This window comes from Mytilus trossulus, chromosome 1 (assembly GCF_036588685.1).
Source record: "Mytilus trossulus isolate FHL-02 chromosome 1, PNRI_Mtr1.1.1.hap1, whole genome shotgun sequence".
NCBI classification, from domain to species: domain Eukaryota; kingdom Metazoa; phylum Mollusca; class Bivalvia; order Mytilida; family Mytilidae; genus Mytilus; species Mytilus trossulus.
Genome location: NC_086373.1, coordinates 7,855,875 through 7,927,963, shown reverse-complemented (window position 1 = coordinate 7,927,963; position 72,089 = coordinate 7,855,875). Strand labels below are relative to the sequence as shown.

The 72,089-nt window shown below is 31.5% G+C and overlaps 2 protein-coding genes and 1 long non-coding RNA gene across 3 annotated transcripts; all 3 read right to left on the bottom strand.

Moving 5' to 3' along the window:
- Positions 1 to 12,902: 12,902 nt before the first annotated feature.
- Positions 12,903 to 18,552, bottom strand: LOC134714184 (ceramide kinase-like). The gene is made up of 8 exons (XM_063575425.1): positions 18,415 to 18,552; positions 17,970 to 18,140; positions 17,558 to 17,680; positions 16,957 to 17,020; positions 16,267 to 16,634; positions 15,748 to 15,954; positions 15,355 to 15,539; positions 12,903 to 14,947 (listed from the first exon to the last, which is right to left on the bottom strand). Exons 1-8 carry the CDS (start codon positions 18,497 to 18,499, stop codon positions 14,747 to 14,749), a joined length of 1,404 nt encoding a protein of 467 aa, XP_063431495.1. The 5' UTR covers positions 18,500 to 18,552; the 3' UTR covers positions 12,903 to 14,746.
- Positions 18,553 to 25,772: 7,220 nt separating this feature from the next.
- Positions 25,773 to 30,927, bottom strand: LOC134706514 (uncharacterized). The gene is made up of 4 exons (XR_010105627.1): positions 30,666 to 30,927; positions 29,115 to 29,236; positions 27,938 to 28,136; positions 25,773 to 25,866 (listed from the first exon to the last, which is right to left on the bottom strand). It is a non-coding gene; the product is annotated as an uncharacterized LOC134706514 (long non-coding RNA).
- Positions 30,928 to 63,686: 32,759 nt separating this feature from the next.
- On the bottom strand, positions 63,687 to 67,944 carry LOC134714174 (ceramide kinase-like). The gene is made up of 8 exons (XM_063575416.1): positions 67,753 to 67,944; positions 67,308 to 67,478; positions 66,895 to 67,017; positions 66,526 to 66,589; positions 65,761 to 66,128; positions 65,239 to 65,445; positions 64,829 to 65,013; positions 63,687 to 64,312 (listed from the first exon to the last, which is right to left on the bottom strand). The coding sequence occupies exons 1-8, from the start codon at positions 67,835 to 67,837 to the stop codon at positions 64,109 to 64,111; spliced, it is 1,407 nt and encodes a 468-aa protein (XP_063431486.1). The 5' UTR covers positions 67,838 to 67,944; the 3' UTR covers positions 63,687 to 64,108.
- Positions 67,945 to 72,089: the final 4,145 nt, after the last annotated feature.

The window sequence follows — 72,089 nt, the reverse complement described above, 5'->3', positions numbered from 1 at the left end:
TAACAAACGGTGAACGAAGTATTTTTTACACGATGAATCTTCACTTATCTCTACCTTGACACAATTAACCTGTTTATTGTGTATGTACCTTAAAAAATATTTACTGCTCCTTTTAATGTGTCAGCGTTTTTATAAAATACATGGTTGATACAAAATTGTCAATGAGCCTCCCCTACCTCCTCCCCATAGAACAATTGTAGGTAGGCAACGGGTAAAATGTAACTTGCGTACACAAGGTTATGATAGTATTTATATATATTCTTTTCGATTGTGAGAAACTGCAGTCACTGGGAAATTATAATCATTTAAAGCTAGCTTTCTATTGATAATCCAACACGTATATAGATATGTTAGGTGATTTTTCGATTTAATGAATGACTAAATGCAGTAAGTTGTCTGTTATCTGTTATCTTAATGGAAGAAATCATCACGCGTTAAATTTGTTGTACTGTATGGGGATATATTGAGTTCATTCACAAATGTACATTGATGAATAGAATAAGATATAATAGACACTGTCAAATAGAAGCATATTGTTTCTAGTAATTTTTAACATTAAGCCATTTTTTTCTATGCAACATAGATTTCTGTGCTTAAATACGTTTTAGTATTAGCGTCATCAGGCACAGTTGATACTAAACATTACTGTAGCAAATATAGTAGAATATTTTGAAGGTATAGACCCTGTTAAAGTCTTCCCGTATTAGAATATTAAAACAAATATTATAACTATATTTCAAAAAGGTCACACTAATATTCGGCATTTAACGTAACAACAATGTCAAAAGTAAGACTTAAGTTAAACGCATGTCAAATCGTTAATAGAAAAACTCATAGTCCTAACTTTGAGAAGTGTTTGTTTTTCTAACATTGGAACCAAGTGACAAAAGTCATAGTGAAAATGCGAACCTTGTGTTAATTTTATTCTCGTTTGGAGGAAAGTGGATTCAAATGTTAATGAACACCAATCTGTGGCTGATTTTATCTGTATATTTCACCTTACATCAGTATATTTTAAAATGATTTATCTCTAAATAATGGATTTGTAAGATTGAAACATTAGTCGCATCTAATTGTTGTCTTTTTGCTAATGTGCTTTTTGAATATGCCCGTTTGTTTTTCTTTATTGGAATATTTGTTATTTTTTATGGTGATTCAGATTTAAAAACTATGCTGACTGCCGTACACACATTTTTGACATGTTTACCTTTTATGACTGTTTGTTTTGTTCACATAATGATTTTTTTGCGACTGTAAAAAAATACCAAAAAAAGCCTGTTCCAAGAAAAATGAATTCAGGACGCAAAAATAGAGTACGCTTTACGTTTATTATCAAGTATTATCGACCATTATTTCGTAATAATCCTGTGTTTGAGCTTTAGATTTTGCAATTTAAAAAGAGACTTTCAGATTTGAAATTTCCTAAGAGTTCGTTATTTTGTAATTTTAGTTTTTGAACATTTGTCAATATTCAACAACAGGTTGTTCATAGTAATGTGATGATTAATGGTATAGATAATGATTTTTAGTTTAACAATTTATGTGGTCTTCCCTATTATACAAAAACACAGAAATTTTAATTATTGCAGGATAAAAAAGTCGAAGAACTGAAACTGTAGATTGAATGTTGGTTGGGGATTTTGCCCTGTAAATATTACTTTTATTTTATGTAATATTTGCTTATATTTGCAGCTGAACTCTATTTTTTTTATATCATTTTAGGTTATTACTAGAAAAATTGAGAAAGGAAATGGTGAATGTGTCAAAGCGACAACCACCCGACCATAGAGCAGACAACAGCAGAAGGCCACCAATGGGTCTTCAATGTATCGAGAATTCCCGCAACCGTAGGTGTCCTTCATCTGGCCCCTAAAAAATATGCATACTAGTACCGTGATAATGGACGTCATACTAAACTCCGAATTATACACAAGAAACTAAAATCAAAAAATCATACAAGACTAACAAAGGCCAGAGGCTCCTGACTTGGTACAGGCGTAAAATTGCTTGTATGAAATATTTAAAATTGTATGAAAAAAAATATCTTGATCATTGTTATAACAGTGGAGGGTCACAATATACATTGATTTAAAGATAAGCTCAAATAACAAATGCAAATATACAAAACAAAAAGTGTACATGTATTGTATGTAAAGTAGAAAATTTATGCAGTAATACATGTAACATAACAGGTAATTACAGCTAGAAGTATAGTTGTTATGCAGAAAGGAGTGTATGGGACTTTTCTAATTCTCTGGCAACCATCTTAAGCTACTTGTTACGTTGAAATACATAATTGTATACGATTTTTTACCATATAAAATAGTTTTGGTATAAGATGTGGTTAATGATCTACTTAACCTTATTTCCAGGTCTTGCTGTGTGCCGTCAATACTGTAACTTTATTTCCAGGTCAATACTGTTATCACATTTGGTCTTCAATGGGATTATCTAGTGAAACAATGCTTTGTTAATTAGTCAATAAGAATATCAATCATTACGGACATAATATTTGCTATGTCATGACCATATTGTTTAAATAAGTGATATGTTGAAATACCGTCCTGAATAAACCATTAATATTTGCACTTTAATTAACGATAACAACTTTCAACAAAATACTATAAGACATGTAAAATATTTTAATTAACAAGAATAGTGTTGGCCAACACTCTCGCAATTTATTCCTAGTTAAAGCGTTCAATTATCTTTAACAAATAACTGTCGTCTTTAAAAACGTTATTAATAGCCTGATAGATGCAGTTTGGTAAAAGTTTGGTGGCCTAGATCTAAAAAAAAGATTTTTCCATCTTGTCAACTTTAAATTTTGTATAACAGCATTTGAAAAACAACATTTGTCTGTAAATTACCCACTACGTGTTATAACGTCTTTGTCCAGATTATATAATGTAACTTAACTATACCTCCTCCTTTTGAACTAAATGTAGTAACAAAACAAACTGTTGTAGTCTAGATTTGTTTATTTGATAACTGATCTAATAACATGTTCATTTAAGATTTTTAAAACTTGTGAAAACAAATTATTCTATTGAATTTACAGTCAGTTGCTATACTCTACTTTTCACATAAACAAATTTCTATAATAATTTTCGTAGATACAAATGCAAGTGTTTTGCATTCTAAAATATCATTTATGAATTAAAATGAATATAATTTCATTACATAAATATGGAAATGTAAAACCTAATGTGTTTATGATGGATGCTTGCTCTCTTACTAAATTTCGTGTAAATTAATTCACTCCCATTTTGGTGGGGTTTGTGTTTTCCATATTTCTGAATTTGTTATTTCAGGTTTGTCGGTGAAGTTCGCTTTGCTCAATGTTGAGTTTTCAGTGTAGTTTTTTGTTTTTTGGTTTATTGGTGGGGTTCGTGTTGTTAAATCTTTACGTTTTCTGTGAAGTGTTTTTTTTTTGTCTTTTGGTAGGGTTCATGTTTTCTTGTCTTTTAGCCGTTTTTGTGTAGTGCTTTGTTTGTCTTTTAGCCGTTTTTGTGTAGTGCTTTGTTTGTCTTTTAGCCGTTTTTTGTGTAGTGCTTTGTTTGTCTTTTAGCCGTTTTTTGTGCTGTGCTTTGTTTGTCTTTTAGCCGTTTTTTGTGTTGTGCTTTGTTTGTCTTTTAGCCGTTTTTTGTGTTGTGCTTTGTTTGTCTTTTAGCCGTTTTTTGTGTATTGCTTTGATTGTCTTTTAACCGTATTTTGTGTATTGCTTTGTTGTCATTCTGACAATCATTTTAGTTGTTGTGCTCAATCTTAATTGTTCTATGTCTTCTTCTGTTATCGTTTGAACGTTGTTTTTATGTTTGGTTTGTATTGCGGAAAGGCTGTCAGATTACTAGCCGTTAAGTTTCGTCTTTGAATTGACTGGCCGAGAGGGATCATCGTTGAAGGTTTTATGATGACTGACCGTGGTGGTTCATTTATAAGGCTATATGATGACTGTTAACAAAGACTTGTACCTTATTTACAATCAAATCTTTGATATTCAAATCTCATCCATTTAATTCGTATCGTGTAAAACTATTCAATAAATATTGTGTGGGGCTCGAGCTGCACAGTTGTAATTGTTTATAATATTCCTTGTTGGCGTTTATTTACCTAAATAGCAAATATCTTTTAGTAATTTAAAAAAATAAATGATGTGTTTAAGTTAAGTTCGTATTTAGGAACGATAACACTTCTTTTCTTGTATTTATGCATACATTTTTTACAACCATTCTTTCTTTTAGGTATAGATGCACTTGTTTTTTTTAGTTACTGCTGGGAGAGAATGTAAGGAAAACAGAAATATAATTCCAAAAATGTTAAAAGCAATGGGATTAGATAAGACTCACAAGAAAGCTTCTTCGTAAAATTATGATAGAACTTTCGATTGTTTCTTGAGTGCAAAACTTCACTGTCAGACAGTAAAATATTCTATTATATTACATAATTTTTCTTGTTTACATATTGACCGATTAACTGAGTACTTTTGGTTTGAATTGTATGCTTGCGTGACTATATATCATAATTGCTTTCTTTTCTCCCCTTTTGCAACCCTATTCCTCTAACTTATTGACCTGACACCTGCTGTAAAATGTTTGTCAGTTAACACATTATCGTCCCGTGAGAATCAGAGTTTCTTTTTTGACAATAATCTTTTAAGTCGGTTCTTGTTAATATGACTATTATGTATGATTGTTGAAGGACGGTGACATATAGTTGCTTAAACCTTCATTTTTAGGACTCAGGTGGATTGTTGTCACATTCGCAAACATAAGATATCTCCTTATTATATATCCATTCCTTAAATCGACGTCCAAATCTGACGTCACAAAAAATATCCTTAAATTGACGGCCTATCTTATTGACGTCCATTTTTATGGCTTCTCTTGTCGACATTCAATTTTTAGCTCCCCTTTGGCCACATTATACGTAATTGCACTCAACCGATATCAGCTGAAACCTTAAAACCTAATTAACATATTATGTGAGACAAATACAAAGTACAATGCCAGATAAATAAAACTTTTCACTGACACCCCTCCCTCTCTCGCTTCTTAAACTAATTTGGGAGAAATTGATTGACCAATATGGATATATGTAAAATTGATTTTGGATAAACAAGAAATATAGAAATGTGAACTCCCCTTCCCCTACCCCCAAAACCATTTGATTTAAGTTTGTTTTATCCTTCATTAATCTTTTGATGTCTTCTCTTAGAATATCATATCCTTTTTTAAAATTTATAGCGTACTATTATTTAATCATTTTTTTTAATTTTAGAGATAATGATTACAAATGGGACAACTAAAACTATCCAACAGAGTTTAAATAAGGCGAATGTAAGCAATCATACCCTATGTATAGGCAACAGTACGACTTTCAAGGATGATAAAAACCCATGCCGTAAAGTCGGCTATAAAAGACCACGATATGAATAATGTAAACAATTCAACAGTTAAATGAAGTGGATGCAAGCAATTTTAAGCCATCGCACGACCTCCAATAATGAGTAAAAACCATACAGTCGGTCAAAAATTTGTCCGTAAGTTGATTCAAATGAGACAACTGGACAACTGTTTACCGCCACATGATACGATTTAAACATTTTTTACTGCCCTAATAATCTTAAAACGTGTCTTAAAAGTATGAGCAGAGTGACATTGATCAGATAGAAGGTAAATACAGGTTAACATAAGGTCATTGTCCGATACAACATATTGATCGTAAACTTGAATGGCGTTAATTCAAAACATGTTCCATTAAAAGTCCTCGTAACCTAACTTATTTATTTATTCATACGTAAAATGTTGAAAAATATAAAAATGTATTATATGATTGATAAGGGCATGTTTCGCCTGGTTTAACTTTTAATGAATAAATTGATAAAATATCTGTAGGCATTTAGATATGAAATAATGTATTACAATAAATCGGTGAAAAGCATATATGTCTAAACCATCTAAAATTGGAAATTTAAAAAGTTACAAGTTTCTCAACGTATAAATGAAAAACGAAGAATGAGTCTGTTAAGGAAAATGGATATTGTTATAGCATAGATCGTTTCTGTGTGTGTTACATCTTAATGTTGTGTTTCTGTTGTTTCGTAAGTCTCCTCTTATATTTGATGTATATCCCTCAATTTTAGTTGTAACCCGAATTTGTGTTTTTCTCAACCGATGTATGAATGCGGTTTAAACTCGATTTAGCATTTTGATAATTAAAAGTTTTATTTTCCAACGATAAAAGTTTGATGTCATGCAATTATACTTTACATGGAAAGTGGAGAGTAATTCTGCATTTTCTACATTTGAAAATGTTTATTTATTTTTGTTTTTGATTTCGTGATATGATTAAAAATTTTCATGTGCACTTCAAAATAATATTTCTTTTATATACGTCATCTTAATTCATTGGTGGATAGTTGTCTCATTGGCAATCCTACCACATCTCCTTTTTTAAATTTTTATTTGAAAAAAAATATCCATCACATCAATTTCGTGATGTATCCAGAAATCATTTAATTGAACTAATGAGAGAACTAATGTTTATGTCAAGTACAATGACCAATAGTTGATGAATTCTAAGGAAAATGTTAAAAATTAAAACTGAATAAGGTTATTGATGGAAAATTTAGACTGCACCTCGAATAATGATTATATATATATGAGAGTACACGAGTCTTTATTAAAAATTGCAGAATATTTATATTCATGAAGACACGCTTTTAAAATTAATTGCAAAATTAAATAATTTTTATAATGCTATCAAACAAAAATGTGCTGCACAACATTGTCATGGAAAGGAACAGTGCAATGTTAATGGGTTTAAATGATAATGAGCAATCGGATATTGGGAAATACATCTGGTTAAAAAACTTCCCTAACATATCCTTAATTGTCATAACATATTGTATAATCCCCTAGGAAGATCATATAAGTGAATATACAAAATGTAAGTATCGTCTGACATACATCATAGGCTAAGTAATACAGGTCAAGTTTACTTATAGTCTCTATCCACAATACAATCAACAATTATTTAAAAAAACTTGTCTCGATGTAGTTGTTATTTTTATTTTTTTAGACGTCAACATATTTATACCGTTCTATATAGGCTTTCTTCGCAATTCAAATAATATCTTTTCAATTTGTTCAGTATCATATAATAACAGCCGTTTCTTTCGCTTTACTTTTGTTATTTTATGGGGGACTTTTTAAACGAACATTTAAAGCACTCTTTGATATTCGTCTCGATTTGAATGATTATTTGAATTTAAAAATAAAAATATACGGTATTATGCATTTTAAAATAATGATCTTGTTCTAAGGTTAAGTTGTACATTTACTGTCAATTTCTAGATGCAAGTCAGCATATGAAACAGACTTAACTTAATCTTCCGCTTTCTTTAATTCAAACAAATTTTCTATAAAACTAGATTTCTGTTGTCGAATAAATGATAGTATGTAATATTTGTTATCCACTTTCGTCAGTAATGACCATTTTGTATACTTTTTTTTTATTTATTTCTCTCAGTAATATTTTTTGGTAAATGTTTTTTGTTATTATTATATATCTGTGTTGATAGTTTAGTATTCTTTAGATTTTTTTAATTAAAGATATACCGCTATCATTAGAATAAAGGCAATATTGTATTTCAGCTTTCCAATTGTGAACTTTCCATTTCTAAGTAGCAACATTCCAGCAGCACCTGCATACGGGGTATATATCTCCCAATTGATACGATATTCCCGTGCTTGCATTTCCTATCATGATTTTCTTGATAGAGGGTTACTGCTCACAAGGAAGCTATTAAACCAAGAGTTCCAAATGGTGAAGTTGAAATCATCCCTTCGTAAATTTTACGGACGCCATCACGAGTTGGTTGACCGTTATGGAATAACCGTTTCACAAATGATATCGGATATGTTCCTAACGTCGTAACTACAATCCCCTTCCATTTCATGAATTTGACCTACCGAATTAGACTATTTACCGGATTTGTAATCACATAAGCAACACGACGGGTGCCGCATGTGGAGCAGGATCTGCTTACCCTTCCGGAGCACCTGAGATCACCCCTAGTTTTTGGTGGGGTTCGTGTTGTTTATTCTTTAGTTTTCTATGTTGTGTCATGTGTACTATTGTTTTTCTGTTTGTCTAAAAAACATTCTAAAAATAATAACATATAGTCAAAATTAAACTTAACTGTAATAGGATATTTTATTTTCGTATTTTATAGTTAGTCAGATTTTTTCTTCTCCATAAGTTTATCCCTATTAATTTCCATTTTACTGCCAGACTGTTTTTTTCATTCATGTCGAGTGCAGGATGTTTATTCAATATTGTCGACATCGCGATATCTACAATCTTAACACGATATCATGTCAATATTGTTTACATTGTTTTAACCCTTATATAATGTTTACATCGTTTATTTACCATAAAAAAATTGTTTTAGTGAACCATAGATCTTGTATTAAATCTTATTGAATCTATCTTGTGTTTAAGGTTCTGCTCTTCTCTTTTACTTACTTTTTATCATATAAACATGGATTCTCCGTATTGGTTTTATTGCCCAATCTTAAAGTAGCTACCACAGACCAAAGGAGAAAAACCGTAATATTAACTTACCATCGTAGGCCCTACCGCCAAAGAAAAGACCCGAAAGTACAAGTACAAGACATTCATAATTGTCATGTTCAAAATGATGACAATGTGATAGCTAACTGCTTCACTTTGAATTAAACCATACAACAGAAAGGAAATAAAAATGGAAGTCAATAACACAAGACACATCACTAAAACAAACATTGAATATTTGCGCAAGGTGTAAAAATGTATATGTATATTGAAGCTTTAATCAAACGCAAAACTTAATAAAAAGTGTGCACACTTGATAAGTTGATATTATATTAAATACTTTGACACTATACTTCGCTGTTGTTACATTTTCGTTTAATTTTTGGGTAATATAGTATAATTCATGAGCTGCATTTTTGCATATTTTGATTTCATTTTTAGATTCACCTTTAACATGACAATTTATATATTCTAATGATATTTGCGGCTCATTCGACTTTTTAAGCCGAAAGCTTTTAATCTTATCTGATCAACCTAACGTCAAAACCATGATGGTACAATAAATTTTCAGCAACGACATAAGAATAATGTTAACGGTTATTTGAATTTCGGTTTGAACATTCCAGATAAAAATAATATAAAAAGCAGTTCGAACGTTATATTTTTTTTAATAAAGTGGGTAGGTGTTGCTGATGGGCTGATAGTCATCTGTAAGTTACCAAGTAGTCAGTCTACTGCCACAATTTTGCGTTGATAGGTGAAATTTAAGAGAAAGTTTTAACTATTTCAGGGAAAGTTAGATGATTTTGAATATTGTTTTGGCGCAAACGTATAGTTTCCATCCTGGTTTTTGTGATGAGTTTATTCAATACTTATATCGTCGGCATTCAAGTTTTTGATTTAAACTTTTATGATTTTTAAAATCCAGATTTTTGACGCACCAAATTTATAAAGATTCTATTCATGCCAATATTTCCTTTTTTCCCAGAAGTGGGAGCTATTATGTATAATCTAGAATGTTTTTGACTAAATACTTCAACCCTACGTGCAATATTTTTTAAAGTTCTGAACAAGGGTTATACATAGGTTATCAAAAGTAATAAACCACATTTTGATACCTTCTGAAGTCATTATTTACCAATTGATATGATTTAATCTTTCCTTCTATTATGTGAATATTTGTTTAATAAAAACAGAAATAATTTCCTTTGAATATTTTTAAACATATGTTCAGCCTTGACTGAGATATGGTAAACATTTCCTTATTATTCCCCGAACTGTAAGACCTGTTTACATGTAATATAAAACGTGTTCGTTACGATTCTGCTAATGTAGGACTGCAAGAGAACTAAGTAGTCGAAAATCTCCATACCCGTTTAAAATGGGTAAAAAGTATTGGTTTTGATCATTGTTACAAACCAGATGATAACCTGCAGTAATTGTTCTTTTTTCTTTGGCGAATTGGCATGGTTAATAATACCACTTCTCTTACTTTCTTATTATGCTTGTAATTAACAAGCATCTATCGAAATAGAAAACATCGTAATCGTATTCATTCAAATATACATTTTTAATCTGCTAGTGTCATTTCATTCCAAGCTTACTATGCTAGTTATGTCGTTGTATATTCCGAATGCATACTGAAATTTTAGTCAGTGCCAGTTATTCTACAAAACCGATATTAATGATTCAATTGGATCAACAGTAGCGAGATTCATTGACGAGGGCAATCATTTAAAAACTTTTAAATTGATTAATCGGTTATTTTTTTATAAATAAAGATTATTAGTTGGAAAACATCTTTTACTCATATTCGCATGCATTGTTTCCATTTGTAAAGTCTTTATCATCATGATAATATTTTTGGCGCCCAAATATACAACACACCGTTAAGATTCACACACAGAACTCAAAACTTTACAATGCATCGTAAATGCTATGTTCATCTGATATAAATTGACGCATTAGTAGTGAAAAAGATAATATTAAGGTTACATACCAATTTTATCATTTTGTGGTACTTGTTGTGTCCTATTTATATGGTAACCTTACATCAGGTTAACTAAAGTCTGGTGCAAATACAAAAATTAAAACATGTTAGCTATGAAAATTTTATTTGACAACCACTGACTCGATGCCTCTGGTGTTGTAGTTTTTATTCCCCGCGTGTGTCACTAGCCCAATAGTCAGCACTTCAGTGTTGGCATGAATTATCATTGATATCATCAATTAACTGTTTACCAAACTTTGATCATTTTGAAATACAAGGGTTTTTTTACCTCGGGAGAAGAATACCTCAGCTGTAATTTTCAAAACTTTTGGGAATATTTGGTCTTAAGTGCTCTTCAACTGCATTTAGGGTTTTTAAATCTTTTTGATTAGAGCGTCACTGGTGAGTTTTTTAAAGACGAAACGCACGTCTGATGCAATTAAATCACGTTTGTTTAAATCGATTATACTACGTCAGTGGGCTGTGCATATATTTAGCAATTTACCATAACATGCTAAAACAACTTATAAAAAAATCAGATTTCACCAAAATATATTGTAAGTATGCAAATCAAAGGATATCTGATATTTGACTGTAAAAATAGCCTACATGAATATGAAAAAAAACAAAAACAAAAAGAACAGCGTTTTCGTTGTAATTTAACTATAAAGTCAAGGTTGCATTAAGTACTAGTTTGCAAATTCTTAACTAATGTTCGTTTTCGTTCTGTAGGATACAGCTCCAGAGTAATAACAACACATTACAGAATAACAGCAGTCAGGAATCTATTTACAAACGGTTGTCATTCGACAATCCAATTGTAAAATACATAAAAAATAGTATTTAGCCAACACAAGGGACTCAACAATGTAGTCGTTAGATTACTTGGTAGTGAATGATGCACGAATAACTTCAATGTATTGCCTAAAAATTTGGATAAAATGTCAGAGAAGAAAACTAAGACAGAAATATACGTGGTAAGTAAAATACCAAAAAACCCGATCTTCAAATCTTCAAAATTCTAAACGGCTATAGTCCTTTATTAATCGCAAAACAAAAGCTCAAGTACACCAAACAAATGGAAAGCAACTGTAATATTTCTTACTTTGGAACAGGAATGTCCTTGTGTTGAAAATACTAGTAGTGGTTTAAATATGTTTTTTTTTCAATATTAAACTTCACCTTTTATTGGTAATTCGTTATCAAATGTACCAGTATTATAATTTAGTACGCCAGACGCGCGTTCCGTCTACATAAGACTCATCAGTGACGATCATATCAAAATATTTATAAAGCCAAACTATTACAAAGTTGAAGAGCATTGAGGATTCAAAATATGGTAAAATTTATCATGTTATTATGTTCTTTCAATAACCTTTCTTAATTCTAATGTATATCTTGTAACTATGCAAATTATGTAATTACTCAGCTAATTTTAGGCACAGTGATTGGTAAAATAAATATTTGTTTGTTTTGTTTGTTTAGATATAATGAGATGTGATCTTATAACTGCACACTTTGACAACTGAACAGCTTCAGCACAGACAACTGTTGTTCAACCTTCACACAGCTCCCCGAGACTCTCATCCCAAACTTTATAATACGTTAAAGTATGTAAAACAAACTTCTTTGGTTACATCTTCTGACTTCAGACTCGGACTTCTCTTGAACTGAATTTTAAATGTGCGTATTATTAATGCGTTTACTTTCTATATTGGCTAGAGGTATGGGGAAAGTAAAGATCTTATAAACATGTTTGCGCCTGTCCCAAGTCAGGAGCCTCTGGTCTTTGTTAGTCTTGTATTATTTCAATTTTAGTTTCTTGTGTACAATTTGGTAATTAGTATGGCGTTCATTATCACTGAACTAGTATATATTTGTTTATGGGCCAGCTGAAGGACACCTCCGGGTGCGGGAATTCCTCGTTACATTGGAGACCTGTTGGTAACCTTCCGCTGATGTTTTTTCTATGGTCGGGTTGTTGGTTCTTTGATACATTCCCAATTTCCATTCTCAATTTTATTAACCCCGCCGCATTTTTACGCCTGTCTCAAGTCCAGAGCCTCTGTCCTTTGTTAGTCTTGTATTCGTTTAATTTTAGTTTCTTGTGTACAATTTAAAAATTAGAATGGCGTTCATTATCACTGAGCTAGTATATATTTGTGATGGGGTCAATTGAAGGACGCCTCCGGGTGCGGGAATTTCTCGCTACATTGAAACCCTGTTGGAAACCTTCTGCTGTTGTTTTGTTCTATGGTCGGGTTGTATTCTCTGACACATTATTAAAAAAGAAGATTTCCATTCTCAATTTTATTACTTATTTATACAATGGGAAAATATGTTTCGATGGATAAAGTAGGTATAACATAGTAAAGGAACATCTAATACATATGTAACTGTAAGTAAATTTAACTGAGGATGGTATTAAAAAATACGATTACTAGTTACAATTAAGGTGTAAACAGTTTGCTGTAAAAACAAATATATGTGATAATCAAAATATGTACGTATGATAATTCTTATCATATCCCGTAATCAAAAAGATAAATTTTTCGATGTGGTTTAAAATATCTAACACACGAACAAATGAGTCTCCCCTCCTTTACAAAGTGACTTCACAAATCTTAAAATCAAGAAATTTCAAAAGTATTCTCAATTACATTAGAGATAATTATGTAAAGTTTATTTGTATGAATTCACAAGTGAATATTTTATCATCCTTAGTTTTAAGATACTCTGGAATGTCATTTTTTAACCTCCTTATAGTGTTAAGAAACTTCGTTTGTCATCAACCACTTAATATTTCATAATGTTGTCAAGAGATAATGCGGAAGTTAGACTAGTCTTTTATTATACATTTCAATATGATTCATGGACATACTAGTCTGTTAGGGTAATACAAACGTGTATTGTCCAGCACTTTGTTGAGAAGATAGTATCTTTTTAATGTCAAATGGAAGAGAATTTACACTTGAAATCATTTAACGATTTATTGTAACTTCTTTATAATAGAAGGATAAACGATAAATGTCCTATTTTAATTGCTATATGATACACTTTCAATTTCGTCCTTTTAGTGACAGACATAAAATGGTCTAATGAATCATGCCAGTATAAGCTTTTCTTTTATTAAGTATCATTTGTAAACCTATTTTGAGATTTATTAAGTAATAAATAATATTAAAGCTATATATTGGTTTCAAGTGAACAAGATTTGATTTTATTTTACGCAACTGAATTTAAAACTAGTTTGTTGTTCGGGCAGCGACCTTCTTGTTATTGTGAGATTTTGTTTGGCCAAGTGATTTTGCATTGGTTCGAATTAATTACTTGAATTTCTATCAAAGATAGAGGAAAACTGCGCAATGAAAAATAGCAACATCTTTTTCTAGAATATATTGATTTTATGTTATGTAAAATGGCTTCACGTATCCTATGCTTTTCTATTAGATATAACGAAACATCTTAGGCAAAAACAGTGACTCTGCAAAAGAGAAAAATGTCTTTATTTTCCCATTGATCTTGCAATAGTTCAAATATTTTTAATTACAGTTAATAATTGTTCATCTTGAGATTTATTTCAATAAACATAGAGTTCTTTTTATTTTGTGTTTTGATTTAGAATAGTCTGATATAATATAAAGAAACACAGATTTTGTACTGATTTTTATTTAAATTCTACAGGCTACATAGTAGATACATGTGAAACAGCATAATTGCTACTACTAAAACATTTATGTTTCATTTTTACAAACTAGAACAAGCTGCATAGCAGTTACAGTTACAGTTAGATTATGACCACGTGGTCATATGTGTTTATCATTACTATGTATCGATATTTCACGATTCTCGTCTGTTCAATAGCTATCGTTCTACATAGTTTAACAAGCTATAACTACTCTCATAGTGTTCATTACCTATCAACGTATAGTCGTACATGGTTTAGCAAGCACTACTGATCACTACTTTCAAAGTGTTCTTTCCTCCGAGTCGATTTACACTCGGCTCTATAACATTTCGATTCGGTATTGTCTCTGAAGAATACCCTCATTGACATACACATTTCTTTCGATCGAGGCTTTCGCACACTGTCTCTTCTGGAGGTACACAGCGGAATTTAACATATTTCACAATGCTTTTGTGGCATTTGTTTATTTAATGTTCCAATGATGTTCATCAGGAAGCCTTTCCAAAGATCTTCACTGCTTTCCTGTGTAGCTTTACATCAAACTCAGGCTCTGTTAATCTAATGACTTCACCATCGCAGTTCAAGTAGAAATCTTTTTGGAGGGTTTTCGTATTTTCAGAAACTGTAGCATTCAGCAATCGGACTTTATAACTAGAAACTTCGTGTTTGCTCACAAATTTGTAATCATACTGAAAAATTAAGTTAGGATTAATTAATCGTTTTTCGACTTGATATATATAAATCATTATAATGATAATTTATATATTAATATATGAAAGATACTTTGATTCTTAATGAAAATTGGTTTGCAAGTATAATGTCATCATACCGGACAAAATGTATCATTTTATATAGTGCTGCTTATTTCTTATTAAGTTTTTTGTTGTTTATTCAATATCATAATATTTTTTTTTATTTTTTTTTACTAATAATATTTTTTCAGGACTGTTGATCTCCAATTCAATAAATCATATACATAGCCACTTGATAACTGATTGTTGGTTAGGATTACACATTTTTCTTTTAAAAGTAGTTTTATTAATACGAAATAATTATGAATAGTGTTAAAATTGACAGCTTTTTATATAGTACTTACACAATCGGGTAGTTCGTTTTTCACTTTGGTTAGCTGTGACAGATGGTCTGACAATGTACATTTATGTGTGGTGTACACCATAAGTGAATCTTGACCAAAACTTGGAGTCATTCTTCCTGATTTTTCTTTCATCATAACGGCATGTGTATCTACTGCATACACACGTCCTTCTTCTTTTTCACACTCTGGAAAATAATCAAGTATTTATTAAATAATTTGAAAATGCCTGTATTGATTTTTTTCTTAATTTTCCATGACTTGTTTTTAAAGAGCAACATTAAGAAAACCCTGTAGTTAAATGATTGTTTAAACTTTTATTTAAGTTTGATATTAAGAATACTTTTCATTTAATGAATCAATTATATGGTAAATAATGTAGTTTTAATGACATACCTTGGAAATCTGTAATGTCGAGTACACCTGGTGTGGATTTAGTCCGTTGTATTTTTGATTTACATGAAGGTATCATGAAGCCATTGGGAAGGGATATTTGTTTTCCCAATCCTTTAATTCGTTTTGTTGCTTTTTCTTTGTTAGCTGAATAATATTCTATCTCCACATCAATTTCCCTTCTTTTTAACATCGAAGCCACAGGGACAACTATTGAAAAGATTATACATATTTTACAAAATTTGTAAATCGTTGATAAAGTGAAACTGTATAATAACATATTTTTATTTGCGAGAATTTGATAGCTTAATAGCTGAATACTAATATTGTGATATACAAATACGAATGTGTATATGTTTGGCTATCTATTTTGATAAACCATTCTCTAGAACTTAAAAAAAAAAAAAAAAAAAAGAAAAAGAAGATTTTTTTAATTATACTTTAAGACAGGAAACATTTCTATTGTCATATATTCCTCAACTGAATCAATCAGTATTTCAATTCTCAAAAGATTGTACGTACCATTATATCTTAACGGTCCCATCCATCGAAACTTCTCACAATCGTGCATCATATCACCAAACAGTCCAAATCCAAGTATCAGTGCCGAATATGACAAAAGTTTGCCTCCTTCGTGAACACTACAAACGTTGGACTCGACGTTGCCACCAAGTAAGATATGGAGAACAGCAGTGCTGGCACATTTAGTCCCATGGAGATATTGAACAATCACGTTACCAGAGCCTGCTGGAATGATACCTATTGGGAGTGATGCTGACACAATATCAGTATTGTGACAATTTACATTGACATTGTTGTCTCGTTGAACCCGTGTAATTAGTCCGTTCATACACTCACAGTATAAACCATCACCACCTACTGTTACTATACTGTAATTAAAAAATGACGTAAACATAAATTACAAGTGTATTTGCCACAAGCAACAATGAAAAGTTTGTCATACATATATTATTAATGCTTTGCTGAATAAATGTTGTGTACAATTTAATAAACAAATTAATTACATTACTATCTGGACTATCTGGTTGACTTATTTTACATTGGATTACGTCTTTTTTTAATTTGTTTTAGAGGTGTTTTTAAGTTTTATCTTATTTATCCAAAACTTTATTTTAAATCGAAAATAAAAATTGTTATCGTGAATAAACATAAGCTTTTATCAATGGGATGTTAAAAAGTACTCAAACGTACCCGTCAATATTCGACAGATTGTAGTTCTTCAGGATATCCGTAGGCTCTTTCTGTTTTCTAGTTACTGTAATAAAAAATAAATAAACACTGTAGTAACAATTGATTGTTTTTCACCCACACCCCATGTAAAATTGTTTTAGTCAATTTCAAACTTAAAATCTGTACGATCTCTGTCTTTAAAAGTAGTTATTCTAATCCTTTTTTTTCTTTTTTCAGTTTAACTGAACCTTACTTTTTTACAAATCATACAGCAAGCTTTAATGTTAAATGTATGTCTTTTTCAAACAATGGAAAGAAATTGATCTGTGAACTTTGCTTTATAATACACCCTGGGTTTAAAATATTGATATTTTTTAATCTATGAGTATTCAGTTAACAAGAAGTAGAACAGTGGTGCGAGAGAAAATGCACCACACTGTATAACATCCTAGCAAAGCTTCATTAAAAGTTTTCGAAAGTCTTGATGTTAAGTTCTTGAGAAAAAACTGTATCCCTACTTTCTAAGCGGGAATTTAACTCAACTAATTCAAAATCAATTTTATATTCAGAAAAGAAAACGATCAAATAATTTACAGAACAAATAAGATATAAATCGACTTACCAATGACATCCGCTTTCACGCCACAGAGTTGAAATAAAGGAGCTGTAACTTTTTGGTATATTTTCATTCCTTTCTTCTTGCCACTATTTGGGTTGATGATAACTAGAAGCCTCCTTGGTCGATCTTAAATGAAAGAATGGAATGATAAGACATTTGAAACCTGATCCAGAATGAGTTCATACGAAATGATCAAATATGAGCGAGTGTCTATTGCCATATTTATTTATAAACTGTATAATCCATGCATATCAATTTTGATATGATATTTCTTTCGTCAGAACAGACGACTTAAATATGTTTACATCCTTATAATAATTAACATTTTACAAGTATACTGTTCAACTGAATTGAATACATATAACAAAACATTTTTATTTTTTTTACTTCGATAAAACCGTTTTCAAATAAATACCTTTTAAAATATGTTCTATTTCACTGTGCAATATTTGTGCATCCTCTTCATCTCCGTGAAGAACCAAAGTTTTCACTTTAAGATTCATATTTTTCTTCTGTATCACATAATGCATAGTATTATTTGTCCGTTCCAACACAGATTTTAACAGATAACGTATCTCAATAGACGCTGCAAATAAAAGTAAAAAATTCGTTACTTCAACTGTTTCTGCAAACGAAGGAAAGATGCAAAACACACAGTTTATAATTAACTATGTGTATTTATCTAGTATACCCGTATTATGATATGTAATTTCTGTTAAAATTCAGAAAAAGAAACACGAATTCAATTAAATGGATACAACTTGTGTAACAGTGTACAATACAAAAGTTATTAAAAGATTATACACTTGCGCATTACTTCGTTGAAATAAAATCAGTAATTGATAAACTTTGTTTCGTACCAAGTAAATTGTTTTCTTCACTTGCAACAGTCATCACATCTCCTTCCAAGCTCACATTGACACGGTTGTCGTTTAAGTAAAGCATTTTGTATTTTTGTATGTGTTTTAACAAAGTTAAATTTATTAAATGATTGTTGTATAGTCGTCTTCTCTTATATAGTATGTCAACTACGTAAACAGGTGAAAACCACGATTTTATTAATAGAATACTGGAAAATCTGACCTTGGTAGACGGCCTACTACGACATAACAGGAGTGATAACCGGAAAATATTGACCACGTGACTTACGGTAGGTACATCCCCAAAAGCTGCTTTATCTTCTTTTGATTGGCGATTTAAAAATTTAAATATCGATCTGTTTATTGTAACAACTGTAATAATTCCATAATTATGAATGGAAATTGTTGATGAGATTGGTATGAGCTGAAGTGGTAAACTTTGCACGACTACTTTTCATTTTATCTTTGATACTATGGTAATGCAAATTATTAAAGATTATTTTCTACGCATTTCAACATTAAAATCTAAATTTACTTTTATTTCTGAAACAACTAAACCCATTTATTTAAAAAAAAAAACAGTTGTAGGCATGACTCGGGCTTTGTTCTTCTAATATATTTTATGATAGTATGATACTAAACCCCTAACGGGAGGGATTGTGCCTGATATTCATATGATGAAGACATAATATTTCAATCAATTTAATTGAGGTCTGGAGCTTGCATGTCAGTTAACTGCTAGTAGTCTGTTGTTATTTATGTATTATTGTCATTTTGTTTATTTTCTTTTGTTACACATCTTCTGATTTCGGACTCGGACTTCTCTTGAACTGAATTTTAATGTGCGTATTGTTATGCGTTTACTTTTCTACATTGGCTAGAGGTATAGGGGGAGGGTTGAGATCTCATAAACATGATTAACCCCGCCGCAATTTTGCCCCTTTCCAAAGTCAGGAGCCTCTGGCCTTTGTTAGTCTTGTATGATTTTTAATATTAGTTTCTTGTGTTTAGTTCGGAGTTTAGTATGACGTTCATCATCACTGTACTACTATAAATTCTTTAAGGGGCCAGCTAAAGGTCGCCTACGGGTGCGGGAGTTTCTCACTACAATGAAGACCAATTTGTGGCCTTCGGCTCTTGTCTACTCTATGGTCGGGTTGTTGTCGCCTTGACACATTCCCCATTTCCTTTCTCAGTTTTATCTGACGATTGCAAATCTCTATCTCAATTGTAGATTACTACTGTGTCGAAACCACTACTGGTAGATTATGAGTCCCTATGGATACAATGCTGCATGCGGCAAATGCTTCGGATCAAAATCAAAATGCAGTATTTGAATATAAGTAATCAATAGTACATAGTTGTACTTGTACATATATTGTAACTTCCACAGAGAGATTTAACCTTAGACAATTTGTGTTTGTATTAGTCTGTTTACTTTTTTTGTGATTTCAATACAATTTTATTTTTGTTCTTTACTTGAATGCTCCAGTGTGTCTTATGTAGCTTATTCCAGAAAGAAGTGCTATGCACATGAAAATTAATATAGAATGAAAACAAGTAATTATTTAATGTAAAATTTAATAATAGATCATACATAGTTTTATTAATTACCATATATTCTTTTAAAACGTTAATGTCTTGGATATGGGTAGGCGGTTTTGATAAATTATATTAATTATCGGGTAAATTCGCAGGTAATATTTATCTGCATTTAGTCATTGAAAAAGTCGAAAGTTTACCTAATTATTCTGCACAGGTGTCTATCGTATTGCCAAAAGAATAAGAAGTTTTTAATAACTTGAATGCAGTTTCTCATATTCGAACAATAGAATTCATAGTATGACCCATTTCGTAGAAACTACTTATTGTACCATTTGTATTCATATTACATTTTCAATTCATTTTTTGCCAACTTTTTCTTATTTTTCTACGGGTGATTTATTTATAAAAGAAACATTATATGAACAAAATGCTAAAAGTAATTAATTCATACTGGTAGATTTTGAATATTCATCAGAAGATCTTTATTGATTTTCTTATATACAACCACATACATAGAAGTGGTTTAGTATAGGTAACAGTAGAAAGCGGTGTTACTTCCATTGAATTCCATTCGAGTTATATTACACAAATGATCGAATCTGCCGTCTGTCATATATATTATCAAAACATATAAGTGTCATTTTCCCTTCCGACACTGAGTACATTTTTCAAATTACTCATACAAATCGAACAGCTAAAACTTAAATCTATCTAAGATTGAATGCTGTAACATATATTCGTTTTTACATTTTTGTATCAAATTCCTAAGTGATAATTAGTCTGTATTTACTCTTAAAACGAATCATCACAATACTATGAACTACCTGTTGTTGAATATTGACAAATGTTCAAAAAGTAAAATAACAAAATAACGAACTCTAAGGAAAATTCAAATCGAAAAATCCTTCATCAAATTGCAAAATCTAAAGCTCAAACACAGAATTATTACGAAAAAAAGCATTGGTCGATTATGCTTGATAGTAAACGTGGATCGTAATCTAATGCTTGAATGCTGAATTCACTTTTCAAAATTTCTTTTACAAAACTAAAATTCTATTATGAATATTTGAATTAACAAATTTGAACAAAAATCAGAAGAAGACATGGTTGATTACAAATGAAACAGTTCTCCACCCGATACCAAACGACGTAAAATTCAACAACTATAGACAACCGTTCTGAAATCAACAAAGTATCATAATTTTTATTTTGATATTGTAAGGTTAAACCTAGTGCTCTAACCGGACTATTGTCATTGATATTCAAACTTAATTGTGCCAAGCCTGGTGATTGTTATCAATTATTGATGTTTGTCCAACATTCAGGTAATGTAATATAATAATGAGTTCTTTCTTAATAATTTACTTAAGGAACACACGATGAAGTATTTTAAATTCTTTTTTTCTTTTCTTTCTAGTTAAATAGGTCCTTAACCCAATGAATCAGAATCATAATCCTCCAATAGTTTCAATTATGTTAGTGGTTTGGGTACATACAATAATTTAACATACTTTCCAAATTATTTCAAAATGGTTTTTCACGTCTTCATGTTTGTCTGTAGGATTGTTTATGTATCAAAGACAATAAAAATACACAACCAACAAGTTCAGTAAAATGGAAGAAAAGACAAAACGTCTAAATATAACTAACAAACTTTAATATTAAATTCTTTAAGATTGAGATACATGAACCAATCAAGATTTCTAAAAGCATTCATGTGTTGACCATATGATATAATTCAAGTGAGCATCTGACAGAATGACAAAAAGAAGGGAAATACAAACAGATGAAAAGCTACTGAATTATCTTTAAAAACGAGACTTAATTGTTCAGAAGAAGAATAACTGTCTGACAATAATAAATATGAAATGCACGGATGACTACAGATTAAGAAACAGGAACCAAATCAAAAACCAGAGCTGTTTATAGTGCCCACAAATATTTAGACTCCTACTCCGCTAGTAACAACCGCCTCGTTACTTATGACAGGTGGTTTTTTTTATCGATTTTCAGTTATGTCCCAATGGTTTTGATTCTTTTTGCCCATAACACAACCATTAGAAATGTAAGGAAAATTTAAAGATAGGAGAAAATGGAAAATCTGAATGAGATCTTGGAAAAAATATACTGATATCAGCTGAATTATACAGGAACAAACAACTACAGATTGGTGTTGAAAACAATTTGAATCTACTATCCGCCAAAATAAAACGAGGTTAAGGGATGTCAAATATAATTATCGACACAGGCAAAATTGCAACGCATGTAAACGCATGTTTACCAGGAATTTACTGTACGTTTCTAAACATGTCAGAAACGCATGTTTGGAGCACCGTACGTTAAACGCATGTTTGGAGAACGTATTGTTTACATGCGTTTATGGAAAACATGCGTTTGAAAACACGTGGTAAACGGATGTTTATGTGAAACATGCGTTTGAAAACACATGATAAACGCATGTTCATGTAACCATATGTTTGAGAACATATGGCTAACAGATGATCATAAACCGTATGGTAAACATATGTTTGGATGATGGTTGCTTTACTTCCAGTTGCAGGTCAGATGCATATTCAGGCTATGAGATCATGATAATCAGAATTGAGCTCCAACCCTAATTTGTATAAGACTGACACCCTAACTCACAAAGTAATAGTTTGCAGGAAGATATGTCTCCCTACCTGGACACAAAATTCTGACTATGTGTTGATTCAGTCTGCTCTTACTTCTTAATGCTTTTTGCCTAGCAAAGCAGCTTATACCAGTTTTCAAGTCTTTGCATTGACTCGGTCCCTGTTTGAACCTTTAATAACCTCCTGCACTCAAGGCAAGCACTTTCAGACTAACTGAGGTGTTCTAATAACATGTAGGATATATGAACAAAACATGTCATGATGTGAATTATTCTTTTGAAATAAAACTTTCATGGTATCAATTCTATTGCATCATATGCGCATTTCGTCTGAATGCAGATGTTTTAATCAATAAAGAATCTACAGCTTTACAGTTTGCACTTTGACATGAGTTTTTTAAGGATTTTTAAGAGCGCTTACAAATTATATCATTAAGATGAGAACCCCTTAACCATCCCATCAGCTTAAAATTAAACCCATTTCTATACATCCGTGTTGAAGGCCGTACTTTAACCTATAATGGTTTACTTTTTAAATTGTTATTTGGATGGAGAGTTGTCTCATTGGCACTCACACCACATCTTCCTATACCTATGTTTTCTTAAAATGGCATGATTGATAATAAATTCTCATCTTTGGTAACAGAATATATTTTAAAAATTTGTTAACAGTATAATCAAATGTACATATATGTAACAAAAGTTAAAGTCTATTTCTTCATCTTTTTTTTCTTCTTTTAACAATTTCTTTCCATGGCTGATTCTGAAATAAATGCAAGATGCAAATTTTATAATAACAGCAACTAACTATCAATATATTTTGATTTTAAAACAAGCAAAATAATCAAATTAAGGTTAATATTATTATTACTTACAGTGATACATGAACATCTGTATATTTACAAGCATTCTGTCAGTATTGCATTACAATTTATCGGACCACAGCTGAATTATCACGTTGTGATTGGTTAAACACTGTCACATGGTGACCCCTATGAGACAGTTTGGGGTTAGTCAGTTTCATAAGAGGTCCATGACACGTTAATTGTGACGTCATCTATTAATGTTGTTGTATTTCATTGTTAATTTTTTCAACAAAACGCAGAACAAAAGTCTGGTGTCCGATAAATTTGTTATACGGTTAACTATTGACCCCCTACAGATCCAGAGGGTGAATAAAATTAATAGGGGATTTGGCCTCTGGCCTCACCCCCTATGGATTTCACTAACCCTCTATGGATCTGTAGGGGTCAGTAGCTAACCATATTACTTATAATATAGTCCCCTACCAGTTAAATTTCATTGTATTGGAACATATTTCTAACTTTATCTACTGTGGATTCATTATTATTCGTTGGATACCAATTTTCGTGGATTTCGTGTGGACAGTTGAACCACGAAATTAAAAGTTCAACGAATGACAATTTTTCCTATGGCTTGTATGCAGACTTCAGCAAAACCACGAAATTAAATATCCACAAACCTGTAAGTTTTCCTCAATCCACGAAAATTGGTACCCACAAAAATAAATGAATCCACAGTATAACTTGTCATGGTGTAACATGTGTAAACTATATAACAAATATCAAATCAAAGTGTTGAAAACTAATTATTTAAGTGAATTTTGTAAGACCAAGGACCATTATTATGCTCAAAATCATTACACCAGAAAAAACTAGAGGCTCTCAAGAGCCTGTATCGCTCACCTGATTCTACCTGGGTTTTTGAAATCATATAAAAAAAAGATAAAATTTGGCTACAAAGTAACAACACTTGGCCAGCACCTCATTAAGAAAGGAACATTTATGCTATGTTTGGTTTCATTCCATTCAGTGGTTCTCTAAAAGAAGTCATTTGTATGCATTTCCCATAGGGTCCTATGTTAAACTAAGTCCCCCACTGGCGGCCATCTTGAATGATGGATCGGCTACAAAGTAACAACACTTGGTCAGCACCTCATAAGAAACATTCATGCCATGTTTGGTTTCATTCCATTCAGTGGTTCTCTAGAAGAAGTTCAAAATGTAAAATGTTAACGACGACGACAGACAACAACTGACGCCAAGTGATGAGAAAAGCTCACTTAGCCCTTCTGGCCAGGTAAGCTAAAAATTAAACTGGATCTGTTACTTGTCATGATAAAACAATATCATATCAATATCTTCAAGCATGAAGAAACAATTCCTGCATGAATGTGTCCATAGACTAGTTCATGAATGCCCCACTTGCACTATCATTTTCTTTGTTCAGTGACCATGAAATTGGGAACAAAGCTCTTATTTGGCATTAAATTTAGACAGATCATATCATTGGACTTCAACTTCATCAAAAACTACTTTGACCAAAAATTTTAACCTGAAGAAAGACAGACAGAGAAACCAATGCACAAACCGAGAAACAAAATGCCCATACATATAAAAGGGGCATAAAAAAGTGAGGAAAACTGGATGGACAGACCACAGAAAGCCTTCAAAGGGAACTAAAAAGTTAAAACCATTGAAAATCACATATATCAGAATACCTATATAAACAGTGATTTTTTTTTTCTTCTCAAATAACTACAATTTCTGTTTGCATCCTCAACTGTCACCTTTCTCTAGTTAAAATTGTTTGATATACTTTACATGTCATTTTTAAGGCATAAAGGTACATGTTTAATGTGTTTTGTCTAACTAATATAAACTTCCTAATAATCCAAATTGCAAAATAATTATGTTTTAAATTTAACTACTTTTTTGTTGTTGAGGGCAAAGAAATTCAAAAGTAACATTGTAATCCCACATGTAGCATTAATTCTGCACCACGAATATTGGCTGATGTGCAATGGATTAACACAGTAGCGCAAATTTTGATTAAGCCGAAGTGCGATGATGGCATTGTGACATTTTTTTATCGATAAAATTGCTGAATTGCTAAGGTGGTAATTTGAATTTGTTTATCATATTTTCTATGTTATTTTTTAATGTTTACATGTGAATTTGGTCAAGGAAAATCCTGTTTACCACCCACTTCATTTAGTGGTGATTGATTGGTTGAGGTCACAAGTTGATAAAACATTCATATATATATATATATATATTCTATATAACATAATACCTTGTCTTAACTTGCTCATGCTGGTGTCCATGTACTGTGTCTTAATATTTTCCCCTTTTCTTTACTTTTCTTCACTTATTTACGTTCCATTTCTCCCAAAAGTTAAAAAAAACCTCAACTTCATCAGGCCCGTTGACCATGTTGACATATATTAGCTTGTTTTTGTGGAAAAATGACCTCTGAAATTAAAACAATTAAAATATTGATTTTATTACAATTTACTGATTTAAGGATTATCTTATGTACCTATGTTTAGTAAACCAGATGCTCTGCAGGGCACAGCTTTATAAGATTGCAGAGGTCAAACCCTGAACATGTGGAGCAAGTATGACACAACATTTAAGCTTGATACAGCTCTGAATTTGGATTGTGATTAAATAGATGACACAACATAGGTTTCTGACACAGAATAAATATGTGGTCTAAGAACTTAAACTTAAAAACTTAAAAATTTTAAATTGGAAAAATGGTTAAAAATTGACTATAAAGGGCAATAACTACTTCAGGAGTCAACTGACCATTTTGGTCCTGTTGACTTATTTGTAAATCTTACTTTGCTGAACATTTTTGCTGTTTACAGTTTATCTCTATCCATAATAATATTAAAGATAATTTCCAAAAACAGCAAAATTTCTTTAAAATTACCAATTCAGGGGCAGCAACCCAACAACGGGTTGTCCCATTCATCTTAAAATTTCAGGGCAGATAGATCTTGACCAGATAAACAATTTTACCCCATGTCAGATTTGCTCTAAATGCGTTGGTTTTTGAGTTATAACCAAAAACTGCATTTAACCTACATGTTCTATTTTTAGCCGTGGCGTTTATGAAATTGGGAATCTTGGTTTGATGCTGGGTCAGCGGACGCATTTTTCAAACTAGATACCCTAAAGATGATTGTGTCTAAGTTTGGATTAATTTGGCCCGGTAGTTTCAGAGGAGAAGATTTTTGTGAAAGATCATGGAAATTAATGAAAAATGATTTAAAAATTGACTATAAAGGGCAATAACTCCTAAAGGGGTCAACTGACCATTTTGGTCATGTTGACTTATTTGTAAATCTTACTTTGCTGAACATTATTGCTGTTTACAGTTTATCTCCATCTATAATTATAATATTCAAGATAATAACCAAAAACAGTAAAATTTCCTTAAAACTACCAATTTAGGGGCAGCAACCCATCAAGGTTCATCTGAAAATTTCAGGGCAGATAGATCTTGAACTGATAAACAATTTTACCCCATGTCAGATTTGCTCTAAATGCTTTGGTTTTTGAGTTATAAGCCAAAAACTGCATTTTACCCCTATGTTCTATTTTTAGCCATGGCGGCCATTTTTTTTATGAAATGGGAATTAAAACACAAACTTTATTCTAGATACCCTGTAGGAATCAATCAGATGAAGTTTGGTTTGAATTAGTTCTGTAGTTTCAGAGGAGAAGACTTTTGTAAATGTTAACGACGACGACGGACGCCAAGTGATGGGAAAAGCTCACTAGGCCCTTTGGGCCCAGTGAGCTAAAAATGCTTATTTTGGACCTTTTTTTTGGCCCCTTATTCCAAAACTGTTTGGACCAAAACTCCCAAAATCAATCCTAACCTTCCTTTTGTGGTCCTAAACCTTATGGTCATAGAAATTTCATAGATTTCTGTTGACTTATACTAAAGTTATTGTGCGAAAAATAAGAAAAATGCTTATTTGGGCCCTTTTTGGCCCCTAATTCCTAAACTGTTGGGACCAAAACTCCCAAAATCAATCCCAACCTTCCTTTTATGGTCATTAACCTTGTGTTTAAATTTCATAGATTTCTATACTTGATTGTAAAGAGAGCTTCCAATTAAAATAAATAGTATGTTACTGCTAACATGGTTAATTTTCAAACTAACCCAAGAATAAAAAATGTCACCTCTATGTCCTCAACATTTACTTGTACATGTACGTACATTGTACATGTAAGGGACGACATCAAAAGATTGATGTAGGATAAAAAAATTAAATCAAATAGTTTGGGGGTGGGGGGTTTAAAATTCTGCAAGTTTTGTATATATCTAAAATCGATATTTACATATATATCCCTATTGGTAAATCAATTTTTCCCAAATTAAGTTAAGAGGGGGGTGTGGGGTGAGTGAAAAAACTATGTGAAGTAAGTTTTTTATCCTACATTGTACATTGAACTTTTGATGTCGTCCCTAAGTCTGAAAACAAAAAAATATTTAAACAACTTAAACATAACTTTCATGACATACCTCTAATCATACATTTGCAATGTTTCATTGGCCATGTTGGCTGCTGCTCCTTATTTGCACATGAATCAATACAGCACTTTTCAAATCCACTACCAGTCTAGATACATGTATAAATATAGAAATCATTGCCTCTAATGACTTCTGTTTTGTTGATTATTTTCCACTACTTCTTTAAGTGCTTGTACTTTCTTTAAAAATGCTAAAAGAAAAATGTTTAAATGCATAAACATGATAAAAGGAAGTTATGATACATGTAACTGGCAAAATTGCCTCACTTTGACATTTCAAAATAAGACTAACAGATTTGCCCTAAAAAATATGACTTTATAAAAAGCATTTCATCAATTACATGTTTTTTAATGTTCTTCTGCATCATTTAAAATCAATATGATCAATACGACATTTTAATGAATGAACTGGTTATATTGCATCTCTGATTTTGTCAATTATGTCAATCTTTGGGCAATAAACATAATACATTTACATGTATTAACATGATTAAGGAATTTGACATTTTAAGTTACATGTGTATATGAAGATGTGGTATGAGTGCCAATGAGACAACTCTCCATCAAAATAACAATTTATAAATGTAAATTATAGGTCAAGGTACGGCCTTTAACATAGAGCCTTGGCTCACACCGAACAGCAAGTATATACATGTATGTATCACAATTTTGTGCTGTATTCATGTCAGTTCTGACTTTAATACACCTATGTAGATAATAAAATTGAGAATGGAAATGGGGAATATCTATACATTAAATGTCTATCAAACCATCTAATGCCCAATTTTTTTAATTTCTATAGAATTACAACCACATGATTACATGGATTAATTATCTGCCTTTTCACAATGAAAATGACATGAAAAAAAATAGTATAATAACAGCATCCCCCTTTTATAAAGTGACTTGTATTTATTTTATACACTGTTAAACAATCTTTTGTGTCTGGCTTCATGCATTTAGTGATATTTCTTTTCAATTTGGTACTGGATATTGATTGGTATGTCTTATATAAAATTATGAGTGAGTTTTTATTCTTGTTTCAAACAAGCAGATAGTACATGTATATGGGTATTAAAATTAGAAAACATTTCAGAAAAGAATACCCACTTTAGAGTGGTCCGTAACAGCGTAAGACACATGTAATCTTATTTTTTTATTTAAATTACCTTTAAAGGAATTATTGAAGCATCATCACGCATGACTGGAGAAGGCCCCAGTTTGACAGTCAGTGCAACACCCCACTTTTATTAACATTTCTGGATCTGCCACTGTTGACCAATTTAACCAGCTGTGAAAATAAGATAAAGGTTATGTGAAACTTGGCATTCACTACACACAAAACAGTTGACCTATTACTTATTTACTTGGAATGATCAAGTTTTTACATAAACTAAAATCATATAAAATCAAACAGTGACTGTGTATCCCAAACTCTGTGCATGTATGATTGACAAAAGGTGGTCAATGGTTTTCAGGGTGTTTGGTGGTGTTTTGGGTAACGAAAAGACCCAACCCTCTGGATTTCATGTTTTTATGCCTCAGATTTTGCAATCAGGACCCCTCCAACCCCCCTAAAACACAAATACTTTGTTTACAAAATACCCTGTTCTCACAAGAAGGTCATAAATAAGGGACCGGTACCCTATTCTAACCAGCAGGGGGTATCGGGATCGTTCGCCATGATTACATGTTCGCCCTAGGTTCGTTCGCCCTGATAGTCCGTTCGCCCTGGGTTTGTTCGCCCTATATTCATTTATGATATGTATATGTTACATTAATAAACGAAATATATAAATATATATTTCAATTTATGTTCATGTATATCTATTAAAATTTAAATACAGAATATTTGGCAAATTTATATTAATTAAATAAAATTTTTGGCTGCATTGTTACACTTTATTTTATAATTACTTTTTATTACTATTGATTGAATTTTGATTGCTGATAAGGTATCATTTGAAATCTTTGATATCTCTGATGGTTATATGAATTTTCTTTGATGGATTAATTATAATGAAAATAACATTTTTCTCAAAAAAATAGTCAGCTTGGATAGATAAAAACACCGATGACAAGTGATCAATGTACAGCAGTGTGACTGTGTTTTTGGTATTTGTTTTACTAAGTCTAAAGAGTAATTCAATTTGATAGTGAATGTACAGAAACTTATAACCTAGTCCTAGTAGCAGCTAGCTATAAACAACATGATAAATTGCAAATATTCGGCCAAATTGTAGACTGACTTCAACACATTCAATTATATACATGTACACACAACGCAACACTATTTACTAAAAATTGAAATCAGGGCGAACGGACTCTGGGCGAACAGGTATCTGGGCGAACAGAAACTAGGGCGAACCGGAATCAGGGCGGACGGACCCAGATTCCCAGCAGGGCATGAAACAGCAACCCTAATTTTTGGCATATTTGTAATATAAAAATAATATAGGAAGTACCCCTCCCCTTTTTCCCAGATACAAACATACCATTCATATGTCGGATAGTGTTGTATTATTATGTTTTATGATATAAACTAATCATGCTCAATGGAACTGAAAGTTGAAGTACATGAAGTATGGAAGATGTCTTAAATTATTTACAAAATTATTTACAGAGTATGGACCATGGTCGACACAGAGAGAATTTAATGCTTACATCTTTCTGCTTTAAAAATCCATTTTAAAAAATGTGAATGATAAATTTATTTTTACCTTTCTTTGTGCTTTCCAAGTGGCAAGTCACCAATCAAAACAAAAACACTTTCCGTTGCGTTGACTTTCATTTCAATCGTTCCCTGGTTTTTCCAGTGAATCTACAAGTTATCTATTTCCATTTATTTGTTAATCGGTTTGGCCATCAGTTTGAACAACCAGAGTTGTTTATACCATATATCTCTGACTCTGTCCATTCTTGCAGTTAGTTTAAAAAAATTGAAACCTCCATCCGCAGCTCGTGAGCGTCCATAGTATTGCGTCATAGTATACAAAATGGTAACGGTGAGAATTTCGGGTTTGCGTACTCACGTACATTTGCTAAAGTGAGGGTCTGGAAACCGTTTCGGGAGGAAAGAATAAAGAATGATGGACAAATTAAAGTGCAGAATAATGAGAAAAAATAAAGAAAGGAAAGAGGAGAGTAAAAATGCAAAAAATAGAACAAAGAACATTTGAGAATCATGGGGTTCAACTTCTAAATTATAATTAGACTGAATATTGAAAATTATTAAAAGTAAAGGACACATTATAAATGAAGAAACAGAGAAAATGTTAATGGTCTGAAAATTAAAGATATAAAGGACCCTCATCCAGAACCTTGTATTTATTATTATTCAATTAGTTTGTTACATTCAGGGGCGGATCCAGGATTTTCAGTTAGGGGGGGACAAAGTTTATATTCGCCGAGCGGAGGGAGGCGAAAAAAATTTGGAGTTTTTTTTGGGTAAAATTATTAATATATTCTTCCAAAGGGGTGAAATGTAGATATTTCGAACTATTGTGCAGTAAAATGAGCAAGAAATTAAAGTTTCTTAATGAAACGGCCATAATCCACACAGGTCTGACAACAATCTACAGATAGACGGACGCAAAGTGAGACGAGACAGTTCACAATTGCTCACCTGACCAATATATTTTGCAAACGAAAATTTCTACTTTTACCAGAGATTTTTTATTTTTTAATTGTCCTTCCATAATATCTGGGTTTTTTTCTCTTTTGATTTTCGCAGGTTGTGCCACACTTTACTGTGTTCGCTAAAAACAATTTAAATCAGAATGAGATGCATTTACGCAGATATCTTTATTTTCTTGGGATGCCAAGCATGTAATACAGTACAGAATTCGACTAAATTTTTAGGTTTGCAAGTGAGAAACAAATATAGACACAGAGATACAAATTAATAAACTAAGCTTCCGCTTGAAACACTATCTTTCATTACGGATATTATGAAAGAATCTCACCTGCCGACTGTTTTCTTGATCGCAGCATGATGACATTTTGAAAGTGAGTAAGGGATGTTTTGGAACTACGATTTATCAAAGAAATTGATTATAAAAACCGGAAATACAATATAACATTTGTATTTACTTTAACTGCTAAAACCTATTATATTTGTCATCAAATGCAGCTACGCGTGTGACACCTTCCCGTTTGAAATAATAACTTTAATAAAGCGTAGGTCAGTTGATTAGTAATCATGCTGATTCTGTTAAACTGACTGTTTTATATACTTTGAATGTTAAAAAACATGGAATGGTCTCTTCTGATACTTAAATATGTTGAAGTCAACCCATGCTTTGCAAATTTTAGGGAGGGGGGGGGGGGGGGCGCACGCCCGCCAGGCCCCCGCCTAAATCTTCGCCTGACATTTCTTTTTTCTTTTATGTGGTAGTAGTTTGATAAAATTAGTTGTCATATTTTTTTTTATAGTGACAGTGTTTGAGTTGGTCATGTTGTATAGAAAAGAGAAATTGAGAAGGACGTTTATTCTCAAGAGTTACAACTGTTCTAGTAGCATGCTTTGGCAGATTAGAGGAACATAATTTAGTGACTATTGTTTGTCATGATTTTAACATGATAAAATGCTTCTTTCCACTAATTCTAAAGAGCCTCATTGAACAAGACAGAAACTACCTCAGACAATCTGACACTTACTAAGGGGAGACCATTTAACTTAAAAAAAAAAGGGGGGGGGGTCTTTAAAAAAAAATCTGACCCCAATTTGATGAGAAAAAATATATTCTGGTCAGTCAAGCAGATGACAAAAATATTATTCTGAATGTGGATTTCCCACATACCTAATAGTGTTTAATTTTGACAAAATAATTTGATTGATAGCGTCGAAAAACTAATTAAATTTGTACACACTGTGTGCAAAAAAAAACTTCTGAGTCAGAAAAAAATAATCATACCCTCTCTTTTTGAAGTTTAATGCTTTCCCCCTTAATTTAAGTAATCATATAAAATCTGAAAACATATGTTTTTAAACATCAATATGTTTATAGGGTATTACTCAAAACATACGTTAACAACCTGTTTTTAAACATATGTTTACCAGGTGTTACTCAAAACATGCGTTTACCAGGTGTTTTTACAAACATATGTAAACCATATGTTTTCAAACGCATGTTTACCAGGTGTTTCTTAAAACATATGGTAAACATATGGTCAAACGTATGTTTCTCATGTGTTTTGTAAACATGTGTTTCACATGCGTTCATCAACGCATGTTTACCACATGTTTTTCAAACATATGGGAAACGCATGGTTTCAAACACATGTTTACCACCTGTTACTCAAAACACATGGTAAACATATGGTGAAACGCATGTTTACAATACGTTTTCAAGAACACCTGGTAAACATGCGTTGCAATTTTGCCTGTGGATAAGGCATGCGTTTAACTAAAGTCTGGCATTTGTTAATTGTTACTTACGTTAAATGCCATTCATAAGTGATGAAAATTAGCCCCTTTGATTTCAATTTGAGAAGATTAATTAACCAAAATGTGTGAGTTTTAAAAAAAATATAGTCAGAATAGTTGTCAGAATGTTTAAATACAAGAAAACTTTCTATGGTTTAAAAAAGCTATATAGCCTTAAGTAAAGCCGGATACGCTTGACACGAAAAATTTTTGCCCACAGAAATCTATGTTGTATAGAAACAATACAATTTGTTAATGTTAAATCTATTGGGATATTGTTTTGAAACTTTATTCTATTTTTTTACAATCTCTCTTTTACTCATTTTACATTTGTAAATGAAAATAATATGGCTCCAAACAGTACAGCGTATTTAACGCGTGATGATTTTCAGCATTAGGCTCAGAGATTATGATAAACTTGATTCATTTTAATAAAAACTTAAAACTTTAGATAACATACATCTGCATTTAGTCATTCATAAAATCAAAAAATCACCTAACTTATCTATATACTAGTACGTGCAGGATTACCAATAGAAAGGCAGCTTTAAATGTTGAAGATTTCCCAGTGATTGCAGTTTCTCATAATTGCGAACAATATGACATGCAAACTATGACACATTACGTAGAAAATACTGTGTATACCTTTTACATTAAAGTAACATTCTACCTGTTGCCTTCTTGCAATTGTTCTATAGGGGAGAAGGTAGGGGACCAAAGGAAAGTAGTAAACTTATATCAAAATACTGTAAAAATACACGAATTGAGTTTGTTAAAGCGGTGATATGTGACAATCAGTTGTTTTGAAAGTATCTATATTGTTTATTAGATAACCACACACATATATGTGGTTTACGCGTACATAAATGTGGTTTATTACAGGTGAGCGTTGAAAACGATGTAATTTCCATTAAATTCCAATAGAATTATAATTTACTAATTATTTGGGTATTTAGTTGCGTCTGGAGTCTACCACATGTATCAAAAAATATTAATGTCATTTTCTTCAACTGTTAGGAAACCGGGTATATTGTTGCAATTACTCATGTATATTTAACAGACACATCATAAAACTATCTGAGGTTTTTTATTGTAGTTTATCGGATTAGTATAAAATTACTTATTAATAGCTAGTTTTATAACTTATACGAATCATCATTCAAGGAGAAACCATAGATAACAAAGGGGTATGCAAACTGATTAGTTGAAAACAACACTGACAGTGCCATGGCAAAATAATAATAAAAAAAGACAGAAAGACTAACAACAGTACACAAAACACAACATACAAATTGACAGACTGATCAGCATAAACCCAACAAAACCAATGGGTGATATCAAGTGCTCCTATTTAAATCACTTGCTGTAAAATGCTGAACAGTGTTTCATAGTCGTTGTCTATTCTTTAAAAAAAAATGGTAATTTGGCGGATTAAATCTGTTTTTTTTTTAGCTAGTTAAAATCTAACTTGTATGACAATTGCATTTAATGAAAGTAATTCGAAAACGTATTCTGACAGAAAACAAATCCGGCTTACAAACTAAAACTGATGGTAACACATCAACCTCAATATAAAAGAAAAACAACGAAACAACAGAAACACTGAAGTGCAACACAAAAAAAAAAAAAAATCCAACACACATAGAAACGAACTATAAGATAACAACTGCCATTTTCCTGTCTTGGTATAGGACATTTAAAAAAAAATGGTGGGTTAAAATGTATGATCTAGCAAATATTTTTCAGCGATAAGTCATTTTTAATTGATATTTCTATAGACTGATTACACAAAACATTTGTTTATTCTTACAAAAGAAAGCTTTACCGAAGATGAATTAAATATAAAAAAAAAGAAGATGTGGTATGATTGCAAATGAGACAACTGTCCACAAAAGACCAACATGACACAAACATTAACATCTATAGGGCACTGTACGGCCTTCAACATTGCTTTTAAATCCTGTTATTTCCATTGATGTTGAATCACATGCCTCCAATGGCTTGAATTATTTCAGCGGTCTTGATACTGCAAATAATTTGACATAATTGCTTTTTTTTAAAGGACGCTTTCAAATCGGAAAAGGTGGGTTTACGACATCTTCCTGTTTAGCTATGAGTGTTTGAGTATCACTGAAATTATACCTTTATAAGCGACAGAAATACATTAAATTCTGTAATGCTAACGAAGGAGCTGTCGAACTACGATAAACAAAACATGATAGATAAATAAAGAGGAGCCAACAATTTAAGCAAACCCAACAATCTAAAGATTAATCTACATTAACCTTAATTAGGATACTATTCATCAATTTGCCCAAAAACATGATTTGACGAGTTTACTACATTAAGCGACTAGACTCGTGTTTTTTTCATATTATTTAATTGTTCATATCATTGTACAGATTAACACGAACTTATGTTTATATTTCGTACAAAATATTCTTTTTCAAGCATACGCGTCTTTAATTATGGTAAATTCGATTTATCATATGTGCATCTGCATTTAATACAGATTATGACGACAATGGACCTATCTTTTTTAACATATATGTTTTATCAGGCGTGCTACCGAAATATTTAAAGACCTTGTGCTTAAATAACTTGAAATAATGTTGGTATCTACATAAATGTGGTTTCTGACAATCTTAGTGAAATGCAAAATCTTACTTAATTTGAAGAAAGTACTTACATTGCTTTTTAAATTAAAGTTGCACTAAATAAATCCATTGACTACTTAGAGTTACTATGCGGGGATTTATCTACTCTTTATCTTAAGGTGTAATACCACCATTGATTTTTCCCTATTAGTCTTATGTTAAATTGGTACTTTTAAAAAAAATTGTACAGTATTTACCTTTATTTCAACCAAAGAAATACTTTGCATGTGTAAAGTTTAATCCTTTCCAGTGATACAGTGAAAATTTCACACGACATAAAAGAAGGATGCTTTCAGATATCCAACATACATATTTACGACTCAGAAAAATTTAAGTGCATTGAAATGCAGGGTTAATTTTCTACAACTGTCAAATTCAAGGGAATATTTTTTTAGGCCTACTTTTGTATGCAACCGGATGTGACGTACCATGATTTGGTGGTATTACACCTAAAGAACACCTAAATGTCAAATAAACTTAATGTAATTTTTTCCCCTCCAATTGCAAGTTATTTCAAGCATAACTGTCAAGTTTTGTCTCAGTCAGAGCTATAGTTTCAGAGAAAATCACTATATTGTAAGGCCATATCCTACGGCAATTTCAATCTAATTTCTTCGACAAATCCTAATTTCAGTGTATCATTATAAAATGCAGTGTTGACTAATATCTGATCAGAAACTCATGATCTATGCATTCAAACAATTAAATAGAATACAAAAGTCAACTTTTAGATGATAAACAATTTTATTGCACCTTTTAGAGTTCATTTGAAGGTCTGTTTTGGTCTGTTTTGGTCCATTTTTCCTCCTTCCTTCCTTTTTCATCAAAACTTGATATCTTTTGTCTAAAAAATAAAACAAATGTGATAATTTCCCCACAAAAAAGATATCAATGTAATGTTAAATCAATAATTAAAGTGTTTTAGCTGAAAGAACTGTCTCTATAAATGTTAACAGTCTACACGGAAGTTTCTAGAAGCCCTTATAGGCGAGTGATATGAGAGCCAAATATACATTTTTAATGCACCTACCTAACACACGGCTAAATTATATATCAATGGAAAGCTAAGATTGTTTACTTTCCAAATATCCCGGTCGTCAAAAGAAATTATGGTGCATTTTTTTTTAAATCGGGGTCAAAGGGTTAGGGTTAGGGTTAGGGTTAGGGTTAGGGTTAGGGTAATTTAAAATTTAACACAGTAAACTAAATACAGCTTTGTCTGTACACCCATTTGACTTAGAAAACACCCGTAAACCCCCATTTCAAGGCAATTTTACCTCAAACGTGCTTTCTGTGTCTCAATCCATTCCGAATAGTCCATGTTTACAATGTATGAACTGGTTTATTAATAACTTATAAAAATGAAAGTACAATAAGGTCACGAGTGCACATGTAGTTTCCCTAAATAGGTGTAATACCACCATTGATTTTTCCCTGTTAGTCTTTGTTAAATTGGTACTTTTAAAAAAATTGTACAGAATTTACCTTTATTTCAACCAAAGAAATACTTTGCATGTGTAAAGTTTAATCCTTTCCAGTGATACAGTCGAAAATTTCACACAACATTTCATTGCATATAAGAAAATAATCATCACCGGAAGTAAACAACCCAATTTTGACACTATTATTTACTGGTTACCTGCTTTGGTAGCTATGTAACCTCAACGTTCCAAAATATTTTATAAGACCATCAAATAAAAAAAGAAGGATGCTTTCAGACATCCAACATACATATTAACGACTCAGAAAAATTTTAAGTGCATTGAAATGCAGGGTTAATTTTCTACAACTGTCAAATTCAAGGGAATTTTTTTTTAGGCCTACTTTTGTATGCAACCGGATGTGACGTACCATGATTTGGTGGTATTACACCTAAAGAACACCTAAATGTCAAATAAACTTAATGTTATTTTTTCCCCTCCAATTGCAAGTTATTTCAAGCATAACTGTCAAGTTTTGTCTCAGTCAGAGCTATAGTTTCAGAGAAAATCACTATAATGTAAGGCCATATCCTACGGCAATTTCAGTCTAATTTCTTCGACAAATCCTAATTTCAGTGTATCATTATAAAATGCAGTGTTGACTAATATCTGATCAGAAACTCATGATCTATGCATTCAAACAATTAAATAGAATACAAAAGTCAACTTTTAGATGATAAACAATTTTATTGCGCCTTTTAGAGTTCATTTGAAGGTCTGTTTTGGTCTGTTTTGGTCCATTTTTCCTCCTTCCTTCCTTTTTTTTTATCAAAACTTGATATCTTTTTGATATCTATGTGATTATTTCCCCACAAAAATGATATCAATGTAATGTTAAATCAATAATTAAAGTGTTTTAGCTGAAAGAACTGTCTCTATAAATGTTAACAGTCTACACGGAAGTTTCTAGAAGCCCTTATAGGCGAGTGATATGAGAGCCAAATATACATTTTTAATGCACCTACCTAACACACGGCTAAATTATATATCAATGGAAAGCTAAGATTTTGTACTTTCCAAATATCCTGGTCGTCAAAAGAAATTATGGTGCATTTTTTTTTAAATCGGGGTCAAAGGTCATGGGTGCAATTTCAATTATTTGGATACTTGCAGTAGAAAAACCGAGTTAAAACAACTGCAAAAACGAAAAATTACTATAAGAATACAGTATTACTGCCCGGAAAAGATACTTCTATCATAGTCTTAATTAACTTTGGTCGATTTTACCGGTAACGTATGTTACGTCACGTTTAAAAAGTCAACTACTAGTTGCACCAATTCATCGGTAATCGCCCTTGCATTATTTAAATCTTATAAGATTTCCATATCAACTGATTGCACATATTTACAAACATTTTTACTGCAAATTTGATATAAACAATCCGAGACAAACTATTTAAAGCAAGGGGGAAATATTACTATGACGTATTTTCATTTTCATAGAAAGTCCTAAGATGAACTGTAAATTACAATGGATGAAACGTGTGGTCTCCTGTTAGTTTGAAAGCCTACCAACCGCGTCAAGGTCGGAGAACCATATGGCAGGTTTTTTTTTTTTGGGGGGGGGGGGGTTTAAACTTATTGTTGTGCAATATGTTGACATACTGGATCATACTGCAATTTCATTTACATCACTTAATCAGATATTATGAGAGTACTAACACACATTTTATAAAATCTGCAACAAATAGATTATTTTGATATAAAACATCAAAAGAATACGATCACTCATTAAGGTCAAACTGTGTTTGATTTTACCGAGGTCGGCCGCCGTGTATCTTGAAATATCGAATTGATTAAACAACACTTGACATTCGGCTACTTTGGCACTACTATTCCAACTTATTTTCATAACTTGCATCGCCGGTTCAAACGAGAACAAGGTCATTCTAATATTGAACCTTTCATTCGGACTTTTTATGTTAAAATATATACTTTTTAAAAGTATTCTGTTATCCTATAAATAATAGAGAGTTCGGACTTTTGGGGTGAAGGGCTAATGGGGTGTTTGACCAATAGGATGTCTGATTATTCAGATGTTGGGCTATTTAGGTGTAGAAATATTGGGGTGTCGGGATATCATAGCTGTATTTTAATTTGTAATCTCATCATTCTCATCGTCCAGACTTGGTTCATTTGTCAACATGTTCTTACAAAGATCACTTCCTTGGCAAGGGCATAACTCAGTGCATCAGAGGTTTTGCTCAAAGCAGACACAAGATCTGCTACATATTGATTTACCTTTACAGGAACAGACCAAACCTCGAAGAAAGTCGGATGACATCATACCAGTAAATAAAATTGGCATAGGACCGTTGCTGCCTTTTTGCCAACCAAAGTCATACGGAGAACCTATGTGGGGTTTTGCTTCGTGTGATGTCATCCATACTTTTGCCTGAATGCACGCTTTCAATACATGTTGCTTGAAAGACGCTTCGCTTGATGAGGGCGAACAAAAGCAGAGTCTTTGCTGGTCGCCAGTCTGACACGCAATTTATTTAAATCAGTTTGACAAGATTTATACTTTCCCTTAGGATCATATAATTTTGCAACAAGTTTTCTTGAAGCGTTTATTGAAATATCAAGATCAGATTGAGCAAGCTGCATCAATTCTGATAGATCATCTGACGATGTTTTCAAGAGCTTATACACCGATTTTTTCCCTATCCCAAAAAAGAAGATGTTGTATCACAACCAGTTAAAGCATGGGCTGATGGCAAAATCTTGCAAGTGATATTCGACAGGGAACTGCATAAATCATGCACTGGAATATACCGCCTACCATCCTTTCCGCTTGTTACTGTTCCCATAAGAAGCCATGGCTGATCCGTGTGTTGCAGATGATGAAAATAATGGACAAAAAGAACTAAAACGTCCGTATCTGAACACCGTATAACTATTCTACCCCTTACTTTAGAATTCCCGAACTGCTTGTCAGCATGTAGGGCATGTAATATGATACGGGTATCTGCTTCTTCTTGTGTGCTGAACAAACACAAACAATCACTTATTGTGTCGTTGCAGATCTTTTTAACTGCCTCAGGATTATGGAATGCTCCGGCCAGATATAAAATACGTCCATCAGCTAGGGCATTTCTTTCGCTGTAAAATTGTGTTGTAAATTCTCCAAGGAAAGTGATGAGGGCTTGTTTGTTGTTTGCTGTTTGAAAGAAACTTTTTCCAGTCAGGGATACTGCTTCCCTCGTTTACCTGATAAATTCGATGGCTTGTAGATGTTAAAGACCTTTGTTCTCTTTCAGCAGATTTAATAGAATCTTCTACATCATATCTATCGAAGACGTCTAAAATAGTTCCTGCTGTCGAAAAATGTAGTGATTGTTGTTGAATGTAAAACATACCTAGCTCACCAAAACTTGAAAATTTCTTAGCGTCCATTGATTGAACCACACCCATACCATCTCTTATTAAGGCTGTGAGGGAAATGTCAAAAGGAGGAAGAGCAAAAGATGAACATATCTCATTTTCAAGTTCATGAGTGAGATCAGCCTTTGTACATTTTCTCATGGTACCGTCATCATGGAACAGAGAAGTAGGAATTGGTCCAATAGGGAAAGACAAAAGTTTTTCGACGGTTACATCATCTCTGCACTTTGTTAAGGCTAGAGCACGTCTAAAAATAAGTTCTAGGTTGATGTTTCCTTTAATTATATCACCTGATCGGCACTTCAGTTATATCTTTTTGTTCATGTCAGTAAAAGTCTTCATGTTTGATCGTTGAATTGGATCATAGAAACTCCCTTTTTCATTAGCAGACAAAGCTTTATCAACAAATTTTTTAAGCATTGAAGTACCAGTGGTAACTGCTTTAAGTAAACAGTCTTGAACTTCTTTTGTTGCATGCAAGCCAGTTGATATATTGATTAATTCCCGAGGGTGATCTTTAGTGTCAAAAGGGTTAATCATTTTATCCTTCAGATGGCCAATTAAATCCTGCACTTGCTGTTCATCTCTTTTCATGGAAGATGGTCTACTTTCGTCGTGTTTGACATCATCTTCATGAAGTTGTCCGGATCTTGCTTTCATCTCTGCGGTGAAATGTCCTACAATATGCCTTGTTAGATTCCACCTGATGAGTGCAGACTTTTTTCTTATTATACCAATGCCTCCATTTCCCTTGCTGTCTTTTGTTACTGTTTTTTTCTGTTGCCATGTCACTCCACAACCCATGAATAGCAAACAGACCAACACGAAAACTATTTTCAATTTCGGGAGGGAGATCAAGCATATCAAGTATATATACCGGCAGCCATCGATAGTAGTTGTTTCTATTAGTCACAAAAAGAAAAGGAAGCATTGAACGAGCTGAACTTAAATGGAGTGACCACAAGCCATCTCTTTCCGCTCGAATATTTTCTAACATGATTTCCATAGCTTTAAGAAACATATCCCAGTATTGAAATGTTGCAGAAACGGAACAACCCCAGTTTTTAAAATCTTCGAGAAGAGGTGACAGATTTGTGTCAAATAAAGATCCAAATTTGGTGATATTCAGATTAAACGAAGGCTGGTCATCTGAAAAGCTACTATAGCATGTTTGGAAGCTATCCCAAAACTCATCTGGTATGTTCCCAAGATGGCCATTAGATCCACACCAATCAAAAAAAGATGAGAGCCAAAGAGACATAGTAGCCTCATACACTAAAGTGAGACCTCGAACCGACCCACTTAACTGTTTCCCTGTTAACATTTGATCAAACGTACCTGCTGCATACACACCAGAATCAACAAACAGATCTGTGAGACCTCCGTCACCCCAGAGTTTTCCAACAGATGCTATGAAGCAAGATAAAGCATGGAAGACACCTAGGCGTATAATATGATCATGAAATTCCAAAGGGTTTGCTCACTTTATTTGCTGAGCGATGGCATATAGCTGTTGGTCAAAGGTTTGGACAGATAACTTTTGATCGGCTTTTTTACACATGTCAACACATCTTTTCATCGTAGTATAGACAGTTGCCATGTCACTTGGTTTTGCATCAACAATAGGTGCATATGCTACAGTACTGACAAATGGACAGTGTTTTGAAATTGCTTTGTGATATCCGGTCTTAAATGGTATAATTTGTTGATCGGTGGAATTAGGGAATACTTTTGGAAACTCTTAAGGGTTTCCAGATAAAAGTATTATAAATACCCACGAAAGGTTGGATATTTCTGCGTTTAAAACATTACAGGAGGTAATTTGCATATTCGCATTTTCACGCCGAGTAGGTTCTACCCTTTCTTTTGGTTTACTCAAGGATTTGTATAGTAAGATCTCACTATACAAATCCTTGGTTTACTGAAAGGAAGACAACGAATAAGGGAAGATTTTTCCTCCGTAACAGGCAGTGAAAGTCCGGGGCCACGTGTTATCCTTATATCCGCAACTGGGGGATCTGTTGGTAATGTCACTACTTGAAACACAGCCCTAGCCATTGAATGGAATGTATCTTTCCCATCTATTGTTTCTGTGTTGAGGTCGACATTGTCTGCACCTTCTTGGATAAGATTTGACCCCCCAGAAGAAGATATAATACCATGCGGAACGTATGCCCCATCTTCAATTTTTCTCATCTCATGGTCTGCCAAACTTGTTAAATATCGTCTTACTTCGTTGTATGATGCCCAAAACCCATGACTGTTTAATGTATCTACAAGACTTTTTGATCAATAGATATGATGCATTTGTAATGCTAAACCTAAATGAAAAGGAGTAAAAGAATGTATGTTTATAGATACTATACATTCTGCTAAAGCCATACATTTACGAACCTTGTCAATAGGTATTTCGTACTCTTTATTAACTGTCGCGTGTGCGCGATCATCCAAAAGACAAGACATAAATGTTTTTAAAGCAGGCGGCATAATTGCAATTGAATGATCCAGTGAAGTGTCTTTAGATAATGGATACTCATCACATTGGATAACAACTTCACTAATCTGCTTCCGTAAAATAGTAGCAGCTGCATGAAGTATTTGCTCTTTATCACGGCTCAGATCTTTAAATTGGACAGACTGTATGTCACATTTTAAACGATTATCCGTCTTTACGGCGTTAGACAACGTTATAGAGCTACTATATACAATATTGGACATACCTTGGGCTTGTTGAGGCTGTATGACTATCGACTGACCAAAATATGTTTTAAGCTTTTGTTGAAGCCGATAGGTAGTGTAGCTTTCTCGGCAATCCTCGGGCAGAAATTGAGTAAATTTCTCAAGCAAAGTTGTTAACAAAAATACTTTCTTGTGTACAGTTAAGTCATCTTTAATTGTAGAAACAAATGTAATAAACGCTGTTTCATGTTTAGAATTAAATTGCTCTACACTTTCTGATTTCAAATTTTTTAGCAAATATTTCATAATGCAAGCTCCATGGTATAAAAGCTTGATCAGTAAAATTCTCGTGAGTTATTTTGTAAATCATATCATTGTCAGATATTTGTGTAGCAACACTCAACACAGCTTGAGTTCTCTCCTCGGAGGATACCTTGTGGAGTTGTTTGACTTGCTAAAGGCTTTACATTTACAAAATATACAAACAGACCAATCAATGAGAGACATTGGTGAAGATTATCCCCACTTAATTCCAGGTGGCGCTGTGGTAGATCAGGTCCAACAACATCTGTTTGTATGATAAGAAAGCCAGCATGCATTCATTGCCACATATGATACACAAATATGTGTATGCTGATAAATCTTAATTAAAATAAATTGTGTTGTTTTATTTTTATTTCATTCACTATATTTAGTATATTAATGATAAATGTGTCAAATTTTGAATACATTCCCTCAGTGACTTACTTTACTTTACTTAGTATAGAAATTCCCTGCTTGCCTGAACTTAAGAAAAACTTCAGGAGTATGTGTATTATCATGCAGTGGAAGAAAGATGAGAGATTTTTTTTTAACATACTTACAATTAAAGATATTAATTAAATGAATGTATTTCTTTCTTTCTTTATTATTTAAAAAAAAATGGAATGTAAAAGAGGTGTTAGATACATGTATATATTTATAAATATTTAATAATAATCAAATTGTTTACACAAATATATAATATAGTATGATTTTTTCATTTGTGTTAATCATTCTTTAAATAAATTTCATTAATTAAACTGGTAGAAATCTTTACACTTGTATACATGACAAATAAAAAACAAAACCTAGCTTTTAATTTCAAATTTAATGGGGTTTTTTCATCCATATTCAATTGACTTTATTTTTTTTTAAATGAGAATCAAATGACAGAAATCAGAATTTTGGAAATGACTGCACATTTTTCATCAAAATCAATAAAGATATATCTGAAAAAATAGGGCAAACAAAATTTCAATACAACTCAGCAATCGAACAACAATAGATTTCTTAAGTACCTGCGACTGGGAACAAAAAGTCATAGTAAAGTGTCATACCAAAATGAAAAGAGCAAGAAATCACCTACAAAATGTTACATAAATAAAGATCTCATTATTTTAGAGTCTCTGTGTGACTGTGTTGCATGTTACTAAAACTAGACGTACAGCTCATTGTAAACATGTCACTGTAGTTCACTTTGACATGACAGTTTTCTCTTTCAAGAGTTGAGTCAGTCAGTAGGCAAACAACATTAAATACAGAATATTTGTGTCGAGGTCACTTCTTTTTCTTGCCTCTTTATCAGATGGATTAAAAAAAAAAATACAGTATTAGCACTCAAATGCCCATATACATCCCGAAATAAACTAATCACACTAGATCTGTTCCGTACTTGTTTGAGGTAATTTGGGAGTTAATTAGCGTTTGGGCAACAATAATGATTATTACTTTCAAATTAGTTTTTTTTAAACTTTAAAGAACTTTTATAATTCAATGCTGAAAGAAACTTCTTTTTATGAAAAATATTTCAAACCGATAGTTCTTGACGAATATCATATATTCTAAGATTGTTAAATTTTTATATTTTTTTAATTACATTACACATTAATTTTATTGAATATTAATTTTCACTTCAGTTTTCATTTGTTAAAACTTGTTACTGATGTATAATCGCTCTGCAAAAAATAAAGATTTAAAGCAAATTAAACTGTTTTTGCTAGCTGTCCATTCTTTTACTATAGTATATGCATTAGCATTATATTTTCGTTATTTAACGTTTTAATGCTGATATTTTCATATTTTTTTAATGCAAATTGATAGTAAAAATGAAAAATAATAAATAATAAAATAAGTAAAAAAAAAACCAAGTCAATATTGAAAAAGAAAACAATTCCCCCAAGTCATATAATAGTACTATCAATTCTATGTGCTTTTTATATTTTTTTCCTTTTTGTTAAAATGTCAATTTCTTATTTGAAAATGTTTAAAAACATATGTCCATTTCTATAAGACACATCCAGGTACACAATATCAGTTAAAAGATATTAAGTAATAAAAAACTTCTTATTATAATTTGTATACAAATATACAATCAAGGAATTGTATATTTAAATTACAATTCCTTGATACAATGTAATTCTCAATAGGATATAGATAAGAGATGCTGTGTGTTGGACCTGATCTACTGCACTGCCACCTGTGTTATCATTAAAGGGGAATAATTGACCAATGTTCCTCATTGTAGATCTATTCGCTGATATATGAGTAGAGACTGGATCAGTGGAATTAATACTTGTAGTACAAAGACTTTGTTCAGACAAAACAGAAGACGATAAGTTGTGCTTACTAGTGAAAGATTTATAGCAACTCTTGTGATATTTTTTTCTTTCAAATGGGGTGTTTTCTATTTTGTCATACTCATCGACAAGTCTTCTGTATACTTCATCTTTTCGTTTTTCCACTGCGGCGATAAAACTTGATCTTCCTTTCAATGTTGAGGTACATAGCTTCTCTGTAGTAAAAACCTGACAGACTATGCATCTGTTCCAATCAATGAATAGTTTTTGCTTTTTAGCCGAGGAAGGGTTCATTTTAACTGGGCTATGAAAATTCGACATGACGCGGAAAATGTTCAACAATTTTCCGATACGATTCCTTATTTATAGGCGAGTGATATGAGAGCCAAATATACATTTTTAATGCACCTACCTAACACACGGCTAAATTATATATCAATGGAAAGCTAAGATTGTGTACTTTCCAAACATCCCGGTCGTCAAAAGAAATTATGGTGCATTTTTTTTTTAAATCGGGGTCAAAGGTCATGGTTCAGTTTTTTTGTGATTTTACTTCGGGTATTGATTGTCTACCAATTGAATTCTATATATCTTTCTGTCCAGCTTACAAAACTTTGCTGTAGTTGTCTTAACTCATTGCTTAGAGAAAAAAAAGAATTGACAAATTCACAGAAACTAGAATCAATTACCATTATATACCAAACAAATTACCAATTATATTTAAATACTTACATACCAAAGACTTTTAAAAATGTAGATACAAAAATCATAGCATATTCTCTTGCACAAAGACTTAAGCCAATATTGCATAAAACTATTCACAGTCATTCAAACGGGTATGTAGACTGTTGGTTTTCCCGTTTGAATGGTTTTACACTAGTATTTTTTTGGGGCACGTAATAGCTTGCTGTACGGTCTGCTCCTATACTCCGTGTTGAAGACCGTAACTTGACCTATAATGGTTTACTTTTATAATATTGACTTGGATGGATAGTTGTCTCATTAGCACTCATATCACATCTTTTTATATCTATGTAAAAAAAAAACCATATAAGATGAAATATTAGACAAATCCAAGATGTTATAGATTATTTAAAAAAATGCAATGTAGATGGAGCAATCGTTGTATTTTTTAGATTTTTGACTCTCTAGAATGGGAATTTTTAAAGAAATTTGGCTTTCCGAAATCTCTTATCAGATGGATAAATACTCTTTATACAGATATAAAGGATTGCATATTAGATAATGACTGGATGTCAAGATCCTTCAGCATGGAGCGCGTAACCGGTCAAGGGTATACCGCGAGTTCTATATTTTTAAGTAGATTTTCAAATTAAACTAGACAACAAAACCCATACTTTGAAATTAAGTCAGCTTGCAGAACACTCAAGATTATTTTTATATTCAAAACAGGAAATATATATTTGAATTTGGGTTCGAACGTTCCAGGTGAAAGTAAATACATACAGCACTTCGAACGCAAAGAATTTATTAACGTGGGTTGTTTTTTTATCATCTATTAATATAAATGTACTAGATACTGCTGCTGATCTGATAGTCTTCTTATATATAAGTAATGAAGTAGGCAGTGCTCCGCCCCTAATATGATTTACAACATATATTTCTAAAATTGTCCATTTGATGTGTTTGAGGTTTTGAATTAATCCATTTAATGAGGGCATTTACTTTTTAATTTTACTTGGAGTTCCAGATAATTATGATAAGAAAGATTATATGAACTTGCATGTAAACATTTCATCATCAACACTAAAATGTCAATTATCTAATAAGAAACTGTTTGTCTTGTCTTTTATTATTTCATACATCACATTTCATAATGGTTCATGTGCATACTAGTCTGTTAGAGTAATACAAACGTGTACTGTTCAAAAATGTATGCGGTTTATCATATTATATAAAAACACAAAATTATCGCTAGAGCAGAATATATAAATGAGTCGAAGGACTGAAACTGTAGATTGAATGTTTGTAAGAGTGTTTGTCCTGTAAATCTTATTATTTTAAATATTTGAACTCAAGTGGATAGTTGTCTGTGTGTCATCCATACCATATATTCTAACTTCCAATATCATTATATGTTATTTCAATGGTATGAACTATTTAGATAATTTGTAACTGGAGGGCTACAATATATATTTAAAGAAGTTGAACTGCACAAAACATTAACATATCGAATCATTGCACTGTGCTAAGTCCATAAACAAATGCAAATATACCAAAACCATGCACATGTATTGTATGTAAAGTTGAGAATTTATTTAGAAATACATGTAACATAACAGGTAATCACATTAAGCATTGTGTTTATCACTCAATGATGCAGAAAGGAGTGTCTAGGACGTTTCTAATTTTATGACAACCAAATTTAGTTATACAAGTAGCTAGGTTAAAATGCATAATTGTATACGATTTTTATCATATAAAATAGCTTTGGTATAAGAAGTGATTAATGGTCTACTTAACCTTATTTCCAGGTCTTGAATGTCAATACTGTTCTTCAGTCTTCATAAGTGATTATCAATTGAAACAATGCTATGTTAATTAGTCAATAAGATATCAATCATTACGGACGATATATTTGTAATACATAATGTAAAGTCATTCAAACTTATTGTTTCAATATGTGGTATGTTGAAATACCGTCCTGATTAAGTCTGTACTATTTGCACTGTACTTTAAGAAAGCAATATTCCACAAATACCTATTAGACATGTAAATTACAAATATCAGAATTAACAAGAATAGTTTTGGCAATCATTCTCTCAATTTCCTCTTAGTTATAGCGTCCGAATATCTCCAACGAATAACTGTCGTCTTTAGATACTTTTACTTTATGAAGAGCCAATTCGCTGCAGATTGGTCAAAATGTGGTTTCCTATATCTAAATACTTCCTCGTTTGGAACTAATAGTAGTAATAAAAAACACTATTGTAAATGTGTGTATTTGGTCATTAATCTAATATCATGTTCATTTAAGATTTTATAAAGGAATGTTAAAAATGAATTATTCTTTTAAATTTACAGCCAGTTGCTACGTTCTACTTTCCAAATTTACAAATTTCTATAATAATACACTCAGAAACAAATAAAAGTGATTTGCATTTTAATATATCATTTATGATTTTAGACGAATGTTGCTTTTTTATAAATTTTTATTTTTCACAGCTGTCGTTATGTATTATTGTGAGGTAAAAAAAAAAAAAAAGAGCCAAAACATTCATTGAAAATATCCCTTTTTCTGTTTTAATGATGACTTATTTGTAAATCAATTTGTACGAATACTCAAAGTACATTCCAAATTACTGCTGTGCGAGAATATTAGGAAAATAGAAACATAACTCCAAAAATATTAGAAGCTATGGGATAAGATAAGAATCACAAGGAAGATCATGGTAAAATATGATAGAATTTTCGATTGTTTCTTTAGTGTAAAACTTCAATGTCAGACAGTAAAAGATTCTATTCTATTACGTAATTTTTCTTGTTTACAAATTGACCGATTTACTGAGTACTTTTGGTTTGAATTGTGTGCTTGCGTGACTATACATTAGAATTGCTTTATTCTCTCCCTGGTTACAACACAACACTATTCATCTAACTTATTGACCTGACACACCTGCTCTAAATGTTTGTTAGTTAACACAACATCGTCCCGGAGGAATCAGTATTTCTAATTTGACAATGATCTTTTACGTCGGGTCTTTCATAGATGACAATTCGGTATGGGGTATAGCTCTTTGTTGAAGTACATATAGTTGCTCAAACCCACATATTGTGGACTCTGGTGGATAGTTGCCTCGTTGGCAAACATAAAAAGATATAGGAAGATGTGGTGTGAGTGCCAATGAGACAACTCTCCATCCAAATAACAATTTAAAAATTAAACCATTATAGGTTAAAGTACGGCCTTCAACACGGAGCCTTGGCTCACACCGAACAACAAGCTATAAAGGGCCCCAAAATTACTAGTGTAAAACCATTATAACATATTTCATGTAAATCAGGAATAGAGAGATACTAAATGTGTGTCTTTTTTGTTGCAATTTTACACTATTGTATATGTTAGTATTGACTGTGGTTAAAAAGTATCTTAATCGTATGATGTCGATTTACCTTGTCGGACCTGATAATTAGCTTTTCATTGAAATTTTTCTTTTGACAAATTTTATTTTAATATAGTTTAAAATTGAAAATTGTTACGTTTTCACGTATGTCAGTATCCATCTTTTATAAAATTGATGTGCTCTTTTGCATAAGTTTGTGAGGTTTAAGTAAGATAACATCTACATCAACAGAAAAAAATCCGTTTCCAAAAATATGCATCGCTATATTGAACAAATCCCGTATCCTCAAATTTCGTCAACGTAGGTGTGGTTTGTGCGTACAAGATTCATGAGGAAACTAGTTTTCTGTATTCGTCAATGTTGATCATTCTGTCAACATACCGTTAACATCTAAGAGCGCGCGCAAAATATTATTTTTAATCGATTAACTAAGTACTAAAAAAAGACTTTGCTATTCTTCCATAATTTACATTTAGCATGTGAACTTTTTAAAATTGAAGATATGTGACAAGAGACATGTATTGTCGAAATGCGCAACTGGTGCAAGAAAATTGGTACCGTTAATTTTGTTGCTCACGGAACAACTTTTAACCAGAGTTCAAATGAAGTGAATGTAAGCAATTATTAGCCACCGTACGGTCTTCAACAATGAGCAAAACCCATACCCTAAGTCGATCAGAAACTTGTCCGTAAGTTGATGCAAATGAGACAACTGAACAATTTTTCGCCGCCACATGATTACGAATTAAGTATTTTGTTTTGCCCTAATAATACTATCTAAAACGTGTCTAAAAAGTATGATCAGCGTGACATTGATCAGATAAAAGGTCATCACTGGATAACATACGGTCATTGTCGGATACAACATATTGATCGTTAACTTGAACGGCGTAAAGTTAAACGTGATCCATTAAAAGTCCTCGTAACGTTTTTTATTTATTTCTTCATACGTGAAATGGTATGGTTATGAAAAAAAATATAAAAATGTATTATATTATTTTAACTAGGGCATATTACGTCTGGTTAATTTTTTAATGAATAAATTGACAATATTTCTATAGGCATTTATATATTACATTATTTATACAATAATTCGGTCAAAAAAATTTATTCATAAACCATTGAACATTTGAAATTTACAAATGTATCAACGTATAAATAAAAAAAGAAGCAGAAGTCTTGTATTTTTTTCTTATAATGTCCTGTACCAAGTCAGAAAAATGGCCATTGGTATATTATATTTCGTTTCTGTGTGTTATACATTTAAATGTTGTGTTTCTGTTAACGTTGTATCGTTCGTCTCCTCTTTGTGTCCCTCAGTTTTAGTTTGTTACCCGGATTTGTGTTTTTTTCTCAACCGATTTATGAATTTCGAACAGCGGTTTATTTATTTCCATATGTCTATGTATATTATCTAAATTCGATTTAGCATTTTGATGATTTAAAATTTTACCTATCAGAGTATCTTAAAATTTATAACGATAAAAGTTTTACGATTTATATCATGCAATTATACTTTCCATATCCAAAAGAAAGTAGAAACAAATCTGCAGTATCTTACATTAGAAAAATGTTAATTCATTTTTGTTTTTGATTTCTTGATATGATAAAAAAAAACTTGTCATATGCACTTCATATTAAGATTGCTTATATATACGTCATCTGAATTCACTGGTGGATAGTTGTCTCATTCGCATTCCTACCACATCTCCTCATTTTTTTAATTTTTATTTGAAAACAATATCCATGACATCAATTTCGTGATGTATCAAGTTCTCACCTTAAAAAATGAAATCATTCAATTTAACTAAAGGTGGGAGAAATAATGTTTATGGCAAGTCATGCGGCCAATAGTTGATGCATACTCTCGAAAATGTTCAACATCAAAATTGAACTAGTTTATAGGATGAGAAATTTAGACTGCACCTCTGGTAAAGAATATATATTGGAGTGTACAAGATTTTGAATTAAATATTGAATAATATTTATATTTATGAAGACACGCTTCTAAAATTAATTGCAGGATAAAATAATTACTTAGAATGATAAAAAAAAAAAGAGTTACTTGCACAACATTGTAAACGAAGGGAACAGTGCAATTTTAATGGTTTAAATAGATAATGAGCAATCGGATATTGGAAAATTCATCTGGTTAAAACAAATCCTTAATATATCCTCAATTGTCAAACCATACATATTGTATAATCCCTTAGGATGATCACATAAGTGGATATAAGTGTCGTCTGAAATTCATCAAAGGATAAGTTATACAGTTTACTTATAGTCTCTGACCACAAAACAATCCACAATTATTCACTTGTTTTTTTAAATTGTCTCGTTGTAGATTTCATTTTTTTCACGTGAATAGTTATCAAAGGTACCAAGATTATAATTTGGAACGTCAGAAGTGCGTTTCGTCAACATATTAGAGTAATGATTCTCTGCTAAACGTTATTATACATTTTGAAATGACCATTTGTCTGGTAATTTGGCATATGTTCCAATTATTTAACTCAAATTATATAAAAGATGTCACACTACCACCTGTCTGTGCTCAGTATGTGTCTAAATCATACTTTTAAAGTTCAAAACATAATGAAAAAGTGTACTCAGTTCCAAGTTAATATGACAATATCTTCATGATATAAAAACCTTTAAAAAAACCTGACAGTGAACGGACTGATTTGGACAAAAACAGACAAGGAAAATATAATTCCTCACTACGATCGTAGACAGGACATTATTTAAGTCACATATATGAACAGGAATGATATCGGGTTGTTGCTAGTTGCTATTTTATCTTACTTGTTTATGTTTAATGTGTTGTACATAAATTAAGCCGTTCGTTTTCTCGTTTGCATAGCTTAACATTTGTCATTTAAGGATTTTTTGTAGCTTACTATAGGTTTTGATCATCTTTGAAGGCCTTAAGAAGACATATGCATATTTGTCAACTTTTACTTCATGTGGCCTCTGGTGGAGCGTTGTCATTCTTGCCACATCTTCTTATTTTCATGTATAAACTAAATAGATATCGAGTTTCTTTCGTAGTGTTCTTTATAGTTTACATATAATCTGAATTTCAGTTCAAGGAACAGTTAATGTAAAGTCTGTAACCCTTTGCTTATGTTACATCATTAAATCAGAAATCCGTATACTAACATCATGCCAGTTTTTTTAAGACAAATCTACGTAGTAGAGATTTGAGATATTTTGATTTTAAGACAAATGAGAACGTTTTTCTATGCAAAAATTCACCTATTTTGAAAAAAATCAATCAATAATATTTCAGAAATTAAAAAAAGATAGATACATAATTTGTTTTCGATTGTGAGTAATATTATAGTTCAACAGTCAAAGATTTTACAAAAATCTGTGACATAGCGCATTTATTGTCACTTGGCCTTAAATATAGATTTTATGTGTTTACACTTTTAAATGTGTCGCTACCTGATATCAAAATATTTCCCTATTTAGAAGTAAACGCCGTCACAACATGATATAATTTGAAGAAGATAACTATAAAAGGGTAAACCATCTAAAAATAGTAACAAATTGTCACAAATAATACTCTACTGTAATATTATATTTTATTTTCGTATTTCGTTGCTAGTCTGATTTTATCTTCTTCTCTATTAGTTAATTCCTATGTATTTCCATTTATTGGTTATTTATCATGAAAACTTGTTTTTAAGTGAACCATTGCTCCTGTGTTTGATCATACTGGAATCTACCCTCGATTAAAAACAGACATGTTCTACTCTTACTCTCATATGTCCGTCCAGATGTTCATAGAAAAATGTCTATTAAACGTAAGCGTAGGCCTCTGGTGGTGTATAAAAACCCGATAGTACTCTTAAATAATTTCTTTCGATATGATTCACCTCTTATTACTTCCTCGGTGTGAGAGCTTCTAATTTTCTTATGAATACTTGATGAGTTATTATCTAGGTATATTGCTGAAAGTACCATGACAAAGCAGCTGTAAATATATTTGTCGTATGTTTATCCATGCTGCCTTTTATTTAACTTACATATTGTGTTATCATTATCATTATTGGCATATAAAAATAGATGAACGGTCAACCTTCCTACTGATATTATTGTCACATACCTACAACTTCTTGTCCAGTCCAATTGCTTGAATATGCCTTCTAATTTTCATAGAACATACTTTTTCTGTGTACTAAGTAACTGCGCATGAATGACGACAAGAGTACGATTTCATTGTATCGTAATCAAGATTTTATTTTTTGTCAGGGAAGTATCAAAATACAATGTTTTAAAGGGGACGAAAGATGCCAGAGGGACAGTCAAACTCATACATCGTAAGTAAGCTGACAATGACATGGCTAAAAATGAAAAATACATATCTATGAACAACAGTACACCTGACACAAGATAGAAAACTAAAGATTAAGCAATACGAAACCCACCAAAAACTAGGGGTGATCTCAGGTGCTCCGGCAGGGTTAGCAGATCCTGCTCTACATGTTGCATGTGATGAATTATATTCAAAAATTCAACTAAATTCCTTTTTCCAATGATCTGAGATTTTAAAATAGTATATTTAGCTAAAAAGATTAATATATCATTCAGGGTTGTGTTTTTTTGCATTGCTTTGCAAGTGTTCGTTTCATTTTAGTATATATTTGAAGTTATTAATCTTTTTCATATAACGTTAACGGTACTAATGTTACTGCATCAGTAACCTTCATAATAATTTGATTTAATTGTTTGTTTCAAAATTTACTTTTTAGTCAATATTTATCACAAATTCTTTCAAGCTGTTAAATGTTCTTCGTGGCATTTGTTACTCAATCATTTAAACTCTTTGTTTTGTAAAAGGCCTAAACATAAGTTAAATTTATTACTAAGAACATGATTTTATTGATTCTCAACAATAAAGAAACACTAAATCGTATAATTTTATTGGATGGAGACTTGGCTATATTCTAATTTAAATTAACCTTGGAGTTCGCTATTTTTGTTGTAACATTTTTACAACTTGACTATTGTATTTGTCGTATTTGGCACAACTTTTTGGAATTTCAGGTCCTAAATACTCTGCAAAAAAGAGGGACGAAAGATACCAAAAGGGCAGTCAAACTTATAAATCGAAAATAAACTGACAACGCCATGGCTAAAATTGAAAAAAGACAAACAGGCAAACAATAGAACACATGACACAACATTTGAAAACTAAAGAATAAACAGCACGTACCCCACCAACAACTAGGGGTGATCTCAGCTGCTCCTAAATGCATCGGAAGGGTAAGCAGATTCTGCCTAACATGTGGCACCCGTCGTGTTGCTTATGTGATAACAATACCGGTAAATGGTCTTATTCGGTAGGTCACATTCATGAAAGGGAATAAGATTGCAGTCACGAAGTTAAATAACTTCCTTGTGAGCAACAATCCTGTATCAAGAAAATCATGATAGGAAATGCAAGCACGGGAATATCGTATTAATTGGAAGATATATACCCCGTATGCAGGTTCTCTTGGAATGCTGCTACCAAGAAATGGAAAGTTCAAGATTGGAAAGCTGAAATCATCTCTTTTGTCGTAAAGTTTTTTTTTCAACCGACCCTCATTGTCAATTTGTAAATGTAAGTCAAGATATGAGGCCGACTTAACTGTATATGTAGTATCCTTTATCTCTAGTTCGATGGGATAGATGCGTTCTACATAGTCATCAAATTTTGAATTATTCATTGAAAGAACATCATCTTTATAGCAGAAGGTATAGTTAAAGGATATCGCTAACTTCTTATCTTTCTTCCTAAGAAGTTCCTGCATGTAGTCAGCCTCATAATAAAAAAGAAACAAGTCGGCAAGTAGAGGGGCACAATTTGTTCCCATTCGAATACCGACAGTCCATTGAGAAACACGTCCACCTAACGTAACAAATATGTTGTCAATCAAGAAATCTTGATAATATCAGTTTCAGAAAAGTTTTTGTTTGAATTAGAGTGATCCTTTACAAAGTAGGATTTATCTTTCCATAAGACAAGATACAAAGCAATACCAACTCTTTCAATTTGTCTTTTATTTTAGAATGTGGAATACTTGTTTAAAGAGTAGAAAAGTCAAATGTTTTAATAGTTACAAGATGAAAGAGAGTTAAATTGTATAGACTTTAAAAGATCTTTCGAATTTTTAAGTATCCACATCTGATTCACGCCACCTCTTGATTTCAATAGCTTTGAAGCCCGTCTTTGATTGCTGATAAAAAAAAAATAATAATTTAGAAAGAAGTGCCGAGGAGCATTTGGAAGACCCAGCAATATACTGTTGTTTGTGTAGGGACACTTATGTAGTTTGGGTATCCAATACAGTGATGGAAGATCCAGTTCTTCATCTTTGGTTGAAATTCCAAAGGAACATAGAACAGACCTATGAATATCCAGGATTTTTCTGTTTGGTAGGTGTCGTGAGGGTATATGTTCAGTTTCCAAGTCAATTGTTAATACCTAATTTGTTTATCAAGCAGTTAATGTAATGAGTTTTACACACAAAAACGATGTTGTAACTTTAAACTTGTTTTGTCTTTCTTATTATTTTGATCTGAGCGTCACTTGTGAGTCTAATGTGGACGAAACACGCGTCTGGTGTATCAAATTTTAAGCCTGATACCTTTGATAAATATATTTAATCCTTCAGCAATGTGTTTGGCTGCTGTTACATTGTTTGTTTAATTTTGAGTAATTTATGTTTATGACCTGCATTTTTGCATATTATTAATCCTTTTTTAAGACTTCATTGCAGGTATGATAGTCTCTGTGGGTAATAGTAACTAAGTAGTCAGTGTTTTGCCATTAACTATTTTAACATTCATTTCTAAAATTTTCCCTTAAAAAAAATGACCGTAATGGTTTCGGCTATTATTTTTAGGTCACTTTTGATGAGATAGTTCATCGAATATCGTCGGCATTTACATTTGTGGTTTAAACATTTGTGATGAAGGTTTAATCCAGATTTGGATATTTTTTTTTTCCTAGAAGTCTTCCTGCTATTATGTTTTAACTAGAATGTTCTTGACATCTACTTTAACCCTACGTGCATTTTCATTTAACATTTATTTCAATAGCGTGCTAAGTTCTGAACAAAGGGTTTTAAACAAGTAATCAATAGTAATAAGTCACCTTTTGATACCTTCAGAAGTCTTTATTTATCAATTCATATCTTTTATCTGAAATGTTTTATTTTCCTACTGTTATGTGAATATTTGTTTAACAAAAACAGAAATAATTTCCTTTGAATATTTGTAAACATGTGGTTAGCCTTGACTGAAATTTGGTTAACATTTCCTTATTATTCCCAGAACTGTAAGAACTGTTTACATCATACATGTAATGTAACACGTGTTCGTTACGACTCTTCTAATTTAGGACTGCAAGAATTAGTTGATGACAATCTATATAGCCGTATAAGGGGGATACACTGTATTGGTTTTGCTCATTGTTACAAACCAAATTGTGACCTGCAGTAAGTTTCCCTTAGTCTTTGGCGAAGTTACTGACAATGTTAATTATACCACCTCTTTTAATTTTTTGAGAAAAAAAAATTGGAATAAAATAAAAATCGTTTTAATTCAAATTGACTGAGACTAGCATATATAGTCAAAAAGAAAAGTTTCTCATGTGATGCATATGAATATGCTGTCATAACATTCCATGTACTTATTCTGTCCCAGTTACTTCTTTGAATACTTCAAGGGCATACTAAATATTTTGACACTGTCAGCTATAATACTTTGTAGCCGATATTTATAATTAGGTTGGATCGACAGTAGCGCGATCCATTGATGGCTGTCATCAAAGGTCTTCATGTTGAACAACAACGAAAATTGATGATAAGATAATTATTCATTTTCAAGTCAAGACTATTCAGGGAACTACATATGATCCCGAATCTATGTCTTGCCTTATTCAGATAATTAATCGTTATATATATCTTCGAAATTGGTCACGATCCGTACCCGTATACCTTATATATGGTCTTTATTATCATGATAGGACTGTTTGTGCCCGATAGTTTATGTCTACTTGAGACATGCTTATTTCCTGTTTGACTCCATTGCAGGTATGATAGTCTCTGTGGGTAATAGTAACTAAGTAGTCAGTGTTTTGCCATTAACTATTTTAACATTCATTTTTAAAATTTTCCCTTAAAAAAAATGACCGTAATGGTTTCGGCTATTATTTTTAGGTCACTTTTGATGAGATAGTTCATCGAATATCGTCGGCACTTACATTTGTGGTTTAAACATTTGTGATGAAGGTTTAATCCAGATTTGGATAAAAAAAAATTCCTAGAAGTCTTCCTGCTATTATGTTTTAAGTAAAATGTTTTTGACATCTACTTTAACCCTACGTGCATTTTCATTTAACATATATTTCAATAGCGTGCTAAGTTCTGAACAAAGGGTTTTAAACAAGTAATCAATAGTAATAAGTCACCTTTTGATACCTTCAGAAGTCTTTATTTACCAATTCATATCTTTTATCTGAAATGTTTTATTTTCCTACTGTTATGTGAATATTTGTTTAATAAAAACAGAAATAATTTCCTTTGAATATTTGTAAACATGTGTTTAGCCTTGACTGAAATTTGGTTAACATTTCCTTATTATTCCCAGAACTGTAAGAACTGTTTACATCATACATGTAATGTAACACGTGTTCGTTACGACTCTTCTAATTTAGGACTGCAAGAATTAGTTGATGACAATCCATATAGTCGTATAAGGGGGGTACACTGTATTGGTTTTGCTCATTGTTACAAACCAAATTGTGACCTGCAGTAAGTTTCCCTTAGTCTTTGGCGAAGTTACTGACATTGTTAATTATACCACCTCTTTTAATTTTTTGAGAAAAAAAAATTGGAATAAAATAAAAATCGTTTTAATTCAAATTGACTGAGACTAGCATATATAGTCAAAAAGAAAAGTTTCTCATGTGATGCATATGAATATGCTGTCATAACATTCCAAGTACTTATTCTGTCCCAGTTACTTCTTTGAATACTTCAAGGGCATACTAAATATTTCGACACTGTCAGCTATAATACTTTGAAGCCGATATTTATAATTAGGTTGGATCGACAGTAGCGCGATCCATTGATGGCTGTCATCAAAGGTCTTCATGTTGAACAACAACGAAAATTGATGATAAGATAATTATTCATTTTCAAGTCAAGACTATTCAGGGAACTACATATGATCCCGAATCTATGTCTTGCCTTATTCAGATAATTAATCGTTATATATATCTTTGAAATTGGTCACGATCCGTACCCGTATACCTTATATATGGTCTTTATTATCATGATAGGACTGTTTGTGCCCGATAGTTTATGTCTACTTGAGACATGCTTATTTCCTGTTTACAAAACTTTTTTAAAACTAAGGATTTTTTATCTCAGGCATAGATTACTTAGCCGTATTTAGCACAACTTTTTGGATCCTCATTGCCCTTCAACTTTGTGCTTGTTTGACTCTATAATTATTTTGATATGAGCGTCACTGATGAGTCTTATGAAGACGAAACGCGCGTCTGGCGTACTAAATTATAATCCTGGTACCTTTGATAACAATTATCCCATTCATATTGTTGATTTTTAAATATATGAATACTGTAAAGATTCACACACTTAACTCAGATCATTAGAGTGCACCGTAAATGCTATGCTCATCGGATATACATTGAAGCATTTGTAGTAAAGATACAAGAATATACTTTTCAAAATTAATGTATGAAAGATTAAATCTTGTCAATTTTTGTTTCACTGTTTTGGTCGGAGTGGAATAAAATTCGTACGCATATGGTAATAATTAAGCATTTCAAACTATTACCTTGAAGTGCTGTTTGTTTTAAGCATATGGATAATATTTGCTTGTTTACTTATTTAGTATAATAAGGTAAGTATACTTCTCTACATATAATGATGTGATAATATGATTAATAGCTATAGATTTAATCCTGCATTCTTATTGGAGGACGGTTAGTTCCCTTTGAAATTAGTTTTCAAGTGTTTCAATGTGTCATTCTATCATCACAAGTGTTTATATTTGATATACAGGACACTGCAATATGATCCTACTTGAGTTGAATAATCAGAGTGGTAAATAGCCAACCTTATTTTCAACTCATTAAACAGATTTTATGGTACAAATCCAAACTTACAACCGTTTCATGCTTTAGATGTCCTTATATGATTCCAGTCTTATTTTAGTGTAATAATTTTAAAATCATACTATGTCAATGAGTTATGCATATATTTCGTAATTTATCGTCATATGCTACAGAGCAAAAGTTTGAACATGAAACGCGATGATATGTTCCTCATCCTGTAGACTATCTGGTTATTTTTTTGAAAAACGTGAATGCAAACCATTGCTGAATGTCGTAGGATAATATCTTATAGAGTGGCAAACATATTGTGAAAAAGAATCAAAAAGAAAATTCCCTATATGTACTTGTCAAAACCAAAATCAAATGAGTAATGCTATTTTCTATTTTAAAGTCACAAAAGGGTACAGAAACTTTTTTTTTTCAATCTTCACACATTTGTTTCCTTATAAAACGTTAACGTATGTTATTATTTATTCTCATAATGGAAAATATCTTTTTCGATGATTACAGTCTGTATAACATAGTGTAAGAATATCTAATATATATGTACCTTTAACCGAGGATGGTATAACACATTTCCGATTAATTTTTATGGTTCAAACGGGTTGTTGTATAACAAATTAAAAATAATCAAAGTATGTACGTACGATTATCGTTATCGTATCACGAAATCAAAAATTGAATGTGTCGATGTGGTTTGTAATATCAAACAAACGATAAAAAAACAAAAACAAATGAGTCTCCCCTCCTTTACAAATTTATTTCAAAAATCTAAAAATTCAAGAAATTTCACTATTACCATACAGATATTTATGTAAAGTACATTTGCGTGCATTGACAAGTAAACATTTTATCATCCTAAGTTTTAAGACTGAAAAGACGATTTTTTTTTATCATTACAGTGATAGGTAATTACGTTTGTCATCAACCAGTAAATATTTCAGAATCTTTCCATGAGATGGTGCGGAAATTATAATTCATTTCAATATGATTCATGTACGTAATTGTTTTTTAGGTTAATACAAATGTGTGCTGTCCAACACTTTGTTGAGACGATAGTATCTCTTGAAGGTCAAATGGAAGAAAGTTTACACTTGAAAGAAATCCTTTTAACAATTTATTGTAACTTCTTTATGATGAAAGAGTAAACGATAAATGTCATATTAGAATGGCTATAGGATACACTTTTAATTTCTTCATTTAAAAAGGCAGTCATAAAATGGTCTACCGAATTATCCCAGATTAAAATTTCCTTTCATTCATTTTGTATATCTAAATGAGATTTTTACGTTTGAATAATATTTAAGCAATGTATCAGTTTCAAGGGAATAAGGTTGTATTTTCTTTTACGCAACTGATTTTGTAACTAGTATCTTGTATAGAGCAGCGACCCTCTTGTAGTTGTAAGATTTTATTTGTCCGACTCGTTTTGCAATGGTTCGAATTGATTTACTTAATTTCTTTAAAAGAAAAAAGAAAACTACGAAATGAAAAATAGCAACATCTTTTTCTAAAACGTAATAAAACGTATGCTTAGTGTATATAGTGATAAGTCTGAGTTGTAAGGAACATATATACGAATATTAAATTTAAGTTGAAAATTGTTATTGAAAAGGATAGAGCGGATATGTGTTTCAAATAAAATTAACAAACAAAATATCCCTTCGATGGCAACAGTTGACGTAGAGTTCTATCCTAACAACAAATGTATTTACGAATACGTAATTGCCGAGTACGTTTATTCAAAGCAACAACATAAAAATGTGCGGAAAGTAGGTCATTCGTAGACATGAAATAATTGTTTGCATTAACTGAATGCCTAAACATTGTAAGACATTTTTTTAAACAATGGTTCCAAGTGGTAGAGTGGTCAAAATTGTTTAGACAGTTTATTTTCGAATTCTGTTTTCTTTTGTATCTTACATTTCTCTTTTGTACCTATCATGTCATTACTTGCAAGGCTGAAAACTGGGTTTCAAAACGGCAGCAATATGAATCCTACGCCATTTTACACGTTTGTTATGTTTTATTTTTTTTCAATGTTTTTAGATAGCAATAGAAACAAAACTAATGTATGCTATCTTGATCTTGTAAGTAAACTAAAATTGTATGAGAACTGGCAAATCTGAAGTTGTATGCATCCCTGATGTCTCCAAAAGGCATGACAATTTAAAAAACGGATTGAGTTAACGCTGTTTTTAAGGATACATGTACAAATGTATAATGACTATATGTTGCACCAATGTATCAACAAAACAAAACAAAAAATCTTTTTATTTCTAAAAGCTTACTTATTTTCTATAAAAATTCATAAAAATCATATCGATGAATAAGGTTGTTAATATTTCATGCAAAAGTCAGAATACAAGGTTTGTAGCATTTTATCATGTATATTCCGTAATGTTGTAGCAATTTAACTTTGTATTAAAATTGTACTACCAATGTATACGAGCCCCTGATACCTCATGTCGATCGCTATTCAATTATATTGACATTAGTAAAATTTCCAAGTCATTTTTCTATGAAGCAAGCACGAATCAAGCATGAAAGTGAAATCTTGGAGGAAATGAAGTAAATAGCAAAACAAAAAAGGACTGTGCCTTCAATTTTTCACGTGTGGTGTGCTTGTATTGATTTCATGTGAGGATGGATTTTATATTTTTATATGATATTTAAATATAACAAAACATATAATGAATATATAGTGACTCTGAAAATTTTCGGGGTGTGAACCAGCTCTCTGTTTACAAGTGGAACCTTTACCCTGGTTTGTTGACTCTATTTCATTCATTAATATCAGTCAATTCAACAGTACAGTGTTAGCATATTTTGAATTGTGTTAAACTTTTTATAAGGGTTTAAGTGTCTATTGATTTCCGATAACCTCGTATATGAGTTTCATCTATTGTAATATAACTGATTAAACCAGTTTGATGTGTTATTAATTTTGTGAACTCGTTTTATTCAGGCTGGTTTTTCCCTAGTGTTCAGTTAGCAATAAAACAACACAATTGAGTACAAATTGGACTATGTTAATGTTCCAACAGACAACACCGTGATAAAGAGAGAAAAACAAACAACAATCCACAAAACACTACACAGAACACTAAGATTAAACAATATAGATCACTCCCAATGATTCATATGTCTAATTTTCCTCCAAAAATTGTAATAACACGCATCTATTAATGTATTTCAATAAATATTAAGATATTTTTTATATGGCGTTTTAATATGGTATAGTCCGATAATATATAAAGAAAACAATATATATGTTTTACTGATTTTTATTAAGATTTGACAAGCTACATAGTAGATACATGTAAAACAACATAGATGCTACCAGTAAATCAGTTATATCTTTTATTTGCAAACAAGAACAAGCTGCATAGCAGTTACAGTTAGTATGGCCACTTGGTCATATGTTTTCATCATTACTATGTATTGATTTTGGTCCACGTTTCTCGTCTGTTCAATAGCTATCGATGTACATGGTTTAGCAAGCTATAAATACTCTCATAGTGTTCATTACTTTGAGTCGTTCTACTCTCATCTCTGTTACATCTCGATTCTGTATTGTCTCTGAGGAATACCCTTATTGACATACACATTTTTTTTGCGGTTTTCACACACCGTCTCTTCTAGAAGTACACAGTGGACAGTTTTAACAATGCTTTGGTTGCATTTTTTCATTAAATGTTGTACTGATGTTCATCCGGAAGCGTTTCCAAAGATCCTCACTGCTTTCTTGTGTAGCTTTACATCAAACTCCGGCTCTGTTAATCTAATGACTTCACCATCACAGTTCAGATAGAAATCTTTTTGGAGTGATTTCGTATTTTCAGAAACTGTAGCATTCAGCAATCGGACTTTATAACTAGAAACTTCGTGCTGGCTTACAAATTTGTAATCATACTGAAATATTAAGTTTAGATTAATAAATCGTTTTTCAACATGATATATTTTTCATTATACTGCATATCTTAACACATATAAAAATTTCTTTTATTCTTAATAAAATTATTTTGCATGTATATTGTCAACACAAATGTTTGTTGTCTCATTTGCAATCATACCACATCGTCTTTGTTATTTACTAGTATGCAGAAAAAGATTATCATTTTATGTAGTGTTTTGCAGATTTTTGTTTTTCTTATTGTGGTTTTCATGTTATTTATTAAATGCCATGATTTTGTTGGTCTCTTGAGTTATAAGTAACGATTTTCACTGTTATATTGTCCTCTAATTCTATAAATCATATCACGAGGCACTTTATTGTTGATTTGTTATCATTTTAAAAATATTTTATGAAGTTGTACTTTTTTCAATCAACTATTAAAATGTAATACACAATATAATCTTTGCTCCATTCTATAGATATCAACTAATTATAAATAGTATTAAAGTTTACAGCCTTTTTATAGTACTTACACAATCGGGTTGTTCATTTTTCACTTTGGTTAGCTGTGACACATGGTCTGACAATGTACATTTATGTGTGGTGTACACCATAAGGGAATCTTGTCCGAATCTTGGAGTCATTCTTCCTGATGTTTCTTTCATCATAACGGCATGTGTATCTACTGCATATACACGTCCTTCTTCTTTTTCACATTCTGGAAAACAATCAAGTATGTATGTAATAATTTAAAAAAAAATTCAAATAAAACTGAAAAAGTGAACGAAAAATGTTTTAACAAAATGTATGATTTTCAAGGACTCAACTTTTTAAGAGGAATACTAAGAAAACTCTGTACAAAGTGTTTGACAATGTTTTAAAATTTAACTTTAGTCTGATATAATAAGTTGTTTGCTTTAAAAAATGAGAATTTTAGACATACTTTGGACATCTGAACTGTCGAGTACACCCGGTGTGGATTTAGTTCGTTGTATTTTCGATTTACATGAAGGTATCATGAAGCCATTTGGAAGGGAGATCTGTTTTCCCAATCCTCTAATTCTTTTTGTCGCTTTATCCTTGTTAGCTAAATGATATTCTATCTCCACATCAATTTCCCGTCTCTTTAACATTGAAGCCACAGGGACAACTGTTGAAAAAAATAATATATATTGTACAAGTTTTGTCACCGATAAGAGACTACTTATAAAAATCATTAATTAAATGAAAAAGTATAAACCATAATTTTAAATGCGAAATTTTAATAGCTTTATGATAATATTATAATATACAAAATAACAACAAGCGTATCCTATTTTCGGCTATCCATTTTGATTTACCATTGTATTAAACTTTTGAAAAAATATTTTCTTTAATCAAACTTTTAGACAGAAACCTTTTCTGTTGTCATTCATTCCTCAACTTAAAACAATCTGTGTTTAACTTATCAAAATGTTACTCATACCATTATATCTTAACGGTCCCATCCACCGAAACTTTTCACAGTCGTGCATCATATCACCAAACAGTCCAAATCCAAGAATCAGTGCCGAATATGACAAAAGTTTGCCTCCTTCGTGAACACTACAAACGTTGGACTCGACATTGCCACCAAGTAAGATATGAAGAACAGCAGTGCTTGCACATTTAGTTCCATGAAGATATTGAATAATCACGTTACCAGAGCCTGCTGGAATGATGCCTATTGGGAGTGATGCTGACACAATATCAGTATTGTGACAATTTACATTGACATTGTTGTCTCGTTGAACCCGTGTAATTAGTCCATTCATACACTCACAGTATAAACCATCACCACCTACTGTTACTATACTGTAATTAAAAAATGACGTAAACATAAATAACAAGTGTATTTGCCACAAGCAACAATGAAAAGTTGTGTCATACAAATATCATTAATGCTTTGCTGAATAAATAAAGGCAACAGTAGTATACCGCTGTTCAAAACTCATAATTCCATGGACAAAAAACAAAATCGGGGCAACAAACCTAATGTTGTGCAAATATTTTATAAACTAATTAATTAAAAGACTATCTGCTTGGGTTTGTTTTTCATTGGATTACGTTTATGTTTTCTTTTTTGTTTCAAAGGTGTTTACAAGTTTTTATCTTATTCATCCAAAAATTTATTTTGAATCGATAGAAAATTTTGTTATCGTAAATAAACAGTTGCTTTTATCAATAAGATGTTAAAAGTACATTAACCTACCCGTCAATATTGGATAAATTGTAGTTTTTCAAGATATCCGTAGGCTCTTTTTGTTTTCTAGTTACTGCAATAAAAAATAAATAAACCCTGTAGTAATAATGCATTGTTTTTCAACCGCACCCCATGTAGTCAATTTCAAACTGAAAATCTGTACGATCCCTGTTTTTGTTTTGTTTTACTGATCATAATGTTTTACAAAGTTTTCAGCAATATATTATGTAAAATGTATCCCAAGGTAAAACATCAAACTTCAAGAAAAACTTGATCTAAAGTTCTTTACAAAAATGCAATAAGAATATTTGAACACAGAATATGATCAAATAATTATCAGACTATGTTAAAGAAAAGTTAATAAATAAATCGACTTACCAATGACATCAGCCTTCACGCCACAGAGTTTAAATAAAGGAGCTGTAACTTTTTGATATATTTTTATTCCTTTCTTCTTACCACTATTTGGGTTGATGATAACTAGAAGCCGCCTTGGACGATCTTAAATGAAAGAATGGAATAATAAGACATTTAAAAACACATGATTCAGTACGAAATTCTTAAATATTAGCGATTGTCTATTGTCATATTAATGTATAATCTGTATAATCCATGCATATCAATTTTAAATGATATTTATTTTGTCAGTTAAGAGCAATTTAATATTTAAAATTTTTCATTTCTCTATTATAAAAACATTTTAAGAATGTAATGTACAACTTAATTGAATACCATATAATAAAAACATATCTAACTGTGGACCTGAATAATAATTATGTAAAAATAATTACCTTTTAATATGTGCTCGATATCACTGTGCAACGTTTGTGCATCCTCCACATCTCCGTGAAGAACCAAAGTTTTCACTTTAAGATTCATATTTTTCTTCTGTATCACATAATGCACAGTAAGATTTTTACGTTCCATCACAGATTTTAAGAGATAACGTATCTCAATAGACGCTGCAAATAAAATAAAACAAGTCGTTACTGCAACTGTTTCTTGAAACGAAGGATAGATGCAAAACACACAGATTATGATTAACTATGTGTATTTATCTAGTATACCCGTAACACAAATGCGTTTTCTCGTTAATTTCAGGGAAATAACACGACGTCAATTACATAGATACAATTCGTGTAACAGTGTACAATACAAAAGTTATTGAAAGAATCATACACTTGCACACTACTTCGATGAAATAATATCAATAATTGTGAAAGGTTTGTTCCGTACCAAGTAAATTATTTTCTTCACTTGAAACAGTCATCACACCTCCTTCCAAGCTCACATTGACATGATTGTCGTTTAAGTAAAGCATTTTATATTTTTGTATGTGTTTTAACAAAGTTAAATTTATTAAATGATTGTTGTATAGTCGGCTTCTGTTATATAGTATGTCATCTAGGTAAACAGGTGAAAACCACGATTTTATTAATAGAACACTGGAAAAACTTACCTTGGTAGACGGCCTACTACGAAATAACAGGAGTGATAACCGGAAAATATTGACCACGTGACTTACGATAGGTACATCCCCATAAGCTGCTTTATCTTCTTTTGATTGGTGTTTAAAAATTTAAATATCGATCTGTTTATTGTAACAGCTGTAATCATTTTATAATCATGAATGGAAATTATTGATGAGATTGGAATGAGCTGAAGTTTTAAAATTTGCACGTCTACTTTTCATTTTATCTTTCATACTTTATGATATTGCAAACTATTAAAGATTATTTTCTACGCATCTCAACATCACAGTCTGAATTCACTCTTTTTCTGAGACAAGTTTCTGCCGATCTATATCTCAATTGTAGACTACGCCCGTTGTTTCAGAACAACTAATGGTAGATTATGTGTCCCTAAGGATACAATCCTGCATGCAGCAAGTACTTTGGCTCTGGAATAATCAAAATGCAACATTTTGAACGTAAATTATCAGTTGTATATAATTGTACTTGTACAGGAATTGTAACCTCCTCAGAGAGACTTCCTTAGACAGTTTTTGCTGTTCTGTTCTAGTCTGTTTAGTTTTTTTCGTGATTTCAAGATATCGATTTTATTTTTCTTCTTTACTTTTATGATTTTAAAAAGCTCCAAAGGGAGCTTATTCTGTCGCTGTGCACATGAAAATAAATACTGTATGAAAAAAAGCAATTATTCAATGTAAGATGTAACAACAAATTGAAGCGACAGTCTTTCTTTCCTTTACATTTAATAACCATCGTCATTTATCATTCAAAGTTTTGATAATTACAATATATTCTTTCAGAACGTTAATTTCAAGAATAGGGGTAGGCCATTTTGATAAATTTTATTCATTATAAATAAATTCGTAGGAAATATCCAAATGCATATAGTCATTTATAAATTCGAGAATGTACGTAATTACTCTAGATTTGTGTTTTATTAGGTGTCTATCGTATAACGCAAAATAAAAGGAAGTTTTGAATAACTTGATTGCAGTTTGGACACTAGAGTTCAAAGTGTGACCCATTTTGTAGAAAAAAACTGATTCTACCTTTTGTAATCATATTACATTTTCATTTTATCTTTTGACACCTTTTTTCTTGTTTTTTGGGGGGTTATCTATTTAAACTTTTTATATGAACAAATTGCTTAAAGTAAATTACTTTATACTGGTAAATTTTCTTAACATTGAATTCTCATAAGAATAAGCAGATGTAGAACATAAGGTGTTTTGAAATTATTCATTGTTTTCTTATATACAACCACACATATAGAAGAGGGACGAAAGACACCAAAGGGACAGTCAAACTCGTAAATCTAAAACAAACTGACAACGCCATGGCTAAAAATGAAAAAGACAAACAGCAAAACAATAGTACACATGACACAACATAGAAAACTAAAGAATAAACAACACGAACCCCACCAAAAACTAGGGGTATAGAGGTGGTTTATTATAGGTTTATTAAAGGTAACAGTTGACAACGATTTCACTTCCAATTAATTCCATCGTAGTTATATTACACAAATTATCGCATCTGCTGTCTCTCACAAGTATCATCAAAACCTATAAATGTCATTTTCTCTTCCTAAATCGGGAATGTTTTTAAAATTTCTCATACATATTGAGCTGAAACTTAAATGTCATTTTCTCTTCCGAAACTGGGTATGTTTTTAAAATTACTCATACATATTAATTAGCTAAACATATTGAACAGATAAAACTTCAATCTATCTTAGGGCGAATGCTGTAAAATGTATTATTTTTTAGATTTTCGTATCAAATTCCTAAGTGAAAATTAGTCTGTATTTACTCCAACAATGAGTGATCACAAAACTATGAACTACCTTATGTTGAATAATGACAAATGTTCAAAAAGTAAAATAACAAAATAACGAACTCGCATGAAAATTGGAAGTCCCTAATCAAATTGAAAAATCAAAAGCTTACAATAACACAATATTATTATGAAATAATGGTCGATGAAACTTGAGAGTTAACTTAAAGCGTACTCTACTCCTTGAATGCTTAGTTTACTTTTCTTTACTGGTGTTTTTTTCAAAACTGAAACGTTGTGCAAGTGGTGTAAAGACGATTGAATAATTTCACTGAGACTTATTGGTTTGTTTTAATACTATCTATTATATTTAAAGAGCAATTTTAATTTGATTATTTATTATCAAAATTGAAACCAGATACCGAACGACGCAAATTCAACAACCATAGTTAACAGTTCAGCCATCAACTATGTTTTTCTAATTTTACTTTTAATATAGTAAGATCAAAACTATTGCTCTAACCGGACTTTTTAAATTTCTTTTCATACCCTTATCTTGCCAAGCCTCGCGATTGATATCTATTATAATTCTTGTGCAACAATCATGTAATTCAATATCAAAATAAGTTCTTTCTAAGTAATTTACTTTACGAAACAAACGATCAAGTATTTTAAACTGCTTTTGTTCCTTTCTTTCAAAAAAAAATATGATCCTTAACCCAGTGAATCAGAAGCATAATCTGCCAATAGTTTAATTTTTTTTAGCGGTTTGGATACATACAATAATTTAACTTTCTTTCCAAATTATTTTAAAATGGTTTTCTCGGCTTCCTGTTTATATTTTTTATGATTGTTCATACATCAATGACATTTTTAATACACAATTAACTAGAATAGCAAAAAAAGTAGAACTAAAAGACTAACTATAACCAACAAACCTTAACATTGAATTGTTAAGATTGAGAGACATGAACCTTAATATAGATTCATGAGTTGACACTATTATATTATTTAAGTGATCTGACCGAATAGCAAAATGAAGGGAGTTTATTTTTTCAGAAATCTAATTTGATAGCAACATAAAAAAACTAAGATGAAAGGCCCTTAAATATTAAACAAAAACGAGACTTTATTGTTGATAGAAGAATAACTACAGACTGAGCAATAGGAAGGAGCCAACTCGGAAACTAGGTAAAAATGTTCAAAATATGAATACAGCAGTCATCATCGTTTTACAATCTTAATCACCATACAAAACACAAATATGACGACAAATAAAGAAACCGTGCTTTACACAAACAACATTAACAAAAACAAAAGACAACAATTAGAGGCGATTAATGTTTCAATCTCATAAATCCATAATTGAGATATAAATCAATCAAGGTAAACATTTGCAAAATGCCTTTTTCTTGGAAAATGTTCTGTTTGAGTTTTGTTGCATGGCAATTCAAAATCAATTTGACCATTTGAAATATACAGGTATAAACAGCAACAAATTGGTGTTTATTAACATTTTAATCCACTTTCCTCCAAATATAACAAGACAAAGTAAATCAAGGTTTGCGTTTTTACTATGATTTAACTTCAGACATTTGTTAGAAAAGTAACACTTGTCAAAGTTAGGACTATGGCAAATATTATTTACGATTATATATAATTCGGTAATCTTTTGACTCGAGTCTTATGTTTTGGCATTGTTCTTTCGTTAAATGCCGTATATTTGTGAGGCAACTTAGCCCCTTTAGATTTTAGTTGGAGTAGATCAATAAGAAATGTGTGACCTTTTTTGGAATTTAGTAAGAATATTTGTTTGAATATTTGAATACGAGAAGACTTCAACATGGACTAAACACGCTAAAGTACTTTTTTGTGTATTCTTCAAAATATTTTACTCCAATTCCTACATAAATGTTTAGTATCAAGTGTGCCTGATGAGGCTGATACTAAAACTAATTTGCGCACAGAAATCTATGTTGCATAGGAAAAAAATGGCTTAATGTTGAAATTTACTAGAAACAATATGCTTCTATTTGACAGTCTCTATTTTATCTTATTCTATTCATCAATGTACATTTTGTGAATGAACTCAATATGTCCCAAAACAGTACAAAACGTGATGATTTCTAGCATTAGGCTCAGCGATTACAATAACCTTTTATTAATTTAATGAAAACTGCAGATAACAAACATCTGCATTTAGTCATTCATAAAATCGAAAAATCACCTAACATAACTAAATACGTGTTGGTATATCTATAGAAAGGTAGCGTTAAATGATGAAGATTTTCCACCGACTGCTGTTTCTCACAATACAATATGACA

Bases quoted from the DNA above. Each gene is read 5' to 3' on its own strand.
- LOC134714184 (XM_063575425.1), bottom strand. From the start codon at position 18,499: ATGCTTTACTTAAACGACAACCGTGTCAATGTGAGCTTGGAAGGAGAT. The intron at 18,141-18,414 runs GTACGAAACAAA...TTTTATTTGCAG, and splicing joins TGAAGAAAACAATTTACTTG to CGTCTATTGAGATACGTTAT. The intron at 17,681-17,969 runs GTATTTATTTGA...CTTTCATTTAAG, and splicing joins AATAGAACATATTTTAAAAG to ATCGACCAAGGAGGCTTCTA.
- LOC134714174 (XM_063575416.1), bottom strand. From the start codon at position 67,837: ATGCTTTACTTAAACGACAATCATGTCAATGTGAGCTTGGAAGGAGGT. The intron at 67,479-67,752 runs GTACGGAACAAA...TTTTATTTGCAG, and splicing joins TGAAGAAAATAATTTACTTG to CGTCTATTGAGATACGTTAT. The intron at 65,446-65,760 runs GTATGAGTAACA...TTTTTTCAACAG, and splicing joins GGGACCGTTAAGATATAATG to TTGTCCCTGTGGCTTCAATG.